This window comes from Macaca thibetana, chromosome 10 (assembly GCF_024542745.1).
Source record: "Macaca thibetana thibetana isolate TM-01 chromosome 10, ASM2454274v1, whole genome shotgun sequence".
NCBI lineage: Eukaryota > Metazoa > Chordata > Mammalia > Primates > Cercopithecidae > Macaca > Macaca thibetana.
The window spans coordinates 26,947,234-27,018,252 of NC_065587.1; the positions used below are offsets into that span (position 1 = coordinate 26,947,234).

Sequence of the window (71,019 nt, forward strand, 5' to 3'; positions counted from 1 at the left end):
AGCTGCACCCAAACAGCCAGTGGTCCTGTCCTCATCAACCCCATGCAAATCCCACCGTGAGATTTCAGTTGCTGTTTGTCCCGAGCATGTCTGAATCGAGACTGCTGAAGATTGATACCAGATTTTGACAGATACACTCAGGAACCTTTGATCTGAGATGCCCCTCCCTGCTGTATCCGCTGCTGCGGTGGTGTCGAGATTCTCCTAATCTGACGAAGGCAGCCTGGATGCGTCTCCACATCTCGTCTCTGGAAGAGTATGCAGGAGACTGGCTGCCTTTCTCCCGTAAACATTTGTTAGGAATCAGAGGAACCAAACTGTGCTGGCCTCTGAAGTTGGCGTTGTGGCCATTTTTTTCTGTTGATACGTTTTGTTTTAAGGATGGTGCAGTGCTCAGATATTAAGTGTACAGTCTTACAGTTCCTTATAAACATGTTTAAACACACAGAACGTCACCAGCATCCTGGCAGCCTGCCGTGGCTGGGGATGGGAATCACACCGAGCAACTAAACCAGTTACTCCATGTGTGTTCTGAGCACAAGACTACACGTCATTAGCACAGAATGAGCAGGGCGGCACCCTCAGAAGCAGGTGGCAGAGCAGGAGAGTTGGAAGAAGCCAACAGAGGAGCTGTGGGATTCTGTAGGGGAGTCTGAGGGCAGGCCAGGAGCTGAGAGAAACTCTGGGAGCATTGGGCTTCCCCAGAGAAATGGGAGCACTTCACAAAGTGCAGTGCCCAGAACAGCTCACCAGGGCCTGCCTTTGTTTAGCCAGCTGTTCAGATTTATATATTTATCTTACATTTTATAGAATCTATTGAAAACTAGCAATAGATTTTGTTTAACGTAAAAATGTTCAACATTAAATGTAGAATATAATTCTAAACCTAATCCCAAATCGATAATATTCAAAAACTAACTGCCCTTCAATGAGGTGAAGCAGGCTCCTGTCTGACTCAGTCTCCCCAGAACGAATCACACTCCAGATCCTCTCTGGGCCTAGGTGAGATCTGCACGTCACGGCCTTCCTGGGTGTTGGGACAGGGATCTGCAACACAGACACATGTCACTGGAGAGGCCAGAGAGGGAGGGAGGAGGGCTTTGCTTGGCTGGGTGTGCAGGACCCAGACGGTTCCTCAGGGCCTTAAAGTTACCTGGTGCTGATGTCCCTGGGTCAGATCCACAGGGCACAGCCTGGTTGCTGCTCTCAGGACCTCTGCTGAGGGTGTTGTGTGACCACAGAGAGTGCCTGTAAATGTCCTGCAAGGAGCAAAATAAACTAGAACTTCACATGGGCAGCCCTCCAGAGATATTGAATAGCCCTGGATACTGAAACAGAGGAATGGGGAGGGCTCCAGGGCTCCAGGATGAACAGGTAGAGTCCCCTGCACCTGGGCCCTGAGAGAACAGGAGGTCTGATGACACAGGAGTGGGAGAGGTGACCCTGTCCCTCCACCAGGACCCTCAGCAGGATAGGGTCAGGAACCGGCACATCCCATGGACAGCGTCCTGGAGCTCTTTGTTTTCCCTAATGATCATTTTTTCTTTCTAATCACCCAACCAAACTTGCCTGTACTTTTTAACAGGGAAATCACTGGGCGGTGGGAGGACAGTTCAGGGCACCTTCACTGGCTTGCATGGGTGCTCAAGGCACCTGTGTGGCCACCCACAAGCTGCCGCTCTGTGTTCTCCTGGGATGTGTTGGTTTTTCTGATGTGTCCGTAAGAAAGTGAGGGAAGGAACAGGGCCGCATGCACTTGCTTGCTTCCCTTCATCACGCTGCCCACTCCACACTCCCATTTCATCTCTCTCTTCTCCATCTATTATGTCCTTCATGTCTTGACCTGGATGGAGAATAAGAGAATTTCTTGACTTGTGAAAGAAAGAGAAGAATCATACATGTCCAGAGTGCCCCAGTGCAGGAAAAACCCTGTGATGGGGGTTCCCAGAGCAGACCCAGATTTCCCAGGAGTCCCTCCACCATGGTGAGCCCAGCCCTTCATACCTCCAGCCCAGCTGCCTGCCTGGAACACTCAGGGCTGCTCAGCAGGATTCAGTGCTGCACCTTGGGGTCAGACACCAGGGCTTCATACCACAGCCTTCATACCCCCAGCCCATGATCCTTCCTGAGGACCACACAGGGCCTCCTTCCCTCTGTCACCAAATGTGCATTCCACTAACCCAATGGCACTGTTCTTTCTCACCAGTCTCCCCAGCTGCACCTAAACAGCCAGTGGTCCTGTCTTCATCAACCCCATGGAAATCCCACCATGAGGGCCAAGACAGTGGGCGGAGGGCTGGGAGAGATTTCATAGACAGACAGTGAAGACCCAAGGACCTCAGCTGCCTGGGTGAGACCAGGCCCTTCACAATGATGACCCTAAAAGAGGAAAGAGGGAATGGGGCACAGCAACCAAGAGGAATGTATGCAAAGGAAAGAGAATATCAAAGAGACACTAGTAGGAAAGAAAATGACATGCAGATCGCTGTTCTCTGTATCTGTAACTTCATCTTCTATATCATATGCCTTGGCAGGTATAAGAGCTGTGATAATAACGGGGTGGCCTTGGGGAAAGAAAGGGTAGGGTTAGAATTGAGGCGGCACCTTGGGCCCTGATGCTCCTGGCAATTTAAAGCCCAGCTTCTGAACTCAATTCTCCCTCATCTCTACGGTCCTATCTCAGGACCTCATCACTTCACCTCTGCAGTTCAGGACAAGGATCCTAAGAGAGGGAAAGAGGGAATAGGGGAGAGCTGCAAAGATATCATGAATAAGAAAGAGAGAAGTTAGAAAATGAGGAAGAAAGAGGAGGAAAAAGACAGGAAAGAGAAACGACACGCAGATTGTTGCTTTCATGGTCAGAGACTTCAGTGTGCAAAGTAATTTTCTGAGCATCCATTTGCAGAAATGGGGTGGCGCTGGGAAAGGAAAGGGGAGAGTGATCATGGAGGTGCACCCTGGAGGACCCGGTGCTCTTTTCAGGGAACAGCCTGACCTTAGATTCTCTTCTATCCTCAACGCTCCTCACCTGGAGCCTCCACAGCTTCATGTCTGTGATGACGGAGGAGGTCTAGGATCTCTTGGCCTTTTCCAGCCCTCAAATCCTGTAACTGTGATGAGGCAGGAATCATACCTTGGACCCTGAACCAACAGCTCTGTTTTAGGTGCCGTGATTCATGTTAATGACTTTTCTCTTCCCCCTCACCGAAGCAGCTCACAGCATTCTGCCTCAATGGCCCATATCCTTCAGTGTTTGGAAAAGCGCATAGAAAGCAAATCTGTGGCCACATTTTTAAAGGATGTCTCAGATTCCTTCTGGCTTCTCTTCTCGACACAGACCGAAGAGGGGTCCCTTGGTGCTGAAATAGAAGCCACAGGCCCACTCAGACATCTGGAGAGGCTCTAGTTGGTGTTCATTCATTCAACACACGTATACAAAACACCTCATTTGTGCATCGTTCTTCCTGTGGCTTGGCATAATTTATTAAACAAAGCCGATGACAATCCTTGGACCTCAAGTCTACTCAGAGTCAGGTGCTCACAGTAGACAGAATAAACAGGTCATATCTACAGAATGTTAGAGGTGAAACCCTCATGACCTCCTCTACATATGGTGGCATCCTCCCAGATTTTGACTAGAATGACAGAGCCCAGCAACAAGTATAAACCAGGTGAATTTAGGGTTCTAAAGGGCCTTTTCACCCATAAAACATGGGGGAAAATATGTGGACTCTGGCTGGGAAGAGCCCTGGAGCTCATACTTCTTATACTCCCATGAGAAGTCTGACATTCTGGGACTTCTCCTAGAAGAGGCAAATAGTCAATGAGTTCTGTAAATGGAGATTTAGGCCCCCTGCAATGGGGACAGTTTATTTCAAGAGAGGAGACATGGGTTGAATGCTGGTATGTTTTAACTCTGCAGAACAAATAGTTGCAACAAGTGTGGTGAACTAATCACCCACCGGCCTTTTGCTGCCTTGTTATTGTGCCTAAAGTGTAAGTAAGTGAATCTATTGAATGCCACTGCATGCACACTTTGGCTAAATGGTTCAAATGATAAATATTGTGTTAAGTATATTTTTCCACAATAGAAAACACACACAGCCAAGCCCAGATGCCAGTCTTGCTAGCAGCCTTCCTTTACTTTCAAGAGTGGGCCGAGGCTCATCTGATCGCTCAAGGTATCTCGGAAGCTTACCATCAAAGTAGTCTCCATTGGAAGAGAAATTAATGGAGAGAGGAGAAAACTTCAGAATCCACACTACTCACTTCACAGGGTCAACAATTCTGTCTCCTGTGCATTGCTGATCCATCTCAGTATTTCCTGTGAAGTCCAGTATTTCCTTTTTCAACTGAAGACTTTGCACCTGAAGGGCTTCCCAGGTTTTTCACCTTGGCCCTTGTCAGGACTGATCCTCTCGGCTACTGTCCATTTCACCTCCATTCATGTCCATACTGTGTTGTCCAGATGGAATGAATCCACCCCAAATGTCCCTTTCTGGAGGAAGCCACCATGATGCTGTACCTCCAACACGTCCACACACACCGAGGCACCTCGCTCACGCAAGGTGTGTGTCCTCCAACCAAGTTTCATGCTGTAAACCCAGGTAACTTTTGAAACCCAAGTCTTGTTGATTCCCCTACTTCAGGTGCTCCATAGATGCTCGTTTGTCTGCAGAACCCTGCCCCAGGCAATTAAATTGTCCAACGTGACCGGCAGAATTTTTCTGTTAGTTCTGACCTTGTGTTGGGAGTACAAGTGTTTCTCCCCCTTCAAATTTCTGTCTTTGTTACTGATAAAAGTATGTAACTGATAATGCTTTTTTTCAGCTATGTTGCCAAGCACATTTATATAAAAATATACTCTTAGATTGTTTTGAGAATTTGATAAAGATGATAGCAACAATGATAATCTTTGTTTTATGGTAATCTTTATGTGTTACTTTCATCATTTCTTACATGTTGGGGCCTACCATACATTGTACAGCATTAGTGCTATGCATCATGGTAGGAATATAAGTTGGCAAAGGAAATTTAGAAAATAGTTCTCTTATTTCTTAAAAAAAATTTGGTTGGGCATGGTGGTTCATAGCTATCATCCCAGCACTTTGGGAGGCAGAGGTGGGTGAATCACCCGAAACTAGGAGTTTGAGACTAGCCTGGCCAACACAGCAAAACCCTGTCTGTACTGAAAATACAAAAATTATCCGGGCGTGGTGGCATGTGCCGGTTGTCCCAGCTACTTGGGAGGTTGAGTCACGAGAATTGCTTAAACCTGGGAGGCAGAGTTTCTGGTGAGCTGAGATTGTGCCATTGCACTCCAGCCTGGGTCTCAAAAAAAATAATAATAATGACCAAAATGTTATTATGCATTACATGACTGTATATGAATGCTCAAAGCTACATTACTCATCATAGAAAAAAAATAATTAACTCTCCATTAACTGATAAATGAATAAACACTATCTGTATGAATGAATATAGCAGACTATGAAGGAACGACCAACATGTACTAAAGCATCAATTAACTTCAAACATAGTATGCTAAATGAAGGAAGTCAGATTCCAAATATATATATGTGTGTATATATTTATATGTGTATATATGTGTATATATATAATCCCATTTCTATTAAAGAAGCAGGAAATTTATGGAGATGGAATATCATAGCAGCAGTGCTTAGGGCTGGAGATGGGAGTGGGGATTAACTGCCCATGAGCAAGAGAGAACTTGCACACAGTATCAATTTAATAAAGCATCAAATTGTATACTTTTTCAGCGGGTGAATTTTATGATGAGTTCACACCCAGTATAGGGCATATCTCTTGCACCCTGCCCTCTGTGGGTGGACGCCAGCTCCCAGCCGGCTATCAGTGACCGAAGGTCCTTGTGATTTGCACATGGTGGCTTCCGTCAAGGGCCCGGTGGGCAGAGGCCCTGGCTGAGTCAACAAGGTTGGCAAGGCTCATGGCTGTGTTCTGGATGCAGGCCCAGCAGATGTTTGACGGGGAGGTGGCGAGCCTGGAGGCCCTCCGGGGCACGGGCCTGGTGCGGGCGCTGAGGTCCATGAAGGTCATTGATTTGCCGAGAGGTGGGGCCACCTTTGTGATGGAGCATTTGAAGATGAGGAGCTTGAGCAGGTGAGCGTGGGTGAGAGACCCATATGCACACAAATGCACAGGCAGAGAGAGACTCACAGAGACAGAGTGACTCAGAGACAGAGATAGGGATAGGGCAGAGGGAGACAGAGAAATGGAATAGCCTCTGATTGAGCCGTCCACACAACTGCCCAGTTATCAGAGGCAGGACCAAGAGTTCCACCCTGCCATTCTTAATGGAGATAAAAAGTTACTGCTTTCTGATATATGACTAGTATTTTTTAGATTAGTTTGCTATAATGAGGCTGCATAAAGTAAATATATATATTATATATAATTATATATATTACATAATATAATTATATGTAATATATATTACATAATATATATAATTATATATATTACATAATATAATTATATATATATATATAAATTTTTTTTAAAACACAGTCTCACTCTGTTGCCCAGGCTGGAGTGCAGTGTTACAGTCTTGACTCACTGCAACCTCTGCCTCCAGGATTCAAGTGATTCTCCCCACTCAGCCACCTGGGTAGCTGGGACTATGGGTGCCCGCCACCACACCTGGCTAATTTTTCTATTTTTAGTAGAGGTGGGGTTTCACCATGTTGGCTAGGCTGGTCTCAAACTCCTGACCTCAGGTGATCCACCCATCTTGGCCTCCCAAAGTGCTGGGATTACAGGTATGAGCCACCGAGCCCTGCCTGCTTTGTACTTTATAGCACATTAATGCCAGCTCACTTTGGGCAGAATTAAGCTCATCTATGAATTATCTGGAGTCCTTACATTTTTTTTTTCCTTTCTTTTTCTTTCTTTTTTTTTTTTTTTTTTTTTTTTTTTTTTTTGAGATAGAGTATCGCTCTGTTGCCCAGGCTAGAGTGCAGCGGTGTGATCTCAGCTCACTGCAACCTCCACCTCCTGGGTTCAAGCAACTCTCCTGCGTCAGTCTCCCAAGTAGCTGAGACTACAGGCACCCACCACCACGTCTGGCTAATATTTGTATTTTTGGTAGAGACGGGGTTTCACCATGATAGCCAGGCTGTTCTCGAACTCCTGACCTCATGATCCACCCACGTTGGCCTCCCAAAGTGTTGGGATTATAGGTGTGAGCCACTGCACCCAGCCTCTATATTTTTTTCTAATTATTAAATTCATAGTCATTGTATAAAATGTGGAAAATACAAACTCATGTGAAGATATAAAGCCACCATAATTCCATCAGCAAAGGATGATCACTGTGAACATTTTGGCATATGATGATCATCCCAGTCTTTTTTTCTTTGAGAGTCTCACTCTCTTGTCCATCCTGGAGTGCAGTGGTGCGATCTTGGCTCACTGCAACTTCCTCTGCCCAGGTTCATGCAATTCTCCTGCCTCATTCTCCTGAGTAGCTGGGATTACAGGCACCTGCCACCTCACCCAGCTAATTTTTGTATTTTTGGTAAAGACAGGGTTTCACTATGTTAGCCAGGCTGGTCTCAAACTCCTGACCTCAGTGATCCCCCACCTTGGCCAGCCAGTGACCCTCACTGGGGTGCAGCTCCTGGGGCAGCACCGTGTGGTGAGACCCCAGCTCCCATTGTGGGCACTGAGCAGACCCAGTGGGCTTCCCCTGACGTGCCAGCCCAAGGAAGCCCCCTGGTGCCCACATTGGCATTTTCTGGAACCTCCAGGGGTTGGCTGGTGCTCACCTCACAGCCCTCCCATCTGCTGGGAGCTGGTCTGGCCGATCCCGAGCAGCAAATGGTGCTGCTGCCAGGAAGGCTGACCCCAGGCTTGGGCGGGGTCTGCAGTCCCGGCCTTCTACCCTGGCAGCAGCTGACCTGGCTGTGGACTCCTGAACCCAGTGCAGCAACCAGGGGTGTGGGGGAGAGTGGCCTGGAGGGTCTATTGTGAGAAAGACCCAGAAGCCAGAGATCCCATAGCCCAGCCCCACTCAGGTCTCACCCGGGCTCTTAGGTGCTGCATGCTGTGTTACTCGCCAGCTGCTCGGCATTATAATTGAAGGCTGCTGCTGAAGCTCGGGCAGATCCCAGCTGCAAAAGGCAGTTCCTTTCTCGAGCTGCAGAACGTGGCTGGTGGGGCTGGCTCAGCCCGGGGTGAGCGTTCACACTAGGGCTGAGTTCAGAGATGAGTGGGTGGGAAGGTGCAGCAAGGCCCTCAAGGGTCCCCAAAGGCGCCGAAACCCCATGAGGGAGAGGCTGGAGACAAGGCCCTGGTCCAGCACTGGGCCCTACAGGGCTGTTGGGTGGCCGTGCCAGTGCCAGCTGGGTTTTGCCTGAGTCCTGGCAGGGGCATCCGTGACATGGTCGGGCAGTGGCACAGCAGTGGTCATTGGGAACATTCTCCGGGTATCTTGGGGGGTGTCACAGAGAGCAGCTGTGCCGTGAGGCTCTCGTGCCGTTGCACAGGAGGACGCCAGATCAGGTAAGGAGCTTCGGCCCAGCCTGGCTCAGCTTCTGCATCCTCCCTGGAGGGGGATCCCCCGCCTGTGCCCCCAGCTTTTGTTTGGCTGGAAGTTGGGCCTTGAGGCCCCAAGCATCTGAGGAATCTGGGTCTCTCACCCCAAAGTCCAGGCTCAGTGTCCTCCCAGAGGATCCTCCTCCCCCAGGGCCCCACAATGACTCAGGCCAGGACTGTGAGGTGCCTTGGCGGCCTGCAAGGGAACAACTGTCTTCTCAGACACAGTACCAGGCGCTGGACCTGGGGGTCTCCACAGGGTGCCTCTGACTGATATCCCTGTCCCACATAGAATGCTGTGGCCTTGAAGTGCCCCTCAGGAAGTCTTTGTGTGCCCCCCCATCCTAGACAGAATCAGCCCGTCTGTCCCTGTCCTGCCCCAGGGGCCGTCTCCCCAGCCCCAGAACCTCCCCCAGGGATCCTGGGCCTCTGAGGGTGCAGGTTCCAGGGAGACAAGGGGCTGCCCCATCTGGCTACCCCACCCCCACAGGGTCCGGTGCCAGGCAGGTGGGAACCGGCAGGTGGCTTTGAACCTCGGCGGTGTCCCGAGGCAGCAGGTGCCCTGCCCCTGCGCTGGCCTCCAGGCCTTTGCATGCCTGGGTTCCACCCTTGACAACCCCTCACTCTGCACTCAGAAACCAGCTCAGGGCTCCCAGGGGCTCACAGGAGCCCAGAGTGCGCCCAGCCCAGGACTTGGTCCTCTGTCTAAGGCTATTGTCGGACCCAGCAAGAGTCTGTTGAGCGCCTACTGTATATGCATACAGTTGAGGGGGAATGTTGTTCGGCCTCCACATTGCATACCAGTCTGGTCTAGAGAGCTGGACCAGTTCAGGGGCGTTGGGGCCCATCCCCCAGGGCATCGCCACACCCACTGGGCTTTGCCCTTGTTGGCTACCCCCACCCTGCCCCCTGCTATGCACACTCTCCAGGCCCCGGGCAGTGCCCCCTGCCAGCCTTCTCGGAAGGCCTCCCTGACCTTCCCACTGCACCCCATGCCTCCCACGGTGGTCCTCCCTCCTGACCCCCTCGCACCACCATGCCACCTCGTATCAGCCTCAGAGGGCCCCTCTTCCTTGCTCTCTCCCAGGGCAGCAACCAGGACAGCAGCCGAGGGGACGGGGAGTGCCCAGGAACATCATGGCCCGGCCCCCAGTGGTCTGCTCTGCCCATCCTGACCCAAAGCCTGGGATGACCCCTCCTCGCCGGAAGGCAAGGGAGGGCTGGATCGGCAGACTCCATCACTCGGGGCAGCTCCCACACGCTGACTGTACACAGCTGTTAGCGTTTTGAAGAGCAAAATAAACTGTTTTAACAGCAGAGCAGTTACTCTTCTCTGCGGTGCAAGCTGAGGGTCTGGGAGTTCCTGCACCCTGCTAGCTGCCCCTCAGCCTGACCCCAGACAGCTGTGGATGCCCATATGCCTGAGGCCTGGTCAGCTTGGCGACCTGGGACCAGCCTGTGTGGCATCCCTGGACTCAGCTGCCTCCTCCAGGGAGTGATGCATCCGACCCAGGCCTGGCCTGGGGTTCCCGACACCCTCACAGGGCCCCAACCAGGCCTGGAGTGTTCCTACCCCCACTCCAATGAGAACACAGGGCGGCCCTGCACCTCCAGCCTCCTCCTTCCCCATTTTCACGTCTCCACTCCCCGCACTGCCGCTGTGCTGGGGGACCTGGAGACGTGTGGGGTTTGCAGGGGCCTAGGCATGCCCGGCCAAGCCCAGCCTCAGGGATCACATGGCCTAGTCCCGCACCCCACAGCCCCTGCTTGGGACGCTCCCTGCAGGTCCCAGGAATTACTGCAAGGTGGGGGCAGGGCCTCAGAGCCCTTCCCCTGAGCTGAGGGCTGGCAGCCACCCTTTGGCTTTGGAGAAGGTGAGCCAGGTCTACCAGGGACTAATTATTTCTGCAGCAGCCGCTTTGCCTGCCCGGTACCCCCACTGTCCTCACCGCAGGCCCCATGGCTTGTTCTGAGTGTCCTGTGTGTGTGCACGTGTGTCAGCATGCTGCCTCATGTATGTGTGCTGCACGTGTGTATGCTGTCCAGGTGTGCATGTGTGCATGTGTGTGCTGCCCACATGCGTCTGTGAGCATGCTGCCCAGGTATGCACATATGTACACACGTGTGAATGTGCTACCCACATGTGCATGTGTGAGCATGCTTCCCATGTGCATGCGTGTGTGTATAGAATGTGTGGCCCACGTGTGCATGTGTATGTGCTGTCCATGTACACACGTGTGTTTGTGTATGTGCTGTCCATGTGTGCATGTGTGTATGCTGCTCGTGTGTATGCGTGCATGTGTGAGTGTGCTGCTCACGGGTGCATGTGTGCTGTCCATGTGTGCATGTGTGTGCTGTGTGTGCTGCTCGTGTGCATGTAAGCGTGCTGCTCACGTGTGCATGTGCGTGAGCATGCTTGTCATGTGTGCCTGTGTGTGCTGTCCATGTGTGCATGTGTGTTTGAGCATGCTGCCCATGTGAGCCTGTGTGTACACGTGTGTGTGAGCATGCTGCCATATGGGCATGTATGTCTGTGTCTGCCTGCTGTGCCACCATGGTATGTGCCCTCCTGGGCTTCCCTGCCCCTTCATCTCCATGATGCCCTCTGGTCCCTGGCTCTCCCCGTGTACCCAGTTCCTTCCTCTCCCCAACCCTGGGTCCCCACCCCCATCCTCAGCCCACCCAGTGCTGATGGGGAATCAGGGACCAGAGTGTGTACCTCTCCCAGCCTGGCTGTATGACTGGGAGCTGAAGAGCCCTCTCTGGGCCCACTACCCTGCACTGCCTCCCAAGCGAGGTCACTTGTGCACCTGACACAGGCTGAGCTCAGCAATTGCGTCCCAGTTGCTCCAGCTCAGAAAGGGGCCCTGAGGATAGACCCAGGGTCACGGGTAGGCTCCAGGCCGGAGAGCTGCCCACAGCACAGGGTGGGCCCAGCAGCCACTCCAGACAAAAAACCACCAAAGGGAGCCATGGAGTGACAGGTGAGATGAGAACCCCCAGCTCTGGAAGGTCTGGGTCTGCTAGGCCCCTGCACCAACAAACGAAAATAATCCCCGGGCCTGACCGCGGCTCAACTCCTGCGCCTTGCTGGCGCTGCAGCCTCGGTGAAGACAGGAACTCATACCAGGCTGAGAGATGCTTCCAGTGAGGTCAGGCCCACTAGCGAGAGAGGACATGGTGGGCGGGGCTCAGCGTAGGCCCGCTGCCTCCCCTCATCCACTCCCAGGCTGAAATCAGGGGGAGGTATCCAGGCTGGCTCCTCGCAGGCCTTCTGAATACACCCAGCCTGGCCATAGCAGGGCCAGGTCCCGCCAGGCTCTGTCCAGCTTTGTCGGGTCTCCCGCACACAAACCCTGAGCCTGGGGCCCAGCCGCCCGGGCCCTCCCACATGGGCAGCAGGGATGCAGATTCCACTCCACATCCCAGGAGCCAGCACAGGTGCTAGGACACCAGAGCCCTTGCTAACCAGGTCGGAGCCTCCCAGCAGAGATGGAGCCTTATCCTCTGGCTGCCCCCCCCCCCCGCACCCCTCTCCTTGCAGCCTTTTCCCACTCCCTGACCTGCCCCAGGGGCTGCGGGGGCTGGGGTTCCACTTCACCACCTCAGGGTACAGCTCATCTCCCTGCCCCCAGGAGCTGTCACCTTGGATACCATCTGCACCCAGGCAGCTCAGAGACGCTTCCTCTGGGCCTCCCAGACCCCCTGGCCAGGCAGGAGACTGATGGGATCAACATCCCCTCTACCCAGGAAACCAGCTGGCCAGCTCCCGGACATTTCTGAATAAATGAATGAATAAACAAAAGAACAAATGCGTGGGGCACAGTGCCTCACGCCTGTAATCCCAGCACTTTGGGAGGCCTAGGCCGTGGGGATCCCGATATCAGGAGATCAGACATCCTGGTTAACACAGTGAAACCCCAGGGCCTCTACTTAAAAAAAAAAAAAAAAAAAAAAAAAAATTAGCCAGGCATGGTGGCAGGCGCCTATAGTCCCAGCTACAATGGAGGCTAAGGCAGGAGAATGGCATGAACCCGGGAGGCGGAGCTTGCAGTGAGCAGAGATGGCGCCACTGCACTCCAGCCTGGACGACAGAGTGAGAAAAAAAGAACAAATGCTCCAGGCCTTCCCACAGAGCTTAGGGTTGCCCCCACGTAACTGCAGGAGGAGGAGCTCAGTCCACAGGGCCCTGGACCCAGCTTTGTTCGGACAGCAATGCCCAGAGTGGGCTTGGGTGGCCGAGGCCTGGCGCCAACTTCCCCGCTGCACGCGGCTGGTCAGTGTACATATGGTCTGCTGGAGAGGTGGAGGCAGAGGGAGTAGAAGTTCCTGCCGCTGCTTCCCATGTTGCTCCCATCTGCCCCTGACTGCCTGGCAGGCCGGCCCTTTCTGGTGTGGCACCACCACGTGGCTGGTTGTGCCTGGTGGGCACGTTAGGAGTCGGGCACGGCATGCCTGGGCTCCATGCAGGGCCTGCATGCTCCCTGTCTCCCTCTGGGATCCAGCAGCATCTGAGAGGGTCATCAAATGATTTAGAACAGGGCCCCCCACACCCACCCACCCTGTGGCGGTTTGCTAGGCCCCTGGCCTGGGTGCCCAGACGTGTAGCCACTGTCCTCTGGCACTGGCCAGGGTGGCCTCTGTCCCCATTTCTCTCCTCCAAGAGATGGCTCTGCTGCCCAACCAACCCCTCCTGCTGCCCCCTCCCTCCTCTAGGTCAGACCGAACCCATTCCACAGGCCTGACTGTGGAGCGACACGGACTGCCCCGTTTCTGCCTGGTGACCAGTGCCCACTGTGCACTCCTCCAGGTCAGCCGAGCCTGGCACACAGTGGGTGCTCCCTAAATAGCCATAGAGGATATCACAGCCACCCCCATTTTATTCAGGGGTCACCAGCTCCCCTGCTCTTAAGGCCAGGCCAGGCTTTCCCTGAGCCCTAGTCTTATTTGGAGGGAGGGGAGGCCGTGCCTACAAAGCCATGTTTCATCAGCAAGAGATGAATAATTAATGCCACGGTGCCTTTGAAAACTTTTGGTTTTTATTTTAAACTTTTTTTTTTTTTTTTTTTTTTTTTTTTGAGATGGAGTCTTGCTCTGTCACCCAGGCTGGAGTGCAGTGGCCAGATCTCAGCTCACTGCAAGCTCCACTTCCCGGGTTTATACCATTCTCCTGCCTCAACCTCCCGAGTAGCTGGGACTACAGGCGCCCGCCACCTTGCCTAGCTAGTTTTTTTGTATTTTTTAGTAGAGATGGAGTTTCACCATGTTAGCCAGGATGGTCTCCTTCTCCTGACCTCGTGATCCGCCCGTCTCGGCCTCCCAAAGTGCTGGGATTACAGGCTTGAGCCACTGCACCTGGCCATATTTTTAACATTCTTTTCTACGTATAGAAACAGCACTTCTGTTAGGCACCAAATTTTTTTTAAATAAACGTGGCAGTTATTTGTTCAATCTCTGGTGCTCCCTGGGGCGGCTGGCACAGGGGTGAAGAGAACTTACCAGGGCTCCACTGGCAGACTCTACCATGTGCCTGCCCACCCCCCTCCATGCACAGCCAGGGTGGAGGACACGGGGCAGAGGGCAGAAGTTGGTGGGCAAGGCCTGGCCAGAGGCCAGAGCTGCAGGGCAGTTGCACAGTGGCCAAGCCCTGTGGCACACTGGGGCCCTGCCTGGGTCCTTGAGCTTCCCAGCCTACAATGGGGTGATGATGCAGGGGGCCCAAGGTCTGATCACGCTACCCAGGTATTCTAGGCGGAGGCTAGGAGCTCCCCTCACAGAGATGGCAGGAAGCATGGAAGGGCCCAGGCGGGCAGGCTGAACCAGCCATGAGGTGTGCAAGGCGAAGCTCTGCACCACCCACCAGGCCCACCTCTCTTTGTGCTCAGAGCCTGGGGACCGAAGCTGAGGCCTAGAGAACTAATGGGCTCCATAATTCTCCAGGTCGAGAGGTAGCCAGTGTTGATTTCTTGGCTCTTCAAGTCCATCCACAAATCCCATTACTTGGTGCCTTCTCAGAAATTACACTTCTATTTTCAAATTACAAGTTGAGGAGACTGGGGCAGCAGAAGACAAAACAGTATGTTCCAAGTGCACCTTCCCTGGCCAACTGCCACAGCGCCTGAGCCCTCTGGCCCATCCATAATCGGGTGGAGTGGACATCCCAGCTCAACGCCCCCCTGCCACTGTCCGGTTGCAACTGCCTGGCTTGGACACGGTCTTTTCTAACCCTGCAGCCAATCTTCCTCAGCTTCTCCTGAAAAGGAAGGTGGAAGCCATGGGCTCCAGCAGCAGCCAGCTGAGGCACGGTGGTGGCTGAGGCGGCTGCAGCTCCAGGGAGGGGGTCTGAGTCACCTGTCACTATTTCCAGGGCTGGGAACACCAGAGAGTTGGTCTCTCCCCTTCTACTGCCTCCAACATGGTAACAGTGGCAGCAGCAGCACATCCAGGGACCCAGGCCAGTTTTAAACCTCTCACCGCACCCCCAGTGTCCTGGGCTTTGGAGACCGCTAGTGGAGACAGCCATTCTGAGGATTATTCCTCTTCTCCCCATTCCACTGCTGCTGCTGCTGCTGCCAGTCTGGCTACCGAGGAGAAGCAGGACCAGTCGCTGCTGTCACACGCGTCTGTGTGAAGAGACCACCAACACACTTTGGGTAAACAATAGAGTTTTATTCACCTGGGTGCAGGTGGGCTGAGCCCAGAAGAGTGTGTCAGCGAAGGGAAGATAGGAGCGGGGCAGTTTTATAGGATTTGTGTAGGTAGTGGAAAATTACAGTCAAAGGGGTTGTTCTCTAGTGGGCAGAGGTGGGGGTCACAAGGTGCTTGGTGGGGAGCTTCTCAGACTCATTTTCCAGGAGAAGGAATTTCACAAGATAATGTCATCAGTTAAGGCAGGCACCAGCCATTTTCACTTCTTTTGTGATTCTTCAGTTGCTTCAGGCCATCTGGATGTATCTGTGCAGGCTTGGGCTCAGAGGTCTGACATTCCTGACTTCTTATATTAATAAGAAAAATAAAATAGTGGTGAAGTGTTGGGGCAGCGAAAATTTTGGGGGGTGATATGGAGAGATAATGGGCGATGTTTCTCAGGGCTGCTTCGAATGGGATTAGGGGTGGCATGAGAACCTAGAGTGTGAGAGATTAAACTGAAGAAAGATTTTGGGGTAAGGGGTGATCTTGTGGGGTTAAAAGGAGCGTTTTTTGTATAGAATGACTGGTGATGGCCTGGGTGCAGTTTTGTATGAATTGAGAAACTAAACGGAAAACACAGGTCCAAATAAGAGGAGGAGAAAAATAGGTATTAAAGGGCTAAGAATTGGGAGGACCCAGAATACCCAATTAGAGTGTGTCCAAGGGGGTTCAGCGTAATTATTTGCTTGGTTGGCGAGTTTTTGTGCTTTATCCTTGAGTTTTTTTTATGTTGTCATGTACCAGGCCAGATTAATTTAGGTAGAAACAACACTCTTCATTTAAAAATATACAGAGTCCTGGCTGGGTGCAGTGGCTCATGCCGATAATCCCAGCACTCTGGGAGGCTGAGGCGGGCAGATCACGAGGTCAGGAGATTGAGACCATCCTGGTTAACACAGTGAAACCCCATCTCTATTAAAAATACAAAAAATTAGCCAGGCATGGTGGTGGGCACCTGTAGTTCCAGCTACTTGGGAGGCTGAGGCAGGAGAATGGCGTCAACCTAGGAGGGGGAGCTTGCAGTGAGCCAAGACAGCGTCCCTATACTCCAGCTTTGGTGACAGAGTAAGACTATCTCAAAAAAAAAAAAATACATACACACACACACTCCTCCTCCTTCAGCAGTAAGTCAGTCAAGCCCTATTATTGTCTTCTTATATTAATAAGAAAAACAAAAAAAATAGTAGTGAAGTGTTGGTGTCATGAGGGGAACAGGAAGCTGTTCGGTCCTATTTGCAAATTGAATTTTGGGGGTAAGGAAAACTAGTGTACATGTGCCTGTCCACTTAACAGGCAGACACATGTAGGTGGAGGAGCCACAGAGGAAGAAGAGACCTTGTGTAAGGCAAAACTGGAAATGTAAAGTGGGTGAAAGAATTGGAGCGTGCCTTCCCAGCAAAGGTCATCTATCCCACTCCAAGAGGGAGTTAAGAGTGGCAGTTAGGGGATGAGACCAAGACCAGCTATGATGGTCTGGAGAAAAAGTATAAGCCAGCAGTGTAGACAAGGGCACCATTTATGGATAGGTGAGAACAAAGAATAGGAGTATGACTAGATAGAAGATAGCAGGGATGAAAAGTTTTTGGGATGCAGTCCAAGTAGTGGGGGTGACTGTGTAAAGCCCTGTTGCAAAGAGTAGGGTAAAGAAGAATAGACCTAACAAAATGAAAGGATATGTTAGGCTCATTAAGTGTGACTGCTGTTCTTCAGAAATGTGGGTGAGTTTAAGGGAAGCAGGGGTGAGTACTTACAACTTCCAGGAAGAACAGGAGAGATCAGGCTGGCTGGCTGACAGACACAGCTTTATTCTGGAATGGTGAACCCAATGGGGAGGGTCCTGGAAGCAGACGACAGTTGGGGTACTATAGATGACTAAGTAGGGTCCAGTTCATCAAGGTTGTAGAGTTTGAGGGGGTCAGATTCTTAACAAGAACTGATCGTCCAGCTAGGATGTCTTCATATGGCTGGGAATCTGCAGTAGACAAGAGAAGATCAGCAGCCTGGCAAATTTCCTGTCTAGCCTGCTAGAGGACTGGAAGATAAGACACCTAGAGGGATGGTGTCTGGGATAAGGTTGGGGCCAAGCAAGAAAGTGCGTCCATATAAAAGTTCAAGTGGACTGTACCCTGTAGCATTTTGAGGACAGGCTCTAATTGTGAGAAGGGCAAGAGGTAAAAGTACTATCCAGTCCTTTTAAAGTTGGAGGCTGAGCTTGGTGAGGTGTGTCTTTAAAAGACCATTAGTCCGTTCTACCTTTCCTGAAGATTGAGGATGGTAAGGGGTATGAAGCTTCCACTGAATACCAAGAGCCTGAGAAACTGCTTGGGTGGGGAAAAGAGCAGCAATGAGCTGTGTCCGTAGTCTAGGAATAGTAAGGCAAGCAGATAATTTAGTTAAAATGCCTTGACCTAATAAGGCAACTAACTGGGCAGGTGGGGATAACTAAAAAGGAGTGCATAAAAGAATGTTGTCCAAGTTGGCACCAGAGTTGGGGAGTTTTAAGAGGTTTAGAAGCCTGGTCATCAATACCCAAAACAGTTATGGAGGCCAGGGAAACAGGCCCTTGAAAGGAAGGTAATGTGGAGTGGGTAGCCTCCATACTGATTAAGAAGGGGACAGACTTACCCTCCATTGTAAGAGTTACCCAAAGCATCTGTGATGGTCCAGGAGGCTTTCGAGGCAATCGGGCAGCACCAGTCTTCAGCTGCTAAGCCAAGAAAATCTGGGAAGGAGTCAGTCAGAGAGCCTTGGGCCAGGGTTCAAGGGGCTCTGGGAGTGGCTGCCAGGCAAGCTGGACAGTCCAATTTCCAGTGGGGTCCCACACAGATGGGACATGCCTTAGGAGGAATCCCAGGCTACAAGCATTCCTGGTCCAGTGGCCAGATTTCCAGCACTTGAAGCAAGATCCTGGGGGAGGAGGCCCTGAAGGACTGCCTGACCACTGTGGCTTAGGCGTTTTGAAGTTCTTGTGTGCTGCAGATGTGGCTGGGGTTTGTCTCACAGTGAAGGCAAGTAATTGCAACTCTTTTCTCTTATTGTACACCTTGAAGGAGAAGTTAAGTCCTCTTGTGGGGTTTGAGGGCTGGAATCTAATTTTTGGAGTTTTTTTCTAATATCGGGAGTGGGTTGGATAATAAAATGCATATTGAGAATGAGATGGCCTTCTGGCCTCTCTGGATCTAGGTAAAGCATTTTAAGGGTTATTGCCAAACGGGCCATGAACTAGGATGGGGTTTTATATTTGATGAAAAATAACCTAAACCCTAACTGATCTGGGAAAGGTCAGATAAAGAAAAAGGAGCATTAACCTTGACTATGCCTTCAGCTCCAGCCACCCCCTTAAGAGGAAATTGTTGGGCAAGTTGGGGAGGGCTACTTGCAGAATGAAACTGTAAGCCAGGCCGGGTGTGAGGAGAGATGATAAAAAAGATTATAGGGTGGGGGAGTGGAGGCTTGGGAAGAACTGGGACCTAGTTCGGCCTGGCAAGGAGCAGCCTGAGGAGGAGGGGAGAGGTCAGATGTGTCCATAGAAAAGCAGGATTCAAAGGACTCAGAGCTTGGGATGGAGACTGAAGGAACAGACAGGAGAGAAAGGAGGAGGATTTGGCATGAGTTGCATGGGAGCAGAGATTAGGAAAGGAACAATGTGTAAAAGAATACCTGGACATCAGGCACCTCAGACCATTTGTCCATTTTACGACAAGAATTACCTAGATCTTGTAGAGGGAAGAAATCGAAAGTGCCATTTTCTGGTTATTTGGAACCATTATCGAGTTTGTATTGAGGTCAAGCAGTATTGCAGAAGAAAATAAGGCATTTAGTGTTTAGGTTTTAGGTCAGGTGAGAGTTTAAGTTCTTGAGAACACAGGCTAAGGGAGAAGGAGGAGGAATGGTGGGTGGAAGCTTGCCTACAGTGAAGGAGGTAAGCCCAGAGAAAAGAGAAGGTAGAGACACAGTGGGGGGTGGGTGGGACTTGCCACCCAGGGGAGGTGGTGCTTGTCACCCAGGGGAGGTGATGCTTGCTACCAAGGTGAAGGATCAAAGCAGACACCTCTGAAATATAGGTGTAATTAGGCAGGCGTCCCTGCAGTGATTAAACACCAAGGGAAGACTGTCTTCCCGAGTCCATGACTGGCACTGGAGTTTTTGGTTCATGGATAAAACGCCTCTCCTCTGTCTCTACCAGAAAAGGAAAGGAACTGAAATTAAAGGAAGAGAAAGATTGAAGGGTGGCACTGAAATTGAAAGGAGAAAGAGGTTAAGGGATAGTGAGAGAGGTTGGAGGAGAGAGTAAAAAGAGGCCGCTTACCCGATTTAAAATTGGTGAGATGTTCCCTTGGGCTGGTTGGTCTGAGGACCTGAGGTCATAGGTAGATCTTTCTCATGGAGCAAAGACAGGAGGACAAGGGATTGATCTCCCAAGGGAGGTCCCCCAGTCCGAGTCACGGCACCAAATGTCACGCACATCCCTGTGAAGAGACCACCAACAGGCTTTGTGTGAGCAATAAAACTTTTTAATCACCTGGGTGCAGGTGGGCTGAGCCCGAAGAGAGAGTCAGCAAAAGAAGATAGGTGGGGGGCAGTTTTATAGGATTTGTGTAGGTAATGGAAAATTAGTCAAAGGGGTTGTTCTCTGGCAGGCAGGGGCAGGGGTCCCAAGGTCCTTGGTGGGGAGCTTCTGAGACTCATTGTCCAGGAGAAGGAATTTCACAAGATAATGTCATCAGTTAAGGCAGGAACTGACCATTTTCACTTCTTTTGTGATTCTTCAGTTGCTTCAGGCCATCTGGATGTATATGAGCAGGCTTGGGCTCAGAGACCTGACAGCTGCCATCCAGCAGCCATTACCCAGCTGTGGTCCAGAGCCAAGTGGCAGCAGAGCAAGGGGCATCAGCTACTGCCAAGCCCAGAGCCATTTCCATCCTGCAGAAGAAGACCCACCACCCACAGCTTCTGCCATCTCTCTCCTTTTTTCCTCAGCCACAGGCTCCCAGACATGACAGCCATCATCAAAAAGATCGTTAGCAGAAACAAAAGGAGATATCAAGAGGATGGATTCGACTTAGAATTAACCTATATTTATCCAAACATTATCGCTATGGTATTTCCTGCAGAAAGACTTGAAGGCGCATACAGGAACAATACTGATGATGTAGAAACGTTTTTGGATTCAAAGCATAAAAACCATTACAAGATATACAATCTTTGTGCTGAAAGACATTATGACACCGCCAAATTTAACGGCAGAGTTGCACAATATCCTTTTGAAGACAATAACCCACCACAGCTAGAACTTATCAAACCTTTTGTGAAGATCTTGACCAATGGCTAAGTCATGTTGCAGCAACTCACCATAAAGCTGGAAAAGGACAAATTGGTGTAATGATTCGTGCATATTTATTACATAGGGGCAAATTTTTCAAAGCACAAGAGGCCCTAGATTTCTAAGGGGAAGTAAGGACCAGAGACTAAAAGGGAGTAACTATTCCCAGTCAGAGGTGCTATGTGTATTATTACAGCTACCTGTAAAAGAATCATCTGGATTAGACCAGTGGCACTGTTGTTTCACAAGTGTTTGAAACTATTCCAATGTTCAGTGGCAGAACTTTCAAGCCTCAATCTGTGGTCTGATAGCTAAAGGTGAAGATACATTCCTCCAATTCAGGACTCACACGATGGGAAGACAAGTTCTTGTACTTTGAGTTCTCTCAGCCATTACCTGTGTGTGGTGATATGAAAGTAGAGTTCTTCCACAAGCAGAACAAGATGCTAAAAAAGGACAAAATGTTTCACTTTGGGTTATATACATTCTTCATACCAGAAACAGAGGAAACCTCAGAAAAAGTAGAAAATGGAAATCTATGTGATCAAGAAGTTGATAGCATTTGCAGTATAGAGCATGCAGATAATGACAAGGAATATTATTTTGTTAAAGTACTTACTTTAACAAAAACTGACCTTGACAAAGCAAATAAAAAACAAAGCCAATCACGGAAGAGCTCCTGGCCCAGGCCCTGGCCTTGGACAATGGTCAGAAAGCTCTTCCTTTAATCAATGCAGCCAATACTGGCCAACACCTGTAAGCACTGCCTAGAGAGGACATGAAATGACTAAATCTTGGCCCCAGTTCAGAGACAGCGTCTGGTGACAGACTCCCACTTTCCACAATTTCCCCAGGCCCACCCCCAAGTCCCTCCCTGCACAGGCACCTGAGCAGAGGAGACAGACAGCAGCCCTAGCCTGATGGTGTCCACACCCCGGCTACCTGGCCATCTCAGACTCACCTATACCAGTCACACTGAGAAGTCCTCAGAGGACACATCAGCCTTGTTTAACTCAGTATTTCCCCAGGACTCCTTCTCCCCAGCTCTACCCTGGGTGTGGAGGACCCTCTGTGAAGGACAGACAACAGGCAGTCTCCTGGTCAGACCTCATCCATCCAGGCTGGTGAGCACACTCACAAATCCAGCTTCATTCAAACAGCAAAATGATTCCCGCACAAGTGACATCTGGCAGTTCTTGTGTCCAGCAAAGCCATGGGACAGGCAGGACTGCCCGGGGCTCCACATTTCCAGGCCAGGAGCAGCAGCCTCACCCAGCCTACCCCAACCCCCAGTGCCAGCCTGAGCAGGAGAGGTACCCCCCAACTCCAGGCTCAGCCCTTTACAGGCTCAGCCCTGCAGACCTTATCAGTGCCTTGGCTGATGACCCCTCTTATCCAGACATCTCAAGCTCAGCCATAAAAGGAAAGCGAACATGGCTTTCTCTGGCACATGCCAAGAGCTCATGCTCCAAAAACGCTCTTGGACAGAACAAAGATGCTCACCCCTCCCCACTGGTCCTTGCAGGTGCTGCTGAGACACTCCCATCCCTCAGGGATTCATGGGAGGGCACCATGTGACTGGAACCCAGCAGCCTGCATAGAGACCTTAGAAAGGTCTCTGTCCCCTCCCAGTTCAACCTGCCCAGGAGGGTCCCGTGACCCGTGCATGGTGCAGCTCCCAGGAAGCTGCCCAGGGAGGCCCTGTCCGTACCTCTGCAGCTGCAGAGCCCATGCCTATCTACCTTCTGGAAGGCGCAGCTTCTGCAGTGGGGATTTTAGGATGGGGCAGAGCTTTGGGGAGGGAGATGCCAGGTGGAGGGAAGATCAGAGAAATGTTTGGGAACCCGGCCTGTGGTTGCCAAGAAAATTGGAGGACCTACTGAGCCTGCAGAAATTGAGGCCAGGCATGGTAGCTCACACCCATATTCCCAGGACTTTAGGAGGCCAAGAAGGCAGGATTGCCTGAGGCCAGGAGTTTGAGACCAGCCTGAGGAACAAAGCAAGACCCTCATCTCTATAAAAAATAATTAAAAAAAAAAAATTATCTGGGCATGGTGGCAGGCACCTGTGGTCCCAGCTACTCGGAGGCTGAAGCAAGAGGATCACCTGAGCCCAGGAGTTGGAGGCTGCAGTGAGCTCTGATTGTGCCACTACACTCCAACCTGGGCGACAGAGCTAGACTCTGTCTTTTCAAAAGGTGGGGAGAGAGAGGGGCTAAACAGAACAGTGGTCACCAGAGCCTGTGGAGAGGGAGGGGTGGCCGCTCTGACCACTGCCCAGCCTGAGTGACCCCAGTGTGCCTCTTCCCCTTGGCCTTCAGCCCGCAAGGCAGCATCCTCACCTGCCCCACAGAAGGGGGTTGCTCCCCAGGTCACTCCGCCCAGAGAAGCCCCACAGAGGCCTGGGGTGCTGCAAGGAGCTGCTTCCTATGTGTCAGGCTCCATCATCGGCCAGGTGTGCTCTGAGCAACACCCTAGGCTGGGCCACGGCGGGGACCCTGTCCAGGTGGCCGGGAGGGTACAGGAGTCCCTTAGCCCCAAGTCCAGGGCTGGGGAGAAATCCTCAGGTGGGGGCAGCAGCGTCTGGGCTGACTGTTCACCCCCAGCCCTGAGCCCGGCCGCTCTGCTGCCTGGGAATCTCTGCTAATTGGCCCCCAGCACCTCCCGGGCTGAACGTTGCTCAAACATGTCAAACTTGCCACTTGATTGACAACCTGTCACTGAACCATAAGGTTTGTGAGGTGTTCCCGGGACTCGGCAACCTTGGAAGTTGGATGAAGAACTCCAGGAAACTGGCAGGTCAGTCAGCGGCCAGAAGTGAGGCCCTGGCGCTGGGGCTGTGAAGGATTGTGGGGATCACAGGAGGCCATGGGGCTCATGAGGGCCTGTGGGGTTCATGGAAGCATGGGGGGCACATGGAGGCCTGTGTGGTGCATGGGAACCTGTGGGGTGCATGGACAACTGTGGGGTACATGGGGGACTGCGGAAGTGCTGTGGAATCCATGGGTAACTGTGGGGTTCATAGAGGGCTATGGGGTGCATGGAGGGCTGTGGGTTCAGAGAGAAAGGGCCCCTGAACCCCTGGGACCCCAAAGCCTTGTGGGGAAACTGACAGTGTGGGTAAGCCCCACCCCACCATGACACTGCAGCCCCGAGGCAAAGCAGGAGACTGCCCAGTTCCCTGGCTCTTCCCATCCTGGTCTCTGTCTGCGCCTTGCTCCATACCCAACCCAAGGCATCTGGTCCCGCAGGGTGGGGGACATGTCTTGCTAGGAGATATCTGTCTTCACCATGCCCAGGTGCCCCAGGCAGGATTCCCTACTGGGGGATCCCTCCGATGCCCCATGATCCCACTTGTACCATCACTCTTCCACATTGACCCGCCCACGAAGGCCACAACTGCGGGAGCAAGCAGAGGGCCCTCATCCATCAGTCTCTGATCCCCCACAACCCAGGAGCCAGCCCCCAGCCAGGCTCTATCACTGGGGCCCCAGCCCATGTCCAGCCTTTTGGGGTGAGAGCGGGGGTGAGGTGCTGGGCAATGCCACCACCTGACAACCTGACATTTCCAAACAGCCTGGCCCCGCCTCCTCCGCAGGCAGGACCAGCACTGTCAGGAGCTCCCCAGGCTCCAGATGCCAGCATGGCCACTCACACATGGAAGAGAGGCGCCCAGAAACCTCACCGGGCATCACACAGCCCAGAATGGGCATGGGTAGTGGGGGCTGCAGGGGCCCTGGGACTGATCTGTCAGCCTGCCCTGGAAAGAGCCAGTTCCTGGCCAAGAGCCCGAGGACCCACCCCTGGTGTCCCCCAGGATCCCCCATGGCAAGTGTCCCACTGCAGCTCAGGGCAGGGGTGGAAACCGTGCAGCCCTGGGCAGGGCTCTGCCCTGCCCTGCCCCTCCCCACTGCTGTGCAGCTCTGCCACTGCTGGCCTCTGTCCCCACAGCGACCCACATGACCTGACGATCCAAGCCATGTTGGCCCCAGGAGGTCTTCCCACCCGCAATGCTGAGCCCCAGCTGGAAAGTCACCCCCGGCACAGGCACCAGGGACAGGCAGTGCTCAGCCCTGTACGATCAGCTGTTGTTTCTGTTTAAAGCGTGAACAGGCTGGGTGCAGTGGTTCACACCTGTTATCCCAGCACTTTGAGAGGTCGAGGTGGGAGGATCGCTTGAGCCCAGGAATTTGAGACCAGCCTGGGCAACATAACCCTCTCTGTAGAAAAAAAACAAAAATTCACCGGGCGTGGTGGCACTTGCCTGTAGTCCCGGCTATTCAAGAGACTGACGCAGGAGGATTCCTTGATTGCAGGAGTTTGAGGCAGCAGTGAGCTATGATCACACCACCACATTCTAGCCTGGGCAACAGAGCCAGATGCTGTCCAAAAAAAAAAAAAGTGATGCCCAGAGCTGGGCATAAAGAGCTGCAGCCGCATCCCTCAGGTAACATGCCCAGAGGGTCTCACCCACCAGTGCTGCATTTCAGGTGGGACAGCAATGACCAAGTGGCATCGTGTGAATGACTCATGGGTGTGAGAGCCATACATGGCCCACTGGGTTCCACTTCATGCTTGATTTTCAAGCATTGCACCCAGCCTGTTCACCCTTTAAACAGAAATGACTGAGCTACGGGGCTGGCCACTGTCTGTCCCCAGAGTACACTTAGGACAGTACTGGTCTATGGTAATAGGGCTCAGAAAATACAGGGCTTTTCCTACTTAGTTTGAAAGATTTCAATGCTATACGTGAGAGGTTCTGCCCATGATGACACTGAGGTGGAGTGACTCGCGCCCCAGGTCTCAGAGGACATGACCCTGGAAGGACCCAACCCTGACTTAGGAGTCCAGTTTCACTGACGCAGGCGGGCCGAGCACAGGACAGGGCTTTCAAGCCCTGCGGTCACCCAGACACACTGGACCCAGCCACCGCCCTCTATCGGACAGTTGCCCCTGGTGGTCACCCTGGCAGCAGCCAGGCCAGGTTTAGGGGCCCTTGGCGTACTGCTGCAGGGCCAGGCTGGGTGGGCCGGGGTCTCTAGGGCGGGGTCTCAGAGCTTTGGCAGAGCCAAGGGTGTGAGGACCATGCCTGTCCCATGAGGGCCAGGGCCTTAGGCAAGAAGCCAGGGCAGGACATGACTGGAAAGCCCCCTTTTAGCCCGGCCGTGAGCAGGGAGCCACAGGCCACCTTGGGGGTCCGCACGTGACTGCACAGCCTCTGGATGAGAGAGTGTGCCGGGGGTGGCGGGGCAGGCCTGTAGCAGGGTCACCGGGCGAGACTGCCAGCGGGAGGGTCCAGGGACATGGGATCCCAGCAGGGCAGGAGCAGCGTGTTGAATTGCAGGGACAGAGGGAGTCCCGGAGACCGAGGTCAGCACCTGCATTGGCGGCACTGCACCAATGGGCAGCAGATCTGGGTGTGAGATGCCCCAGCTGGGGACCAGGTTGGGTGTCAGAGCAGCGGGGGGAACAGGACACTGCCAGGCAGTGAGGAGAGCCCTCCACCTGCTCACCCGGACACCACTCTGACCCAGTAAGGCGCCATGCCTACGTGCAGATCATCCAGGATGAACGCTGGGGAGGCTGCGACACAAATCCCAGGGCAGCTAGGCAGAGGAGCAGGAAAGGGCGGTCTCTGCAGGGAGAGAAGCCAACCCCTGGCCTAGAGGGTCACTGGGGCTGGGAGAGCCCCCCTCTCGTCACTGTCCCATCCAGCCCGTGTCCCTGTAAGCAGCCAGCCAGGCATCCGGGAAACCACGCGAGACGGGGAGGCGCTCAGTCAGAGCTGTGTGCTGGCCTAGCAGTGCCCAAAAGGTATACAGGCTCTCCCCTGGGTGAAGGACCACAGGGCCTGGTTTAGCCACTGACTCAACCATACCAAGGTCAAAGTGGGACAGGATCCGCTCTGTGGTTCAGGTACCCCCACCCCCCACTCCTACGCTGTTCTGACATCCAGTCCACTCTACCTCCCCTGCCCACCTCCCTTCCATTCCCCCACTTCCCCTCCCCTGCACCAACCACACCTCCCCTGCCCACCTCCCCTCCCATCCCACCCTACTCATATTACTCATATCTACCTTTGCACAGATCCAGGTGGCCTCAAGCCCAGGCCAGGAGGTCCTCCCAGTGAGAGACCCAGTGTCCTCTCTGACAACCAAGGCTTCCCTCTCTGTGAAGTAGTTCACACCTAGTCCCTCCCTCCTGGGGATGGGGGTGCTCAGGAGGCAGATGACCTTGCTCCTTCCGCTAAGTGACCATGGCTGGCCATGGCCCCCCAGGCCCCCAGCACACAGGACACATGGTCCTACCCTTGAAGATGACGCTGCGTCTTCCGGCAGGTCACCCTCAGCCCACCTGGGGTCACAGCATCATGTGGGAGGCCAAGGGCTGCAGCATTGGAGCCAGTTGGGTATGAATGTGGACTGAGACCTCGCCCAGGCTGCCCTGGCCTCAAAGGTCATCCCACCCCGCAAGGGTTCTTGCTGGGCCATGGCCACCCACACCCACTAATGGAGCTGCCAGCCTCAGCACGAACCAGTTGGTGGCTGACTGATGGGTAATTGTTTTGTTTCACCTCTGAACAGCCTGAGCCCCATAATTTGGAGGCATAAATCTCAGCCTGTTGGGTTTGGCTGGCATGGAATGACACCCAGAATTAAATAAAAGCATTATCAATTAACATTCCATAAAAACGTTCTGAGCGAAGCCCCACCACAGGGAAGCGCATCTCCATCTCAGAGGGGGGCTCCCAAGGGCTCGATGAGGCCTGCCTTGGGGTGGCGCGATGCCAGGTCTGGCAGCACAGGCTGCCCTCTCCTAGAGAGACAAAGCTCCTCGCTAGCCCGTGTCACCTGCTCAGGTCCACTCTCCACTCACCCCTGGGCCACCCAGAGATCACTTATGAGCAGGTGTGGTCACAGGTACTGGGCACTGAGCTTGGGGCAAACACCAGCCCTCATGCCCCACAGAGCCCACAGCAACCACCTCCCAGTCCCCCTTCTGCTCTGGGCACCACCTCCCCAACAAGCTGCTAGGCCAAGCCCCGTGTCAGGGGGCCAGCGTGTGGAACTAGCACCAAGACAGCGCTCGGCAGGCTCTCCCCACATGCCTGTGGGCACACATGTCCCCAAGCCTCCAAGCGCCCACCCCTCACAGGCAGAGTGCTGTGGCCCCAGGCCCTCAGTGGGGAGCATGGGTGCCCGAGGGATCCTAAGGTTCACTGGGAAGAAGTGTGCCCCATCCCAAGGCCTCTCTGACCCCAGCCTCCTCCCTTTGGGCTGCAGGGAGGCTCCACCAGCCTTGGCACCCTGTGTCCTGGACAAATAGGGCAGAGGAGCGACATCCTGCCCACAGCTGGGAAAAAAGACCTCTGAAAGGCTGGGAGGGCACCTGAGGATGAGGACATGAGGAAGCGGAGGGTGCAAGTCCACAAACCCAGCTTCCCGCCAGTCCCAGTGAACATGACAGTTGCCCATAGGAGCCACGCTGGCCTTGGGGAACAAAGAACCCCGGGTCCCACCAGTCTCATATAATGGACATTTCCAGGCTCCGGCTGCAGCTGGGCAAGGTTCCGCCGACCGTGGAAGGGTGGCTTGGGGCCCCAATGCCTGGCCACAAGCTGAGCACCTCCTCCTGACCGATGCGTAACCCACATTAGGCCTCAGTTCCTAAAGAGCCGCTTTCCCATGGGGCGGCTGCCTAACTCAATTGCCTCTGTGCCGTTTCGAGACTTGTAATTGTGATTTTGTTTTCTTATTGTCACTATTTTAAGGCTCTTCTGCGATGCTCTGGGTTCCTCAGACGGAGTGCCGCCTCATGGTGCACAGCAGGGCTGGGGCTCCCAAAGGCCTTCTCTCCCCATGGTCACCTACATCGCGCTCACCCACCGCACTCACCCACCGCACTCGCTGAGTGGGTCCCAGAGGGCAGAGGTGCTCTGGGCGGGCAAGGCAGGGAAGACCCAGCGTGATGCTCAGGGGTCCTGGGAGGTGGGACCCTCAGGGTCAACACTACAGCTGGCGGCAGGCTGTGACCTTGACCTTAGATGTAGCACAGATAATTTGGGGAGTGTCCGCTGGTCCCAGCAGGAGGACTTCAGTCAAAGGGTGCCAAGGGGGGATCCAGGGGAAACCTGACGCGAGGGCCACATTCCTGAGAGAGTCCAGCTTGCTGCATAAAGGTGGAGGCTGCCTTGGAGAAAGCAAACTTGGGGCGGCCACACGCAGCCCCCGGGCTCCAGGCCTGGTCCCCTCCCCAGGCGCTCAATGGGAGCCGCACCCGCATTGGGAATTTGGGACAGGTCTGGCTGTGTCGAAGAAATTTGACACAATTAGCCCCTAAAAAAAAGCGTTTGAAGTGTTTATTTCAGGGCGATGTTCCTGGTTTTTAAAGCAGATGGGGAAATGAAGTGGTGGAGATGACAAGGCGGGAACAGATGCACAGGGACCCGGAACCGAATTCATAAGTCAGCAGACTATCAGAGAACATCTTCCGCAGGCGCCGTAATGAAACATGAATGACATGAGGCCGCAACTGATGAGCCAATCCCCAGCTGGGTTTGTGGACTTGCACCCTCCGCTTCCTCATGTCCTCATCCTCAGGTGCCCTCCCAGCCTTTCACCACGCCGGCCACACTCCTGCACTGCCTGACCACCGGCAGCCCCTGCCTCCAGCGCTGGCCTGACAGAAACACCCCAGCCCCATCACTGGTCACAACGACCTCCTGACAAGCTTTCAGCAGCCATTTTCTCAGCAGCTCCCTGCAACATTTACAGTCACAAGCCCACTTTTCAGGAGAGGAAACTGAGGTGCGGGGAGGCTGAGCCTGAGGGACCTGCCCTTTTGGGTACACACCCCCACAAGCCCTGGATCCCTCATCTACAGCCCAGGGGTGCAACCTAAGAGGTGGGTTTGGCCCGTCTGGACAACCGTGGACCCTCTTGTACAGGAGGGGCTCCAGGTAGACTGAGGAGCTCTCCCCTTCCAGCAGGTGAGGTGTGGAGGAAGAAGGAAGAAGGGGGAGAGTGTTTACCGGACAGGAGGATGTAGGCTGGGTGTGGGGCTGGACTTTGCTGAGCCCACGGGCTGGGTGGGGACCTGCAGGTGGCTTGTACACAGGGCAGCCCATGGGCCCCAGCAGGGAACCTGGAATAATTGAACATACAAATTAACATGCATTTGGTCGGGCACGGTGGCTCATGCTTGTAGTCCTAGCACTGTGGGAGGCCAAAGTGGGAGGATCACTTAAGGTCAGTTGGAGACCAATCTGGCTAACATGGCAAAACCCACTCTACTAAAAATACAAAATAATTTGCCAGGTGTGGTGATGCATGTCTATAGTCCAAGCTACTTGGGAAGCTGAGGCAGGAAAACTACTTGAACCTAGGAGGTGGAGGTTTCAGTGAGCCGAGATCGCACCACTGCACTCCAGCCTGGGTGACAGAGTGAGACTCCAACTCAAAAAAATAAAATGAATCTTCTAGCTCCGACAGGAGCCCAGCGTTCACAGCAGTCGTGGACTGTAAAACGCACAAGATGAAATGTTTGTGACGGCTGTGAAATCTTTATTTTCTCCTCGGCTGCGGTGGAAACACTGGGCAGCGGGGGCGTGGGTGCCAAGCCGCCTCATCCCCTGCTGGCCCCTGCGGCACATGCTCATGTGTGCCCTGTGAGTACCCAGCAAGACATGGGGACCCAGGGAAGAGTCCAGCTCACACCTGCCCTATGCAGCTCATGGCCTCCTCAGGCAGACATATGGGGTCAATTAAACCCTGCAACAAGCCTTTTACTTGAACACATCAAACCATAAAAACCATCAGACTGATTGATGTCATAGCAGAGGACGACAACGGGGCTGTGGTGCCCAAAAGAGGTATTTCAGGGGTCTTGTGGAGTTGGGCTCCAAGGCCTAGGTAGGAGCTCGCCAGTGTGAGCAGCACCAGTCACCCTCTGGCACTGGCACTGGATGGGACTCAGACTTGGGTTAGAAAGCCCCGAGTCAGACCCTGACCCCAACCTCCACTGGACCTCACACGCTTCCTCCCCACAGGATTTGAGAGGATGGCAGGGGAATGGGGAACACATGCCCAGCTACCTGCTACTGCATGACAAAGCTGCTGGTCTCTTGTGTGCTTGGTCTGTGAGTCTGGAGTCCGGGCAAGGTCCAGTAGGGCAGTGTGGGTGGCTCTTCTGCTGCGCGTGGCATTCAGGGGGCACTCAGTGTACTCAGTCCCAGCTGTGTGCACAGGCCTGGCCTCCAGGCTGGGTGCAGGGCTGAGCCCCACAGGCCTTCCCGCTCCATGGGCTCTCCCTCCTGGTCAGATTTCTTCAAGGCCGCTCAGGGCCAAGAGCAGAAAGTGGAACAGCCAGGCTCTGAGGTCCTGGAGTGCAGCATAGCACCATGTCCACCCAACACTGACGGTCAAAGCCGTCCCAGGCCTGCCTAGGTCCAGGGAGAGATATAGACTGACAGACTCACAGAGGGTCAAGGAATATGTGGCCACCTTTAGTGGCCCCATTGAGTTTCTGCAGGACAGGCTCAGTACAAAGTGCTGGGCATGGAAGAGAAACAGCCCACCTGTACCTCAGCCAGGAGCCTGCAGGTGCCAACAGCTCCCTGGGAAACAGGACCAGGGCCCCGAGCTCCTGGATGCGCAACGTGTGCAGTAACTGGTTCCTCAGGGGGTGGAGCCAAGCTTGGGGACCCCTGCTGAGGCAGGGTCTTAGTGCTGAAGCGGGATTTGGACCCACTTTTTCTGCATTGCAACCCCTTTCCCAACGTCAACCTCCCTTGATGCCCTCTCCCCAAAGCGCCCCCTGACCAGCACAGCCCTCTTCCAGGTGCTGCAGGCAGACTCCTCCCTGTTCCTATACCACCTGCCCAAGGTCCCCCCAGCTCTTGAATGGCAGAGGAAAGACATGAAGCCGGTGTCCCTGACTCCAGGGCCATGTTCTTGGCCCCAGCCCGGCCTCCTGCATGCATCTACATCTGCTGTCTACACTTGGTACCTGCCACTCTTCTCCGGCCCACTGTCCCACAGCGAGACAGAACCCTGATCAGGCTCCCTGCACAGAGGAAGGGTGATGCTCCTCCCACCCTCTGCCCAGGTAGGGTCTCTGTAAAGGTTGCTCAGAGCCCCAGGAAGTTGACTGGAGGGCAGGATGGCACCTGGTGTGATGGGGCCACTGCGCAGGTTGGAGGTCCTTGGGACCTGGATGGACACAGCCCCACAGACTACAGGGCTTAGGCAGGGTAGCCAGGATCCTCCCTCAGGCACCCCCACGCTGGGGTGTGTGTTGTTTGTGTGGGCACAGTGCCCAACTGGACTGCCCCAGCTCTCCAGGCCTGCAGTGTTGTCACTTCCAGAGTGCTCCAGCTGTGGACAAAGCTGCTCTCCAGGGGATGTTCAGTATGCACAGAGCACCACCCCCCCCCATGCCCGGCCTGTCTTTTGGGCCAGGCCCCTGCAGAGGCAATCTTGCTAAACAAACATGCCTCCGATTTGCCCTCTGTGCAAACAGCAGCAACTGCTGCTCTGAGGATGAGGGGCTCAGAGACTCCACAGTGAGGGCTTCCAGGGCTGTGTCCTTCTAAGTAGGAACATGGCAGGTGGCACCTCGCCCCCCACCCCTCCCAGACACCGAGCTGCAGAGAGTCCCTTGGAGAATACAACTGGGTGGTGCTGGCACCTGTTGCGATCTCCTGAGATACCCAGTCCCTCACAGGCATCAAGCTGATGTCACAGACATGATGGTGCAGCATGGGGACAAGGTGCGTGTGGCCATGGCCATGGCCCTGGTCCCAAAGAGGAGGACCCAGACAGCAAACATGCTTGAGAGAAAGCTGGGCCCAGCAGCTCACACACCAGAGACCTGCTTTTGGTTCCACAGCTCCGGGGCAGAGCGGGCCTCTGCCACCTGAGCTGGCCTCCATGGGGAGGCTGCTCCTGCCTCAGACCCACCGAGCCCAGCCTGGGAGCCCAGTGCAGAGGCCGCTCAGTACCCTTGGGCAGGGAGGCCTGTCCAGGGCGGCCCCTTCACCGCCCACTTTGCCACCTCCTTGCCCCACTCAAGCCCTCTTATGGGATTGAACCAAGAGTCTGGGCTGGCCAGGTGTGGCGGCCTAGGCCTGTGATCTCAGCACTTTGGGAAGCCAAGGTGGGAGGATTGCTTGACGCCAGGAGTTTGAGACCAGCCTAGGCAACACAGTGAAAGCCCATCTCTACAAAAAAATTTGAACACTAGCCAGGTGTGGTAGTTTGCACCTATAGTCCCAGCTACTTGGGAGGTTGAGGCAGGAGGATCACTTGAGCACAGGAGTTCGAGGTTGCAGTGACCTGTTACCACACAATTCCACTCCAGCCTGGGTGACAGGGCAAGACCCCATCTAAAAACAAACAAAAAAGTTTTTCAGTATTGGCCGGGCGTGGTGGCGCACACCTGCAGTCCCAGTTACTTTAAATGTCAGCTGGGCATGGGGGCGCGCACCTGCAGTCCCAGTTACTTGGGTGGCTGAGGTGGGAGGATCACTTGAGCATGGGTGTTCAAGCCTACAGTGAGCTGTGATGGATGCCACTGCTCTTTGGCCTAAGTGACAGATCAAGACCCTTTCTCTAAAAATAATAGTTTAATTTAATCTTAAGACTCTGAGGTGATGAACCAGCCAGGCATAATGCTACTGGCCACTGGCAGAAGGCACCCTGAGGCTGCCCTGGACAGAGGGCCATCAGGGTGAGAGGCTGGTGCCAGAGACTGGTGGGTGCAAGGTATCATCCCAGCATCCCCAGCCTGCCTCACCTCCACTGGCCACCCCCACTGGCTCCCAGCCCTGCCCCCCATCCTGGAACTTCCAGCTCCTCAGGAACCAGTGGCTCCTCACAAGGTGGCCTCTGCCCGACACCTTCCCAGAGTGCCTGCCTCGGCCCCCACTGCAGGCCCCAAAAAGTGTCTTGTAGCCCCTATGCAGCCTGAAAGGCAGGACCATGGGAGGAATGGCACATTTCTGGGGTGGGGGGGTCCCTCCTTTCCTTTCTCTATTTTTTCTGCATTTTCCAAATGTTGATATACCAGTTTGAGTTTCCCATGGAGTTGGAACAGCAAACCTCAGCAGGAAGCCATCAGGCTGCACTGGGGCGGGCAGAGGAGCTGGAGGCCAGAGGCCCACAAGGGGAGTCCTCCTCAAGGTGCCTGGGAAGGGCCTCGTTGAAGTACTGGGAAGGGCCTCGTTGAAGTACTGGGTGGGCCGAGTGCTGGCCAGTGCGGCCTCAGTGTGGCCGTGTGCAGCTGCCCAATCGGGCCATGCTGTCCTCCAAGACGGATTCTGTGTCCCTCCCTGGGGGGCGGCACCTGCCTCATTTCATGGCCGCTGCAACAGTTGCATTAACTTGTATCTAATGGGATGCTCAGCTATTGGACATGAAGCAATTCCAGTTTAATTATGTTGGGAGAAAAGCTGAGTGTTGGGAGAGAACCTGAGGCAGAGCTTGCATGTCTGCTCGACTTGCTGGCTCCTTGCTTCTAGCACTCTCATTATCTCAAGTAGTCAAGTAGTCATATGTTTCAAAGAAAATGCTAAACTCTCTTGATACACTGCTTCCTTTCAACCCCCACATCCTCACCAACTGTTTCGTTGAGCACCAATAAATAGCGTGGGCTCCCAGAGCTCAGGGCCTTTGCAATCTCCACACTCGCAATGGCCCCCTGGTCCCACTTTCTCTCTCAAACTTTTTCTCATTCCTTAGACTCCACCAGACTTCATCACCCCCATGACCTGGTGTTAGGTCTGATCACCCCAAAAAATTAGGCGTCAGGAAGCTGGGCATTAATTGAAGTAACAAAAGACAGGACAACACAAGCTGGACCCTGCTTGGAGAGGCTGTGGTCTAGGCATGAAGAGTTGATGAAGCGCAGGACCCAGGCCTGGCACTGTCCACATGTCCATATGCCCTGGCTCACCACCCACCTGGAGGCCACCTAGGCCTTGCACCCTGACCTCCCCGGCCACCATGGCCCAGGCCCAACCTCTCTGAGCTGGGCTTTGTGTGCTGAGCTCAAAGGGGCTGCCAGGGGCAGGGGATGGGGACCCCTAGAAAAACCAGGCCACTTGTTAAGGCTACAGACATGTCCCAGGAATGGCCACAAGGTCCCAGCAGCCATGGAGACCCATCACACGCCAGCACCTGGCTTTGGCCAAAGCCCTTTCCCCACTCCCCTCCAGCCCTCCCTCCACTAGAATTTGGATACCCCTCAATGGACACAGACCCTGGCTACCCCCTCAGCTTCCTCCTCCCACCCCACCCCAGCGAGGAGCCCACAGGAGATACCTAGGGACATGTCAAAAGCACAGTTCACAGGACACGAAACAAGGATACCAAAGCCAGAAGTGTCACCTGCAGTGGACTCAGGCTGCCAGGCCGGCCCTCCTGGCCTCTACTTTTGACCTTTGCCCCACAGCCTGCGCCCTCCCTTCTCTCCTCTTCTCACTCCTATTGGGCCTTTGCCCCTCCAAGGCCATGCACACAAATCATGTGAGGTTTGCCTCTGTTGTATTTATAAAGACATTTTATATGACTTTTTGGGTTTTTTTGTCTGTTTGTTTTGAGACAGGGTCTCACTCTATCACCTGGGCTGCAAAAGCAATGGTGCGATCTCAGCTCACTGAAGCCTCCACTTCCAGGGCTCAAAGGATCCTCTCACCTCAGGCCCCCAAGTAGCTAAAACTACAGGCATGCACTACCATGCCCAGCTAATTTTTGTATTCTTTCGTAGGGAGGAAGTTTTCCTCCCTATGTTGCCCAGTCTGGTCTTCAACTCCTGGACTCAACCAATCTGCCTGCCTCAGCCTCCCAAAGCACTGGGATTACAGGCATGAGTCAATGCACCCACCCTATGACTTTTTAACCGCAAATGAGTTGGGGCCTTTATGTTTCTTTTTCAAAGGAAAAACAGAAAACTAGATTACGATCCCCAGTCAACTGTCCCCCACATCGGCTGCCTCTGGGTCTCCTCTGTCTGGGCCTGCACTTGGGGCTTCACAGCTGTGATGCCCTTGGCACCAGACCAGGTTCCAGGCTGCGAGGCCAGAAGACAACCTCAGGTGCTCTGGTCTAAGGTATTTCTCCCCAGCCCCCGAACAGCATCACCTCCTCCTGCCTTGATGTTCTACCTCTGGATGTTCTACCTGCTCTCCGCCTTTGCTTCTCTGCTGAGGCTGGATGGAGAAGTCTGGCCTCAGCTACCTCCTACAGAGGTGCTGACATCTGCTGCCCAGTGGACCTCGGGCTGGGTCCAGGCCTCAAAGCCCATGTAAGCCAAGGGTGTAGCACTGACCAAAGGGCCCTTCCCTCTTGCACTCACTCACTGGGGGCTGATTGGGCAGGAGCCCTGGCTCCCCAGTTAGACTTAATCCTGCCAGCCCAGGGTCCCTGGTGCAACACTGAGAGGACCCCAGCCACATGACGAGGGTAGATGGTCTCCATGGAGCACTGGCTGCTGGTGGCCCCAAGACACACACCCTTGAGCCTCCCATCAGCCCAGCAGGATCCTGGTTCCATGAGGCCTCTGGGTTCAGCCAGGGGATGAGAATTCGGGGACACCCAGGCAGCAAGTAGCAGACCCTTCTGGAAGGACCTGGACAGGGGTTCTGTGTGACGGGCCCGTAGCTGGGCCCAGAGTGGGGGCTCCAGGGCTGTGTTGTGTCTAGACCGTCCTGGCACCAAGGTACTCAATCCCTTCCTATCGACATTTCCCATAATGGTGATTCTATTTTCCCCATCAGTCAAGACCCAGCCCTGCCTGTGTGCTTCTACAGCCCTGTGCGGGAAGCTTCCAGCCTCAGCCTGGGCCCACTCCCTCAGCCCCTCATCTTTGTGAATAACTATCCCTGGAGCCAGTGCAGCCTGGCTCCCGCCCCCTCGTTTAATGCTGGCTGTGCAGAGGCAAGCAGTTAAGTAGAGGGAGACTGCGTGGTCCTGTACAGCAATCGTGCCGGCCCCCGCGCCAGACAGTTGCCCACCCTCCCTCCTATTGTGTTTCTGATGGTTCTCTCAGAGGAGATGTAGGTGGGCCCAGTGATGGTTTTCAGGTCCCCAATTCTGCCCCACCTGCCACTTGGGTGATCTTTGGTAAGTTTCAGACCCATCCTGTCCCCCCAGCTATCCCTGGGTGCTACCTGCAGGAAACCGGCCTGGCTCAGGCTCAGTGAGACACGGAGAACATTGTGTCTCAGATGTCAGCATGTTCATTTTCCAGTTTCTAATCCTCTTTATAAAACAAAATGGAATAAAGTCAGATTCTGCGTGGAGGCTGCAGAAAGGCAAGGGTGGCTGCCTGGGAAACCCTGGTCCTTGGGGCTGCCCCATGGTGTGTCCAGGGGTGATAGTCAGGAGGCATCTCCATGGGGTACCAATGTTCAGGGTACGGCAGTGGGACTGTGTCTGCCTGTGGGCCAGTGTGTGGGTGCTCAGGGCTGGCTTGGAGATAACAGTGTTTGACTCGCTAATGCTTTTTACTTAGACTAGAAGTTTTTCCTGAAACTAAGGTCTCAACAGATGCTCCCCCAAAAGGAGTTCTAGTATCCATCGGGTTTGATCAACCCCAGGCTCTTCCTGTGTTGGGGCTGAGTCAGCAAGGGCAGCAGACATGGCGTGAAGGTGTGCTTCTGAGCATCGCACTTGGCCCTCCTCTCCCAGGAGCCTCTCGTTGTCCCTGTCCTTCCTGCCTTGGCTGTCCCCCGTGCTCGAGCTCCCACAGTTCTCCATGCCATCTCCTCACCTTGGCAAGTCCCGCTCCTGGATCGAGGTTAGAAAACACCCTGTCCCACCCTGCAGGCACTGCCCCATGCCCTGAGTCATAGGCAGAGTCCCTCCTTCTCCTTTGGGTTTTTTTTTTTTTTTTACCAGGATGTGAGATCCTGGTTGGTTTCCTTTGCTTGTTTCCAGTCCATAAAAGGTGCTTGGTGCATGGCAGCTTGAGACATCTGAATGAGTTATGTGGTGAAATTTTATTGGAGGAGACAGTTGAGCAATTCCCAGGCAGCGTCTTCCTCAGGGCATGTCCGTCAGAGTGGCTGGTTGGCCCCAGATGACCCTGCAGAGCCCGGGGCAGGAGTCGTATCATAGGCCCCTGTGGACGGTCACCCAGCTCATTGTCCTTGTCACCAAAGCATGCCTCCCTCCAGCTGGGTGCAGACTCAGCCTGAGTTTCACACGTTTGTTATTTAGCATCCATTCAGGGGCTGGCCTCAGGCCAGTCACACTGTTTTAGGGACTTGGGATAAAAAACATTGACAAGTCTGGGCACTCAAGTACTAGGAAGTCAAGTTAGGTACTCCTCTTCCCCAGCAGAACCGCCAAGGTGTGGATACAGAGGATGGTCTCAAAATGCCCGCTGCTGTCCCCAGGGAGGTCGGCCATTCTTTTTATCCACCAAGCGGTGGTCAGGCACCCACTGTGTGCCACTGGAGTGACTCATGAGTGGGGCCCTGAAGGGGCAGAGTCCAGGTGGGAACAGTGTGCTCAGGGCAGCAGGGATTGGGCCAAGCAGGCGGCACCTCCTGTGGTCTCTCTGTCCTGGATGGGAACTGGAGTGATGGACAGAGTGGAGAAGCAAGTGGCTTCGGGTGGTCTTCACCATGAAACCGACACTGGAAGCCCAGTCACCAGGAGACCGCATCAAGGCCCCATGGCTGGGGGTAAGTGTTGTGGTTGGGGATGAGCAGCGGGGCCCTGTGGGGAAGGAGAGTTCTGGCAGCCCAGGACAGCGGCTTCCCTGTGTCTTTCAGCTGCTGTATGTTGCCAGGAAACTCTAAGGCAGGGGCTATTCAACAAGCTCACGAAGATGACCTTCTATGGGCAGTTTGTAGCCGGTGAGGACCAAGAGTCCATCCAGTCCCTGATCCGGCAAAACAGGGCCTTTGGTGTCGGCTCCATCCTGGACTATGGAGTGGAGTGGGACCTGAGCCCCGAGGAGGCTGAGCACAAGGAGATGGAGTAAGGCCTACCTGGTGTCTGCGGGCGTTCTGACGATGACCCCGGAGCACGCAGTGGGAGCAGGTGGGACATGTCCAGCTGCTGGACTTCAGCCTCAGCTGGGCAGAGGCCAAGACTAGGAGACCTTGGTCAGCCCAACTACCGACGGCCCTCCTGGGTTCTGCCTGGAGTTCTTGCATTTTAGCTTCATGTGGATGGCAGCTCTCAGCTTTCACGGGAGGCCTGGTGTGTGAGGCCTGAGGAAGCCGAGCACAGAATGGCCCTTGGCCCTATCTAGCCCACCGCCTGGAAGAGGACAAGCACCAGCACATGAACCAAGCACTATGCAAAGAATGGTTGGTTTCGCCTGGATCTCTCATGAGCCTTGTCTTCAGGAAGCGGACAGCAACATGTTCTTGTTCTGTCCTCATGCCCTGGAGGGCACGTCAGGGTGATACCAAGTGCCCTCTACACTCACTGCCCAGGGAAGAGGCTCTGTATCAGGTTAGTGACCTCCAGAAGCCGACTCCAGGCCAGCCTGCCACACTACTGCTGGCTTCAATTCCCTTTTCCACTAACACTGGATCAGGGGCCAGGCCTGGCCGAGGTTCCACACCTGCAGGGGTGGGACCTTGCTTCCCAGAGGCCAGGGCCCCACCCGACCCCAGGAGAGGAGTCCCAGGGGTCTCCCAAGCAGGCTGAGGACTTGGGGAATGGGAAGGGGCCAAGGCATCTTCATGATGATTGGGCTGTGAGAGGATACCTAGCGGGTGGATGGGGGCATCGGTCAGGCTGTGCAGGCCCAGGGCTGGCTGGAGGCGGGGTCTGGGCCTTGGTCTCCAGGCTGGGGCAGCTCACTTGGGATATGTGTGCAGTGTGTGTCCTGAACAAGGGGCTGAGGCAGGGACTGGGGGAGCTGGGGAGGGGGGTACAGGTAGAAAGAGGCTTGCCGGGCTTCCCTCCAGGGGAGAGTTGGACAGGGGTGAAGTATGGACCCCCACACTCTGCTTTTTCAAACAGGTATCACATCCCCGGGGACAGCTACCCAGAGCTGAGCTCAGTAGAGGCTGAGGTGGTGGTCAAAGTCTTCCTTCTGTCTCTGAAGACCCCTGGGGACTCATGCTTGTCCTCCTCTGCCCATATTCCCTTGTTGTTTTTCCCTCCTCCCTGTCCTGGGCTGCGCCCACGTGTACAAGCATATGACCTTCCACAGACAATGCCCGGGTATGATGAGAGGTGGGGCTGGGGGAGCATGAGGCGGGTCCCGGCTTTAAGGAGACATTGGGATGTGGTCCCCACCCTGATCAGGGCCCCACGTCCACGTGTACGGTTCAGACCCTTCCTCCCGGCTTTAAGGAGACATTGGGATGTGGTCCCCACCCTGATCAGGGCCCCACGTCCACCGGTTCACCCTTCCTCCTCTTTCACCCTTCCTCCTCTAACACCCCACGGCTGCCAGTGCCATGTGTCCCCCCTCTTCCCTGTGCTGCATTGAGCCATGATGTGGCAATGTCCCAGATGGCGAAAGCCAGATTTCCCGTGTGGCATCGGCAGTTCCGAATCAGCTGTGTTCTTTCTCCCCTCCAGTGGAAACAGGACCTCTGACCTGCCTGGAAACCACCATTGTGTCTCCTTGTGACTAACCCATGATGCCTGTTGGAGATGTGGCCCTGTCCTTGCCGTGTGGCCATCCAGTCTTGAGACCCAGCTGCCCCTCTGGCCACTGCACACGCTCTGCGGTTGTCTTGGCCACTCTGCTTGGCTGTGTGAGCCTGGCCTGTGCTGTGGAGGTTCATGGAGGGAAAGCGCAGCAGCAGCCTTCAGTGTTCTGCCTCTGAGAGTGTCACAGCAGGAGAGGGAGCGGCCCTGGCTTCCCCAGCCTCTCCTTCCGGGCCCACCTCGGAGGATGAACACAACAGCTGTGGGAATGCTGAGCGGAAACTCATCCGCCTGAGGACCTGTCAGACGATGATCCTGTTCCATGAAGATGGGCTGCCTCACAGACACCTGTGTGCTTATGGCCCATGTTATCCAAACTGTAGGCTGTGCGGTTTCAGGACAGGACCTTCTCATCAGGGTCATGGAGGCCTGTGAGGCCCCGTCCCCACTGTCTGCTGTTCCTTGCCATGAGGGTTTCTGCCCTGGGCAGGGCCCTGGCTGACGCCTCAGCCTTAGCATAGAGAGTGAGACCCCCTGGGGATGGCTTTTGCTTGGCTGTAGACAAGCCTCCGGGGCTGACCTCATGACTGGTCTGGAGGTGCCCAAGCCAGGGCCCCAGGAGCTCCCTATCCAGGCAGGCAGGGGGTCATGTGCTGCCTGCCTGTTCCCTAGTCACATGGTGACATTCAACCCTTTAGTCACATCTCTGTGTCAGCACAAAGCAGCCAGAGCATGTGTGCCTGCCAGTTCCCATCCCTGGGCTGCAGCCTCAGGGGCCCTGGCAGCACGTGTGGAGTCCCTGGCCCATGTGGGGCTGCCCAGGAGCGAGTGGGAGGGAAGGCCTCCTGGTGGGGCCTCCTGGCCCAGGGCTTGCTCCTTGAGCAGGTTTGGAAGGTGGAAAGCAGGCAGCTGAGGTCCCTTGATGCGGAGGCCTCTGGGATGCGGCTCACTGACCACTGCTCTGCCTCTACTCTTCCCGGGACTTGAGGGGGACCCTGTCCTTTCCTGTGAGTGTGGAAAGAGCTGCCCCTGAGAGGCTGAGCGCCTGTGGGGAGCCTCAGAAAACCTCTGGATGCTGTTGACCATGCAGCCAAGCTCTCTCCATGGTCACTGACTTAATCAGGCTTTGAATATAAAGTCAGATGACCCACAGAGCTGCTCCTGGGACCAGGGAGACCATGGTGACTTTATCACAGTAGACTTAACAGCTGCAGCAACTCTTGCTAGCCCTAATGACACAGCACTGAAACCAAGTGCCAGGAAGCAGACTGCGGCCATGAGGAGGAGGAGGAGAAGGAGGAGGGTGTTCGCAGTAGCTCTGGCAGGGCTTCGGGGCTGGTGGGGGAGAGGAGCCAGGCACCCTAGAGGAGAACCTGCAGGAAGAACAGGGGCTTGGCTGAGCAGAGCATGGCCAGCCTAAGCTGGGGGCAGCCTGCATCCTGGCCTCACCGGTCTCGAGGTGCCCAAGCCAGGGGCCCAGGACTTTGGGCATTATTGGGAAATGATGGCAGCCCAGGGTGAGGTGGCATTAAACAAGATGAGATGCTAAGATCTGCTTTCACTTTAAAGGAATGTTTCTGATTGTTGCTTGGAAAAGAAGAGTCAGAGGCAAGACTGCTGCAGGAGGGCCAGCCTGGAGAACAGGATGGAACTGCAAGGCCAGCTGCCCGGGGGCGGGAGCCTGCACGGGGGCAGGAGCCTGCATTTACATCAGAAGGTGCCTGGGAGACCCTGGCTCTGGCACAGAGGCCTGAGTAAGAGGGCCTCGCTGGGGATTTGGGGACCTCTGTGTGCTGGTGCCTTCCCGCCTGCGTTCCTCTCACCCCTGACTAGCTCTGTCTTGGAACAGGGTAACTACCTTTATTTGAGAACCTGCTGCAAGCCCTGGGGCTGTTCTGAAAACTCAGGCATATCGTTTTGATTTCTCCACCCACAAGGAGCCCTGGGCTTCCTGAAACCTTGGGCCACAGCAGCCCCACAGACTGCTGCCCCCCTTCCCAGGCCCAGGTGAACACCCCAGGCTGGGGCGGGGCTGGGGCTGCACCTTGGAACCTAACCTCCACCAGGGTTGTGGTGGGGCCCTCCATGCCACCTCGGTGAGAACCTGTCACCTGCGGCCCAGGTGCTGCAACCACGGCCTTTGCCCTCCCTCTCCTTCCCACAGGTCCCGCACCTCAGCTGCGAAGAGGGATGGCGGTGGTGAGAGAGAGGCCGCCGCATATAAACAGATGCCCTCCCAACTCCACGCACCCCCTGGTGGCTCAGGAGAGTCTAGGCTGGGGCACAAATGGGCTTTGGGGTGATATCGGAGCCCGGGCTCCTCCCTATGTCCAGGGCACTTGTCCTTTCACTCTAGGCTCTGACAAACTCACAAGCATCTGGGAAACAGGTGCCCTTCTTCTTTTTCACAGCCTCCTGGTGGCCCCAGGCCTTTGTTGCGGAGGCTCTGCTAAAGTGTACATCTAGGTCCCAAGAAAAGACCTAGGCCTCAGAATTCCAGACATCAGGCCCCATGTGAAAATCCGGGTCTGGGAAATCCAGGTCCCAGGAAGTCCTCAGGTACCAGGAAACTCCCAGGCCTCAGTTGGATATCCGGTCCCAAGTTGACACCAAGGCCTCAGGTGAACACCAGGCACTAAGAAAACGTCAGGCCCCAGCTGAGATCAACCCCTCGGTGGTCGCCCAAACCCGACCTAAATACCAAGCCCCAAGTTTACATAGGGCCCCAGGTCACATCAGGCTCCAGGTAGACACTGGACTCTAAGTAGACTTTAGGCCCCAGGTTCACAGCCACACCCAGGAGAACACCTCACCCCAGGTAGCTGTAAGACTCCATCCAGACACCAGTCCCCAGCTGGACATCAGATTCCAGGTAAACACCAAGCCCCAGTTGGGTATCTAATCCATAGGAGAACATCAGGCACCAGGTTGACACACAGGCCCCACAATAGATGCCTACACCACAGGTGGACGTGAGGCCCCAGGTACATACCCAGTCCCCAAGTGACTATCAGGCCCTGGGTGAACACCAGGTCCTAGATGAACATCGAGACCCAAGTGCATACCCAGGCCCCTGGGAAACATCAGGCTCCAGGTGGACACCAGGACCCATGTGGGCAACCAGGTCCAGAGGTACATCAGGTTCCACATGGACACCCAACCTCCAAGTCAGGATACCAAGCCCCCAGGTGTACACATCGGTCCCCAAATACCGAAAGGTCACATACTCTCTGGCCTAATGCAATAGGTTCATCTCCCCCAAAAAATCTGTATTTAGGAAACTGAAAACTACACTTCTCAATCATTCTCACGTCAAGGAACTCTTAATAGAATGCCAAAGACACACCAAAAGAACCAACCATGAAACTCCCGCACCCAACGCGAGCGCAAGGATGCTTCGCATGGAGGACGCACAGATTAGAAGGGAATAATGGAAATGTGGGACCTGGGACTGCAATAAAAGAAAAGAGGAAAAGGCAACCATGCGTACTGAGAAATCCAAGAAGGAAAGGCTGATGTGGATAACTAACCAACCCAGGCCCAATTTCCCAAGAAACACTAGAAACCACACCGCAAAATGAAGCGGCACGCCGAATCAAGCCCAAATCCGTCCAGACCCCAAAGTATGGGTCTCTCCCAGATGGCTTAAAAGCCTACAAATTGCAAAGGCCACCTTGAACATGTCCAACCCAACTTGCAGAAATTCACCGCTGGGGAAAGATACAGAAACCAATGCAGTTCCAGAGCTCACCTTGGAGAAGCTTCCTGCAGTCCCTGGGCACCACTGGCTGGCTCTGTGGCTTTCTTGGAGGGTCCATGGCCTCAGCCTGGTCCCCTCCCTCAGCTCTGGTGTGTGGCTGCCGATGACACAAGTGGCCTGAACCCAGGCTCCTGGCGTCCTCAAGGAGCCACCCTGCATGCTTACACAGGCTCCCGGCAGCAGGCAGTGCGGCGCTCTCACTCTTGGGTACCGGTTCTTTCCCACTGGCAGTCTGGCGGGGCATGGCTCCGGGGTTCCCAGTCCAGTACCTGACTGAGATCTTCACGCCTTGGGAAAGAAGCAGGGGCAACTTACCCAGGCACCACCTGAGCCAAGATGGCGCCTTCCTCACAGCCTGTGTGGGAGGGTGAGGTCGAGGTCCTGGACGATGAGGGGCGGGGTCAGAGAAACTCCCCACCCATTCTCCCCAGGAAGGGGGCAGGTGCATGGAAGCACACCCCCTGCAGGTGGACATAAGGCCCCAGTGGACACAGAGGCCACAGGAAAACATCACGACACAGACAGTGGACATCAGATACCAGGCTGACACCAGGCCCTGGGTGGACACCAGGTCCCAAGGGGACTCCAGTCCCTGCATGGACATCAGGCACCAGGTGGACAGATCAGGTCACAGTCTGGCACATAGGCAGGCCCCAGACGGACACCAGGCCCCAGCTAAATATCAGGCCCCAGGTGAACACCCAGGCCTCAGGTAAATACCAGGCCCCAGGCAGACACAAGACCCCAGGTACATACCAGGCCACAGGCTGAAACCAGATCTCAGATTTACATCAGGCATCTTGGTGTATGTCAGGTTCCCAGACTGACACATAGGCCCCAGTGGAACACCAGGCCCCACTTAAACTCCAGGCTCCAAGTGGATGTCCAGGTCCCAGGTAAGTATCAGGCCCAAGGTGAACAGGAGGCCCCAGGTGGACATCAGGCCTCAGCTAAATGCCTAGGCCCCTGGTGAACACCAGGCCCCTGATCAACATTAGGCCCCAGGTGGACACCCTGGCCCCAAGGGCCCCAAACATCTGGTTCCAGATGGACATCAAGGCTCACCCAGGGAAGTCTATCTTGAGACACTCAATGTCAAGATAGAAATGAGGCCCTGGGTGAACATCACGGCCCAGGTGGACACCCGGGCCCCAGGTGGACATCAGACCCAAGGTAAATACCCATCCCCAGGTAAACACCAGACCTCAGACAGATTACAGGTCCCAGAAAAACACCCAGGGCCCATGAAGAAATCAGACCCTAAGCGAACTCTGGTCTGCAGGTGGACATCAGGCTGGGTATCCACCTGGGACCTGCTGTTCACGGGGTGGGGTCTGATGTCCACCGACACTGGGCATGTTATTCATCTGCAGGCTGGTATTTACCTGGGCCCTTAGAGTCAACCTGGGGCCTGATGGCCACCTGGGGCCAACATAGCCCCCTGGTGGCCTAGTGGTCAGTTCAGGCCTGGTGTCCTTCTGGAATCTGATTGGTCAATATGCAGTGTAGGCATCCACCAGGGGCCTGATGTCCACCTGAGATCTGGGCTTCACCTGGGGCCTGGTGTCCACCTGTAGCCTTGGTGTCACCCTGGGACCTAATGTCCACCTGGAGCCCGGTATCCATCTAAAGCCTGCGGTCTGCCTGGGGCATTATTATGTCACTTGAAGACTAAGTATCCAACTAGGGCCGATTTTCACCTGAGGCCTAGGGTCCACATGAGGCCTGGGTATCCGCCTGCAGACTTGGTATCCTCCTTGGGCCTGAAGTCCATCTGTGACATTCTGTCCAATGGGGGCCTGGGTGTAAACCTGGTGCCTCATGTATACCTCAAGTCCAGTGTGCACCCAGCTGGGACCTGATGGCCACCTGAAGCCCTATATCCACCTGGAGCCAGGGTGTCCACTTGGAGCCTAACGTTCACGAGGAACATAAATATCCACCTGAGGTCTCATGTCTTCCTGGGGCCTAGGTGTCGATGGGGGGCCTGGGCATCCACCTGGGGCCTGATGTTCAACTGGAGCCTGCTGTTCCCTGGAACCTATTTTTCAACTGGGAACCTGATGTCCACCTGGGAACTGGCATACGCCTAAGACATAGTGTCAACCTGGTGTTTGATGTCCAATATTCTTCAGGCTCCAGGTGGACGCCAGGCCCCAGGTTAACACCTAGGCTTCAGGTGGACACCAGGCCCCAGGTAAGTGCTCAGTCCCCATGCAGACATCAGGCCCCAAGTGGACACCAGTCCCCAGATGAACATCAAGCCTCAGGTGGACACGGACTCAAGGTGTACATCAAGCACCAGGCTCACACCCAGGCCACAGCTGGACGCAGTCGCAGGTGGACAGCTGTCCCACAGAGGATACCAGGGACTCAGGTGATCATCCAGGGTCAAAAGGAACATGAGGCCCTATGTAGGCAGCAGGCGCAGGATAGATATCAGATTCCAGATAAGCACCCAGGCCCTGGGAGTACAATAGGCCCTAGGTGGATACCCAGTCCCCATCTGAATATTAATTCTCACGGGACAGCATGCTCCACATGGACACCAGGTGTCAAATAAATGCCTAGGCACCTGGTGAATATCAGGCCCCAAGGGGACACCCAGGACCCAGGTGAATACACCTGGGTTGGTATCAGGACCAAGAACATCTGACTTCAAGGGACTAGCAGGTCCCAGGTGGCTAAGGAGGCCCCAGGTGGATATCAGATACCAGGCTGACACCTAGGGCATTGGTGGACACAAGGCCACAGAAAAACATAAGTGGACATAGGCCCCAGGTGCACACCAGGTCCCAGGTGGATACCTAGGACCAAGGTAAACAACAGCAACCAGGTAGATACCCACACCCCAGGTAGAAACCCGGCCCCAGACAGACACCAGGCCCCAAGAGGATACCTAGGAACCCAGTGACTATCAGGACTCAGCTGGACACCAAATTCCAAGTGGACATCATGCCCCAAGTGGTCACTGAGGCCCCAGGTAAAGGCCCAGGTCCCAGGTCAAAACCAGGCCCCTAATAGACACCCGGCCCCCAGGTCATGGCGCCTCAGTTGCACACTTGACTCCAAATGGACATCAGGCCCTGGGTGGACACCAGGCCCCAGGTGGATACCTAGGCCCCTGGAGAACATCAGGCCCCAGGTGCACATCTAGGTCCCCCTGACCGAGCTGGTCTCCGCAAAAATGATACACTAAGCATAACAGACCATGTGACTGTTTCCTAACATCTTTCTATCCACAAAGTTTATGTAAGATTATATCTCACAAAAAGAAAAGTATGTATTAGTAAAATACAACAGATGATTTAAAAATCAAAACACAGATCATATAAGGGCTTATGTAAAACTTACAAATACTTCAACAAAGAATTATACTTTCAGAATTTTAAACTGTTCACATAATATGCATTGAAAACAGCATATACTGTTAGACGTGACGGTAAATGAAATGATCAAGTAATATAAATGAAAAATGGCCTCAAATCGGCAGTAGTAAGTAACTAATGTGGAAAACTGGATGGAGAATTAACCGTAATTCAATTATCTACATTAAAATGACTCCTACATTTCTTAAACAACTCAAAGTAGAACTACCATTCGATCTCGCAATCACACTACTGGGTATCTACCCAGAGGAAAAGTGGTCATTACATGGAAATGACAGATGCACATGCATGTTTATAGCAGTACAATTCGCAATCGCAAAAATACGAAGGCCATCAGCTAAATGCCCATCAATTAAATGCCCATCAGCCAACGAGCGCACAAAGAAAATATGGTATATATACACTGTGGAGTACTACTCAGCCATAAAATGGAATGAAATAATGGCCTTTGCAGCAACTTGGATGCAGCCAGAGGCCATTATTCTGAGTGAAGTAACTCAGGAGTGGAAAACCAAGTATCATATGTTTTCACTTGTAAGTGGGAGCTAAGCTATGAGGATCCAAAGGTATAAGAATGATATAATGGATTTTGGGGACCCAGAGGGAAAGGTGGAAGGGGGTGAAGGATAAAAGAGTACATACTGGGTGCAACGTACACCACTCAGGTAAGGGTGCACCAAAGTCTCAGAAATCACCACTACAGAATTTACTCAAGTAACCAAAAAACACCTGTATCCCAAAACTAATGAAAAATAAGACTCCTAGATGCAATTGGAAGCTATACAACATACAAAGAGAAATTGATCCTATGTAGCTGAAAAGATAAAAAATGATTTTTCAATGCAAAATGCTGTACATAAGGCATCAGTTTCATCATGGGAGATATGAGTGTGATTCTATTCACATTGTATTGCTACTGTGAAACAGACACAGACATTATACTGTTGGAGTGAATATGTGACTTTTTTCTTGCCTAATTCAAACAGATCTTAGACAAGGAAAAGATACTCCTATAAAACCAATTTTGTTCCCACACATATTCCATTTTGTAGTAAAAGAGACAAAGTAGAGTTCACGAAATGTAACAAACTATATAGTAAACATGACTCGGTACATTTGGAATTACAGTAATCGGAAATTTCAAGTTGAAACAGCAACGAGATGGTTTTACGGCCTGTAATATAGACAAGAATTAGTGAAATGTATACTATCTAAAGGTAGTGTGAAGTATGGGAAAATTGGTACTGGTACTATTACATAAAAATAATGAAAGTATGATTTTAACAGCATATCTGAGGGTGAAAAGTAATTATCCTATTTTAACATGCTAATTGATTTTGGATCAGCAATTCCAAATCTGAGAAGCCGTCACAAGTATGCTTAATAGCGCATAGTGATACATGCTCAGAGGCGTTCATTATAACATTATGGTGGGTGAAGATTAGAAAAACCCAGGCTGTCTCTTGGTGGTAGTGAATGTTTTAAAATACAAACCAACAGAAAATAACACTTCCCAAGGGAACATTCTTACAGTGACTATGACCTAAAACTTGTAACATTCATCACTTCTAAAACATGTTGAGCATGTTTAATATATAGTTGCATTGTGAACTCATTAAATATTTGTGTAATTATAAATAGAAAACATTAAAAGGAAAGGTTACAACATAAACAAATACAACTGACATTTAATTCATTGTTCTGATTAGCAGTGCACTTATTTATATCGGTAATTGAGTTTACGACTATATGCATGCTCTTTATTCTTTCACTTTTTTATTTTCAAAATAAAATTGAATATATTTAAAGTGGATGGCCTGTTTTGATTCATATATACGAAAATCTACATTTGTGTTTGTGTATATATATGTATATATACATAGTTAAATGATCACTACAGTCAAACTAACACATCCATCTTCTCATATAGTTAGATGACAGTACCTGAAATACACTTTCTTTGCAAATTTCTAGTATACGCTATTATTAACTATAATCACGTAACTGCAACTTTGTACTCTTGGACCGACAGATCCCCTTTTCTCCCACCTCCCTGTCTCTGGTAACCACCATTCTACCCTGCTTCCATGTATTAAACTTTTTAAGATTCCGGCCGGGCGTGGTGGCTCATGCCTGTAATCCCAGCACTTCAGGAGGTCAAGGCAGGTGGATCACCTAGGTCAGGAACTGGAGGCCAACCTGACCAACATGGAGAAAAACCCAGTCTCTACTACAAATACAAAAAAATAGCAGGGCGTGGTGGCACATGCCTGTAATCCCAGCTACTCAGGAGGCGGAGGCTGGAGAATCGCTTGAACCTGGGAGGCGGAGGTTGCAATGAGATGAGACTGCACCATTGCACTCCAGCCTGGGCAACAAGAGAGAAACTCTGTCTCAAAATATATATATATATAATTAATAATAATAAAGTACCTCAACACCCCGCTATAATCAACACACCACTATCGTCAATGGGCAGATCATCCAGAAAACAAAAAATCATCGGTTAAGCTGTACTCTATACCGAATAGATCTAACAGAAATTTACACAGACTCCACAACTTCACAATGCACATTCCACTCAGTAGCACATGCATTATTCTCCAGGATAGACTATGTGTTAAGCCACAGAACAAGTAACAACACATTTTTAAAAACTGAAGTCATATGAAGTATTTTTTCTGACTACAGTGGACTACTACTAGAAATTATTAACAGGAACTAGGCTGGGCACGGTGGCTCAAGCCTGTAATCCCAGCACTTTGGGAGGCCGAGACGGGCGGATCACGAGGTCAGGAGATCGAGACCATCCTGGCTAACACGGTGAAACCGCGACTCTACTAAAAAATACAAAAAACTAGCCGGGCAAGGTGGCGGGCGCCTGTAGTCCCAGCTACTCCGGAGGCTGAGGCAGGAGAATGGCATAAATCCGGGAGGCAGAGCTTGCAGTGAGCTGAGATTCGGCCACTGCACTCCAGCCTGGGTGACAGAGTGAGACTCCGTCTCAAAAAAAAAAAAAAAAAAAAAAAAAAAGAAATTAACAGGAACTTTAAAAGCTGTACAAATGAAAATTTAAAAACATGCTCACGGCCGAGCGCGGTGGCTCAAGCCTGTAATCCCAGCACTTTGGGAGACCGAGACGGGCGGATCACGAGGTCAGGAGATCGAGACCATCCTGGCTAACACGGTGAAACCCCGTCTCTACTAAAAAATACAAAAAACTAGCCGGGCGAGGTGGCAGGCGCCTGTAGTCCCAGCTACTGGGGAGGCTGAGGCAGGAGAATGGCGTAAACCCGGGAGGCGGAGCTTGCAGTGAGCCGAGATCGTGCCACTGCACTCCAGCCTGGGTGACAGAGCCAGACTCCGTCTCAAAAAAAAAAAAAAAAAAAAAAAAAAAAAAAAAAACATGCTCACGTACAACCAACAAATGAAAAAATTAAAAACCCATTGAAACTAATAAGGGAAATTAAAAATCCACAGCAACAAATAAGAATGAAAACACAACAAAACCTGCGGAATGCGGCAAAAGCAGCTGTACGAGGAAAAGTGCATAGCTCTAAATGCCTACATCAGAAAAGCAGAAAGATCTCAAAAGCCAACCTCAGAGTACACGTCAAGTGAGAAAAACAAGAAAAATCAAATACTAAAATTAGTAGAAATAAATCATGAAGATTAGAGAATAATTTTTAAAAATAGAAACTAAAAAAATTACAAAGTCAAAGGAACAAAGAGCTGTTTTTCAAAAAAAATCAAAATTGACAAGCTATAACGAGACTAGAAAAAAGAAAACTGCAATAAAATAGGTGAAAAAGAAGACACTACAATTGATAACAAATAAAAAGGATCCCAACAGATTACCAAAAACACCTATATGCAAACAAATTGAAAAACCTGGCAGAAATGAATAAACTTCTGGAAACAGCAATTTCGCAAGCTAGAATAATAAGAAATACAAAATCTGAACAGACTAATAATGAGTAATGCAATTAAAGCAGTAACAAAAGTCTCCCATCAAAGAAAAACAGAAGAATAATGGTTTCACCACTGAATTCTACTAAACATTTTTAAAAGAGGTAATACCAATTTTACTCAAAATATTCCCCGAAAAATGAAGACGAAGAATACTTCCAAACTTGTTCTATGAGGTCAGCATTACCCTGCTACAAAAACCACACCAGGACACAACACAGAAACAAACACATCTCAGCACAATAAAAGCCATATATGGCAAACCCACAGCTAACATCGTAATCAATGGGGAAAAGCTTAAACTCTTCCTCTAAGATCTTGAACGAGTGTGGCTACTTTTACCACTTTTATTCATCATGGTACTAGAAGTCCTAGCTAAAGCAATTAGACAGGAGAATGCAATAAAAGCCATCCAAATTGGAAAGAAAAACTCCAACTGTCTCTGTTTGCAGGTGACACGATAATTTATACAGAGAGAACCCTAAACATTCCACAAAAAAACCTACTAAAAATAATAAATTTAGTAAAGTTGCAAGATACAGTATCAATATACGAAAATGAGTAGCACACACTGTGCACCAACAGTGAAACACATAATAAAGAAATCAAGAAAGCTGTTTCATTACAGTAGCTACCCACCCCTCTAAAAAAATGATACCTAGGGATAAACTTAACCACAAAGGTGCAAGGTCCTACAACGAAAACTAGAAAACACAGATCAAAGATATTAAAGCAGACACAAGTAAATGGAAAGATATCCCATGTCCATGCACTAGAAGAATATTGTTAAAATATCTCTCTCTCTGTGATCTATGGAATCAATGCAATCCATGTTAAACTACAAAAACATTCTTCATGGAAATAGAAAAGAAAATTCTAAAATTCACATGGAAATGCAAAACACCTCAGATAGACAAAAGAATCTTGAATTTAAAAAAAGCCAGAGGCCTCACACTACTGATTTCAAAATATACTACAAAATATACTATAAATCCATAGTAACTGCACATCTATAGTATAATATCAAAACAGCAGGGTGCTGTAAAAAAAAAGGGGGGGCAGGGGAGAGACTAATGACAGACATAAACAAAACAGAATAGAGAAGTCAGAAATAAACTCACGCATTTACAGTCAACTCATTTTTAACAAAAGGCACCAAGAACACACCTTCTGGAAGGACAATCTCTTCGATAAACTGTGCTAGGAAAACCCAACACTCACATGTAGAAGAATAAATCTAGACCGTTATCTTATCATATACAAAATTCAACTCAACATAAAGATTTAAATATAGGACCTGAAACTATGAAACTACTAGAGATGAAAACATACGATAAATGCTTAATAAAATCGGTTAGGAGAAGAAATTTTCAGACAGACATCAAAAGTACAAGCAACAAAAGCAAAAACAGACAAATGGAATTACATTACACTTAAAAGCTTCTGCAACGCAGAGGAAGCAATCAGTAGAACGAAGAAACAATCCAGAGAATGGAAGAAAATATTTGCAAACTATGCATCAGGCAAGCGGTTAACACACAAAACACAGAAAGCAAAACTACTCAAAAGCAAAAACACAATCTAATTTAAAAATCAGAAAAACGTCTACCCCAAACCTTTGTACCCCACCATTATTTCCCCACCTTCTTTTCCCAACTGTCTTCACCCCTGTCCCTCTCACCACCCTTTTTTCTCCATCTACCCCCAAACTTTTTCCCCACCATCTTTTCGCAAAGCCCTCTCTACTCTCCAGCTCTTCACCCTTTTCCCCCTCTCCCTGGCCACCCTCTTTCGACCCCCTCATGCTCTCATCATCCTCTTTTGCTCCCGCATCTACCCAAAAACATTTTCCCCCATCTTTTCCCAAAGCCTTCTCCCCACTGCTGCTGCTCACCACTCTCTTTTTCCCCTCCAGCTACCAAAAAACTTACTCTCCCACCATCTTTTCCCCACCCTCTGTCTGCTCGCCCACCTTTTTTCCCTTTGGCACTCACCACCCTCTTACTACCCCTTCCTCTATCCCAAAACTATTTTCTCCCCTCCTACCCCTCCAGCTGCGCTGTCTCCGTGGCCGCCACCAACCGCAGTGAGGCGAGGTGCGATGTCACAGGCCCCAGCCCCCAACGTGGGGCAAGTAGGTCTCCCATCTTCTCGTCCTCTAGCTGGACAGGAGCAGCTCCCGCTGCCGGAGGCCCTCGTACAGTTCCCACGGTGCTGCAGTCTTGGTCGCCACCACCAACCGCGAGGAGGCGAGAAGCGAGTCACAGCGTCCCTGACTCCAGCCTCCAACCTCCAAGTTCCAACGAGCAGCAAACGGCTTCCTAAGCCAGCACGAAACAACTCCGCCCGCAGACACTGAAAAATCTGAAAAATGCCCGCCTCAGCATGCTTTATATACTGAGGCTAGGCAATGGGGTTCCTGGACTACATGTTCTGATTGGATAAGATGAACCTCTAGGCTTACTCTGATTGGACTTTATTTTCATGCTCTGATTGGTTGTCCTGATACTTGCTCTCATCCAATCAGAACATGATAACAAAGTCCAATCAGAGTAGGCCTAAAGGTTTTTTCTCATCCAATCAAAACATGTATTCTAGGAAACTCTTGCCTAACCTCAGTATATAAAGCACGATGAGGTGGGGCCACTCCAGGCTCTTCAGCGTCTGACTGCTCAGCTGTTGTGTGCTGCCTTAGGAAGCCACTTGCTACACGCTGCAGGCTGGCGGCTGGCGGCTGGCGGCTGGAGCCCACGACGCTGTGGTTCGCCTGCCTGCGGTTGGTGGTGGCCGCCGAGACTGCAGAGCCTCGGGCCGTAGGAGGGCCTCCGGCAGTGGGAGCTGCTCCTGTCTGGCTAGAGGCCGAGGAGAAGGAGATGGGAGAGCTACGTGCCCCACGTTGGAGGCTGGGGCCTGTGACTTTGCACCTCGCCTCGCTGCAGTTGGTGGCGGCCACGGAGACAGCACAGCTGAAGTGGTAGGTGGGGAGAAAATAGTTTTGGGGTAGATGGAGGGGTAAAAAGAGGGTGATGAGTGCCAAAGGGAAAAAAATGGTGGCGAGCAGGCTCGGCCCTGGGGCTGGGCCTTCCTTTGCTCGCCCCATCCCCTGTCTGTCTTGGGCACCTCCAGAAGGGTGTCCGTGCCTTTGGCCAGGGCACCAAGTCCCATGCGCGAGGTTGTAGCCTGACCGGGCGGCACCAGAGGCCCACAAAGACAGGGCTGGTAGCCCTGGGAGGCGTCCCCAGGACCCCCACTTCCTGCCATCCCAACAGCTGAGGACACACTTGTTCTTTCCCTGATGGGATTCTTTCCACCCTCCGAGGGTACTGGCAGCCCCGGGCGCCAATGATGGCTTTGCCTGCTGATCTGGGCGTGGGACCCCAGCCCTCCCATCTGCCAGACTGTGTGCACTCCAGGGGTCTCACAGCAAAAGGCTATGAGGGGGCCTGGGGTGCTGGCGAGGGCACGCACACGAGGGAGCTGACCCTTCCAGGCTGCAGGGCTCTGCCCCCAGCCACCTTCTCTCCCCTCACCCTGTGCTGGCCAAAGATGTGGCCGGGGGTCCTGGCCAGGCCCGGGGGTCGATGCCACCATGGACTCTCAGCTGCCCGCCCTGGAGTGGAGGGCTAGAGTGGGCCTACCTCTGGCCCCGCAGCATCTCCTCTGCCCCATGCCTGGGGATGCCCTGCTGACAAGGAGCCCAGCCTGCACCTGCCTGAGGAGCCCCTGGCCCTGCTGCTGCCTGGGGGACTGCCGGGAGAGGTCCCACCCTTGAGACCCCATGCCCTCTCTGGTCAAGGATTGGCTGTGGTTAGTGGGTTACATTAGGGCCACTTGTGGGGACCCTTTGGCTGGCTGGTGCCTTGTGGCTTCCACCCTCTCCCCCACCCCCACGTGGGTCCAGCCAGGCCCTGGGCCCCACATGGGACAAGAAGTCCTGTGTCTTGGTGCCTTCCTCATGGATTTCTGCAGCAGAGGAAAGCTGGAGATTGCCGGTGGCAGGGGGAGAGAGGAGAAGATTAGACAGGGGCACACGGCAATTCTTAGAGGCGGGGTGGAGGTCAATGTCGTGTGGAGCAGGAAGGCTGGGGAGTGGGCATGGGGGCCGGGGCCTCAGACCACACTTAACCTTCCTCCTGGGCTTCCTCTGAGACTGGAGAAGCCAGGAGCAGGAGAAGGTGGGGTTGGGTGAGAGAAGGAACAGACAGTGATTAGAGCATACTCGGGCCGCAAGGACAGGAGGATGGCCGGCCAGGAGTAGAAGGCCTGGGACTCGCTTGGCTGGGGTGAAAGATGAGGGTCAGTCCTGCATCTCTAGCCAGCCCGGGCGAGCAGGGACTCCCACCAACAGAGCTGTTCACCGTCAGCTGGGCTGGCCCGGCTCTTGCATGGGATTCTAAGGTTCCTCCTCCCTCCTGGGGGCCTGCTGTTCCCATGCCTGGAGGCATTTGTGCACAGAGGCCCTTGCTAAGTCCTGCTCTGCAGGTGACACAAGTGAGGCTGGAGACAAAACCACAGGGCCTGCGGGAAGCCCTGGCTCTGAGTGCGCCCGGAAACAAGGCTGGCACCGAGGGGTCTTTGGGGACATGTCGCATGAAGACCCTTCTGTGGCCTTCCAGCCTGCCACGTGGCTGCCCCAAGAGAAAAGATGGCTCCTCGGGGCCATATTTCCTGCACAGAAGTGAGTTTCCACCTTTTTGGCAGAAAAAGAAACGTTTTGCTCACGTTTTTAGGGTAGCTAAGTGTTTTCAAAATATTTTCAAAACATAGCACTCAGGACTCCCCACAGGACAGCGCTGCCTATTAAGTTTGTGTGAATGCGCTCCCCAGTTGAGGGGGTGCCAGGGATTTTGGGGTAGCGCTGTCGGCCTGAGAACCGCCACCCCACATGGTTCCCAGATGCGCCCATGCCTGCTCAGGCACTATGGAGATACCCACAGACCACACCTGGCCAGCACAGGGAGGGGGCTCCAGGCTCCACCTAGGGTTACAGCACAAAGTACCAGGGGGTGGTATGGAGAGATGGAGATAGAGAGAGGGACAGATGGAGATGGAGGTGGAGAAATGGGAACAGAGAGGCCAAGAGAGACAGAGACTGAGAGAGAGAAGCAGTGGGAGACAGAGACCAAGAGATTGAGAGATACAGAGACAGAACTGAGAGATACACAGGCACACAGAGAGATGAGGGTGCCAAGAGAGACACGGAAAGGAACTGGAGAGAGATGGCGAGACGCTGAGATACTGGGAGGGCAGAGAGAGACACAGAGAGACAGCAGCGCTGGGCACAGTGGGGCACTCGGTGTTAATGAGAATGAGGCCTTCATGACCAGCCCCAGCGAACCCCACACACCCGTGGCACACGAAGGATGAAGGATGAATGAAGGATCATGAGTGTATATTACTCAATTAAAGAGACGGGGGTTAGTGATGATTTAATGACTGTCATTCATCATTTAAGCGATGGTCTCAAATTCATCGTTAACTAATGATGAATGGTGATTGTTAATAACTAATGATGAGGAAGATGGATGGTTGATTGACAAGCCCAAGGCGGCCTGGAGCAGCCTGGGGTGGGGATTCTATGAACGACACACGGGAGACCGGGGCTGGAGGACTTCCGGCAGTTGCCGGAGTTACCTTCATCTTCATATTGCCCTGCACTGGGACAGAACAAAAGAAGGGAACCAGGTTAGAAGGGGCCACCCGTGAAGGGAGGAGGAAGATGAAGAACCACAGTGTCCTGGCCCTGGCCAAGCCAGCGACTCCCTCTGGCCAGCGGGGGGATTCGGGGGTATTTGGGCCCAGAGGCTCTGGTGATGACAGTGGCTTTCACGGGGCTTGGGGGTCCTGGATGCCTAGGTCGCACAGTGAGCATGAGAGAGGCAGAGAAACAAGAACCAGGGCCTGACCCATCCTTGCAAGCCCCTCAGGACCGTGTGGCCACACATCAGGGAAAAGACGAGGCCGCCAGTCAGACAGCTGTTTTCAGGGGGTCACTCTGAAGCCACCCATAGGATGCAGCCGATGTAGTGCTGCCAAGGGGACACGTGGCATGCACAGTCCAGCCCCCTGCCCATGTGTGACCCTTCCGTCTAGAGCAGGAAGTAGAAGGAAAATGGCTGTTACCCTTTACCCTCCACCTGTTCACTGCAGCAGGGAGAGAGAGAGAGGTGGTGAGGCTGGGCTTTGCTTGGACTTGTGCAAGTTAGTGTGTGCTCCAGCCCCGCACAAGCCAAGGGGCCGGGGTTCCGAGCCGGGCAGGGGGGAGCCACCAGCTGGCTCTCATACTTCCTTGTCAGATATGGTGAAGATGGGTGGTTTCTGCAAAGAGAGATTGAGAGAGAGAGAAAGAGAGAGAGGACGGAAAGAGAGTTAGGAGCTGCATGGGTGCAGGGTGGGAGATGGGCACTTGGAGCAACGCTGTTGAGGGACCGTGGGCAGTGTTTGGGGGCCAGCTCTGGCCTTGGGCAAGTCCACCTCCTCGGGCTCTCCCTTCCTCCAGGGCTCCTGGCCCCTCCCAGCCCTTGGCGCCCTGGACCCTGTCCCCTCTTCCTGCCCTGGCTCCAGCCTGGAGCTTGGAATCTTGGAGCTGGACAGTATGTTGGAAGGTCATGGCGTCCACCCCCACCCGGGGCAGACATCCTCTCTGCAGCGTCCCCTGAGGAGGGTCATCCAGAATGCAGGGTGTGTGCTGTCCAGCTTGCTCTGGACACCGGAAAGGTCCTGCTGATATAGCTGAAACCTGTCTCTGGGTGTTCTCTGCCCAGCGGGTGTAGGCGGGGTCTCTCTGGGAGCCCCTGGATGACCGAGGCTGGTTCCCCAAGATGGGTAATCTGCTCACCCTACCATTCCCCATGAAAACCCCTCTTCCCTATTAGAGCCCAGAGTTCCCTTCTGTGTCTGTTTTCCTGGGGTGCCCCTCACACCCCTCTAAGGACCCCTTCTCCAAGATCACAGAGGAGGGAAGCTGTTCCATCTCCTCATCACCCCGTCCCCTGAAGACATAGAAGCTGAGCCCTGGAGTACATTGGGTTGGTTCTGGGCTGCTTCCCATGCGCCCCCCAAGCCGGGTTCTGTGCAAGGCATACTTGGACTACAGGAGCCCACTGAGCAGCCCTCCCCGTTTCCCTCCCTGTGGCCTCTTTCCCCAGCCCTGGGGATGCTCTGGATCCGTCCCTGTCTAGGGGAAGATCCATGCCCGGGACTGGCTGCCCTGTCCCCGTGTGGCGGTGGTGCCAGGCCAGCATGCTTAGGACCGTCTCTCTGTGAGCTGGCCACCATGCACACTGGGGCGGCCGGGCCTGGGGAGGCTGCAAGCAGCTACACCGGCATGCTGGCTGGGGTTTTAGAAAACAAAGCTCGTTACAACATGGTACACATCACTGGAAGATAATAGTTATGGCCCCCACTGAGAGTGTTGTATAAGGAAAACACACGTTCATCAGCTAAAAATGCATCTACGTTGCATCCCTGGGGTGGGAACCGTTTTCCAAACCCTGTCAAGAATGTTAATTTTCCCAGAGCAACTTAAGCTCCATGCAAAATTAACCAGCAGATAGCTGTCTTCCAGGCAAGGGGGCAGGTTTTTCCCATCCCGGAATCTCTTCCTGAGACTCTGCTGCCCCTCAGGTTGAGCCTCTTATAACTGCCGCAGCTGGGCCAGGCTCTCCTCAGTCCTCAACCCCACCAGCCAGCACTACCCAGGCCCCCAATGTGACCCACCTCCGGCCTGCGCACTGGCCCCTTGGGCTTCTCTTCACCCTTGGTGCTGTCCTCCCAGCTGGTTCAGGCCCCAAACCCCACAGCCTCCTCTAGGGCCATCCTCTGTAGAGAGGAGGGTTAGTGAAGAAAGGGAGCAGAGCCTGTCCCCGCCCTGCTGTGCCCACCCCGACTCTGGCCAGGCTGCCACCTTTCCACGGCCACAAGATGGGGGCGGCACGGCCCTCGCCTCAGGTGGGTTGTTTCTAAGGAGCCAGTGGCAGCTGAGGTGTCCAGAAATAGACAAGACATTTCTGCCCAGAAACCCAAGATGTGGGTGAGGCAGGTGTGACAGCCCAGCCCTTCTTGGCCCGCAGCAGCCCCCTCACCCTTGGGCACCCAGCTTCTCCCCAGCTCCTCATGTTTCCCTCCTGTGCCCCCAGGCCAGAGTCACATGGGTGCCCCGGCACCGCCAGGCAGGGTGACCTCAAGGCCCCCCAACATGAGGCAGAAAAGGCCCACTCTCCAAGTGGGGAAACTGAGGCACCTGCTTTTCTGCTGAGTGCCCGGAAGCAACAGGCTGCTCTGTTCTCCTCAGTGTGGCCTGTGTCATCGCCCCTATTGTGGGGAGGGGCTGGTGGCAGGGGTGTGCTGGGGGCAGGGGATGGCATTTCAGTAGCCGAGGAATAAAGCAGGTGTTCAGTAAGTGCCTACCCCAGAGGGGATGCAGTCAGGTTCCTTGGGCACCCGCATCACCCTTCCTTCTTTGGGAGGTGACGGGGCAAGGGCAGGGTAGGGAGGCAGGAGCTGCTGCCCGTCGCTTGCTGTGGCCCTGGCCACACTTCTAGAACTGTTGTCCACCCAGCCAACCTTTGCCTTACCCCATGTCCCCCATAGACTTCAGGAGGGTGGCCAAGCGCTGATCAGACAGCACAAGTCAGGGGGACCATAGGGCAGGGAGGGTGAGTGGGGACTCTTACGAGCACCAGCTCCTCTAGCCTCCAGCCAGGGGGACGCAATGAAGTCCAGCCCCTCACTCCTGCACCTCCAGATGCTAGCCCCCAAGGCTACATGGGCTTTAGACGCCCCCACCCCGGCGCACTCCTGGGCTGGCCATACATGAGCCCCTGCCTTCCTGTCCTAGTTTTCATCTCTACGAAATGGCGATGTTGGAGTCCCACGTGCAAGAGCAGCAGGCAAGGCCAGAATGGGCCCGGGCAAATGTCTGCATGACAGCCGCAAGCTGGCAACCGAAGCCCTGGCAGCGCCCCCGTGCGGCCTCCTGCCCGCCTCTCACAGCCTGTGCCTCTCTGCCTCCTGCCTTCAGGCCAGTTCCTAGCACTGGGCTTCCCTGAGCCCCGACTTCCTCCCTCCTGGCCTCCCACACTCCGAGTTCTTCTGCATTCTCCTGGTGCTTAGACCATCACAACACTGTGTCTGCATCCCAGACTCTCCAGACCCTGGAGCAGCCGCCTGGAGGCTCTGAGCCATGATGCTTCAAGTTGAGATGTTCGGTACCATACGGGCCTGGGACCTCGGCGCCCCAGGACCCCAGAGTGTCCCCGAAACGCGGGGTCATCCACCCGCACGCAGGAGGCCCCGTCAGCACAACCCTGGGTGGCTGCTCCTGCCCACACTCACCTGCGGGTTGAATGCAAGAAGGGCTGGAGCTCCCTGTGGACAGGACCGGCTGCAGGCACTGGCACCCTGCTCACACCCTCACACCCGTGTTTAGTGACATTTGATCTTCCCAGCAGCCCATTGGCCGGTGGCTGGGGTGTGTGGGGAGTCGGGGCTGGAGGGCTGTGCCAGTGCAGGCCCTTTACCAAGTATAGGATTGGCCAGAGGAGGAGGCTGAAGGAGGCCGGGATGCAGAGGACGTGCTTGGAGAAGGAGGCGAGGTCCTCCCTCTGTCTCCAGGAGGTGTCAGCTTCTAGTTTTGCTCCAAGCAGCGGGTACATTCTGGTTGAGCTGAGGAGGGGGCAAGGAAGGTGTTGGGTGGCCCTGGGGCATAAAGCCCAGGGCTCTCTACGGGCCAAACTGGTGTGGGGGTCACCAGAGCCGGACTGCCAAGCTTCCCACCCCCCCTGCCCCTTCTCTCTCGAGATGTTCTGTGGGAGTAAACATTTGGTTCAGGAGAAGGCTCTGCACAGCCAGGGTTCCCTCCTGCTACCCGGCCCAATGCCTCAGGCCCTTCGCTGTCTCCCCCAGGGGAGGAAGCAGCCTGAGGCCTGGGAGATCCCCCATCCCGTCTGAGACCCCCTTAGAGGTCAGCTCTTCTTTCCTGGGAGGATGCCGTTGGGGCCCACACGATAAGCGGGTGAGAGACACCGCCAGACTGGCTGCGTCTGAGCCTGCCGTACATCCCCGGGGCTGGTGCCATCGGAGGGGGCTACATGTTGTGCTTGCTGGGTGAGTTTCTGGGTTCTCCCTCCAGGCCCTCTCTCACCCCCGGGGCACTCACAGTGGCTGTTTCTGTCTGTGCCACCACCTCCCACAGGCTGTGTGGCGTGTGGAGACTGGGTTTCTTTTCTCAGGCTCCAGGTGGCACCACCCGACTTCCTTTCCTCAGGACTCCAGGTGGCACAATCTGACTAGCAGATACTCTTCCCAGCCTCCAGTGGCCCCTATGCTGGCCAGTGAGTCCACCAGCTTGGATGGCCCTGCCTCTTGGATCAAGGAAACTGAGGCACCAAGTTGGGGAGAGCAGTCTGGCCCCCTGACTCGTCCCCTCACTCCACTCAGACCCCACAGGCTGAGCGTGGGCAGTGGTGTCTGTGGAACTCTCCGGTTGATTCCTTCTTGGCCAGCGCCCAGGTCAGGGGTGAGTCCCGAGAGGCGCAGATGAGGTCCCTGTCCTCCCCAGGCTTAGAGTCAGGGACATCAGGACAACCCGGCAGGAGCTCGCAGTGCCCTGGGGCTGGTCGGGGGCCTTCCAGAAGGCTTTGATTGGCACCTCATTTAACTCCTCCATGGAAGAGCGAGGCTTCAGAGCCCAGGGAAAAGCAGGGTGTGCCTGAGGTCACACAACAAGGTGGGCTGGTCCCAGGCTGCCAGCTCAAAGGACAGGGCCCGTCGCCTGCCTGCCTTCCCCTGAGTGCTGGGCACTAGGAAGGCTTTTGGAGCTGGAGTTGCTGGGAACATCCCTGTCCTCCTGCTCTAGGTCTGTGACTTCCTCCACACTCTACGCCTTCCCCTTCCCATCCATGTCCTTGATGGGCAAGGCGTTAGGGGCCATGTACAGCCCTGGCCCCTGGATATCTGTGACCAGCTTTCTGCCTACTGGGGACATCTGCAGTGCTGCTCCCTCAGAGGCACTTGAGCAGGCCCCTGGGGGTTGTTGGGCCAACCCTGTCCTCTCCCATGGCTCAGTCTGCAGGCCTGGGAAGTCTGTGCCCACCCAAGCCCTCGCCCAGGCCAGCAGTCCTGAGAGGCACACCTGTAAGTGGGCATGCCATGGCCCTGCACTGGCCCAATGTGGCCAGCAGGGGAGGGTGCTGCCCACCCAGCTCCTCGGGCTTGGGCAGGCGCTCTCTGCCTAGCCAGCTGAGGTCAGAGGGACAGGGCAGGTTTTATTTTGGATATCAGTGATTTCCTGCTCAGTGCGCTATGCCTGAGGTGTAGCAGGGACTGCACAGAGCAGGCACCACGGCCTCAAGGGCCCGCACCAGATACCCTGCGCCCTGCTACCATCTGGCCTGACCAGGGTGGTCTGAGGAGAGGAGGCAGAGCAGGGGCCTCTGGGGGACTGTAGACCTGGGTAGGGGCATGGCACAAGGGAGGCCCAGCCTGGGTTGGGGACGCACTTCCACCCAGGAGGAGTCTGAGGATGGAACATGGGGCCTTGGCTCCAGGGCAGTTGGTGGGGTAAGGGGGTTCTGAAATTGGAGAATGCTGAGCTGAGCCCAGGGAATGGGGAGCAGGCTATGGGAGGGAGGACAGCCTCCTGAGTGTCTTGGCTCTAGCTCCCTGCCTGGGTGACCTCCAGGTGGTGGCCGGGGCCCCTCAATCTAGGTCCCAGCACCCACTGCACATGGTTGGGGGTGGTGGAGACCAAGTGGGTCCTGAGCCTCTACTAGTGCCCTGAGCTGACCTGAGCACCCAAGCTGGATCCAGCCTGAGGCCGCTCGGCCCAGCTGTGGGCTCAGACTCTGCCAGGCCCAGAACAGGAGCAGCTAACACAGCACTTGGGGACTGAGCTGCTCCAGCCCCAGGTAGCTGCCTCCCCACATGCCTAGTCCTGATTTTACAGATTCATTGACTCATTCTGCAGATATGATGGGCATCTTCTGTGTGGGGCTGGCCTAGGGGCCTGTAGCAGGGGTCACAGGGTGTCAGGTGGCTGCTCGAGCAGGCAGGACAGAGGGTAGGGGCTTTGTCTGCCATCCCTGGCCAGGGGCCTCGTAAGCTGCAGCCCCTTTGAGCCTCCTAACCTCTGCGTTGGGCATGGCCTGGCCTCCATCCAGATTTCCAGGAGCAGGGCCATGGGGTTGCTGTGACCATAGAGGGGAGGCTGCATCAGAAACACAGCAGAGCTGTGGCTGGGCAGAGCTCAGAGGAACAGGCCCTGGGGCTGAGCCGAGGGGTGTGGAGGATCTGATGAGGGAGGGGCCAGGGCTGGTCAGGGGCAGGGGGCAGTGGCTGCCTCCTCAGCACTGCTGACCTCAACTATCCCCTGTCCCGGTGTTGTTCTCTCTGCACCCCACCCACCCATTTACCCATCCACTTATCCATTCCTCCTTTCATCTGTGCACCTATCCATTCACTCACTCACCTATCTATCCATCCATCCTTTCATCCATCCATTCATCTACCTATCCACACATCCATGCCTCCATTCATCCATCCACCTATTGATCCATCCACCCACCTGTCCATCCACTAATCCATCCCTTCATCCAGCCATCCATCTACCCATGCATGCATCCATCCTTTCATTCATCCATTCATTCATCCACCTATCCATCCAACCACCTACCCATCCCTTCATTTATCCCTCCTTCTTCTATCAATCCATTGACCCACTCTCCTACCCATCCACTCACTCATCCCTCTCTCTATTCCTCCCTCCCTCTGTCCATTCATCCAGCCATCCACTCATCTACCCATCCACTCATATATCCCTCCATTCTCCATCCACCTGTCCATTCACTAACCCATCCATCCAGCCATCCAGCCAGTCATCCTCCCATCCACCCATTCATTCACCCACTCATCCATCCATCAATCCACCCACCCACCTGCTTACCCATTCATCCATACATCCCTCTATCCATCCATCCCCTATTCATCCACTCCCCCATTCCTCCACTACCCACCCAACTGTTCATCCATTCACCCACGTACCTATCCATTCACCCACCTATCCTTCCACTCATCCATCCATTCATCTATTCATCCACCCACCTACTCATCCATTCATCAATCCACCCACCCACCAATCCACTCATTTGTCTGTTTACCAAACCTTCGCTGAGCACCTCCTGAGTGGTGTTGGGGGAGACCCCAAGGTGGATCTTGCCCTCACTGGGTGCACAGTCAGGGCACAGAAGTTTATATTGGGCTAGTCATGGTGAGGGTAGGATATTGCAGACATTCTGGAAAAGGAATCCTGGACTCCACCCATTGTGTGCACCCTGACTTAGGCCACCACAGAGCTTATGTCCTGGAGTCTTACACTGCAAAGGCCATGAGACAGGTCAGACTGCCTGAACCCAGAGGCCACAGTATGCTCTGCAGTGTGGGAATGGGCTGGTCACTGGCCCAGCCTTTCCATCCTGGCCAGCCCTGCCACCTTAGTAAGTACAAGACAGTCAGCACACGGGAATGCACAGGGAGCTTTATTACACAAAATGGGGAGTGAGGGGTGGCAAGCAGAGCGCAGGGGGAGGCAGCATCGAGCATCCTGCATCGTTATCAGCCCTTGACCTGCAGTTTCCCTTTGTATCCAGGGGAGTGACCCAGCCTCTCTGCACAGGCTGTGCCTCAACCTCCTACCTTCCTAGAAGGCACTTGGCCTCTCCAGGGGTAAGTCCCTTTGGCCAATGATCAGGAGTTTCTTCCCTCCTCAAGTAATGAGAAGCAGAGCTATGGGGGTCAGAGAGTGGAAGGGCAGGGAGGCGAAAGGATCCGGGAGCAAAACAGTGTGGCAGCAAGGGGCGGTCAGAGAGGCAGGAGTAGGCCATGCTGGCAACAGGAAGCAGCTCCTTAGCCAGGACAGTGGGGCGGGTGTCTGACTGGAATCTCCTCTGGGTACATGGAGGTTGCCACACGGCAGGACTTGCAGACCCAGGAAGCTGGAACATAGGCATGGGGTGCAGGGGGCATTAGGCTGTGGTGCAGGGAGGAGCCACAGACCTGCCTCCTACAAGCCCACAGAGTCTGCTCCCTGTGCCTCTCTGCTGGCCTCCCTGCCCTGCCCACACCCCCTCTTCAGCACGAGACAAGACGCCTTGCCTCAGAGGCCTGCTTCCCAGTGTGAGCACTTGTGCTCCGGGTCTGGGACTCTGGCTGGAGACCTGACTCCAGGTGGAGGGAAGGCAGCCTGCCTGCCAATCAGCCTGCCCACCCCGGGAGCTAGAACTGGGGTTCTCATGGTTCCTGCAGTCCCGGCGTCCAGAGGAGGCCAGCAGCTGAGAGCGAGTCCTGGACAGGCTCCTTCCATCCCCACCCCTCCAGCAGCTCTGTTCTTGTCTTGGCAGAGCCAGCCCCCACCAGCAGCAGCCCCCAGGCCTCCCTCCTTCCCCAAATCAGACAGCCTCTGGCTCAGACATGCCATTTGTCAATGTCCTTGCAAACGTGGCGCCCACAAACCAGGGTAGACAGCGTGGCCAAACCACCCCAGCCAGGAGGTCTGCGGGAATATCCCGTGTAGCATAGCTCAGCGAAAACTGCTCCCGCCTTCCGGCCAATCTGTCTGTGATGATGCAGCCTCAGCTTTCTCGAGCCTCGTGGCCACCACCCTTCACCGCTGGCTCACAGTGGACACAACTGTGGTCGGGCAGGCAACGGTGGGGCACCCCTCAGGTGTCTGCAGCAAGCCGCTCTTCCAGCCCTGGGAGCGGCCGGCAGCTGGCCAGGGGCATGCCTTTCACTTCGAGATCTGAGCCCAGAAAGCAGGCAGACAGACAGACCTCTTCTCTATGGAGTGGTTTAGGGACTCAGTCCTGTCAAAGAGCTGCAGAGGGTGGAGAGAATCACGGGCCTGCAGCAGCCGAGGCAGAGTCCACCCTCCTTCCCCCCCAACTACTCCATCCACCAATCCAAACTCCAACCCTTATATCACGGGGGTTTTCTGAGCACCAGGCAACAGGGGAATGGCAGACAAAAGCCGGACCTGGGCCTGGTCTTCTTGTGGCTGGCATGTGGGATTGGCCTTTTGGGTATGAGTCCGGGAGAGGGGAGAAGATGGTGGTTTTCGCAGCTTGATCTACTTTCGTGGTGGGGCTCAGGGGAGGCGAGCTGTTTGATGGTCCCCTCCAAGACCAAGGGGCTGGGTGTCCTGGGCTGCTGACGTTTCTGGTCCTCGGCAAAAAAAACAAAACAAAAAAGCAGACATCCCAGATGACCCCCTGCTTGTACCCCTCCTGCCCCACCTAGCACCTGTGGGAACAAATGCTGTCCTCTCCCTGGGCCTCAGGTTCTCTATGGCCCTGACGTGCTCCAGTTCTGGAGCTGGTGGTGAGGGACTGAGGAGTCTGGGGAAATGTCTCCCGATCTAGCAAGAGGGTAACCGAACCTCACCCTCTCTGAGAATGTGGGCCCAGAAGGGGCTGCAGGATCTAGGGGTATGAGGTGCTGACCCACTCTGGGCTAGTCCCACAGGGCCCACAGAGTGGTGCAGACAGCAAAGGCAGACTCATCCCTGGGGTGGGAGTACACCCAGACCTTCTAAGGTGGAGCCCTCTCCTCCTCCTGTTCCTCCTCAGCCCCTGCGGCCCCTGGGTTGTCCTGGACAGTGTCCTCTGGTTCTGGCCCCTCCTTGCTCAGACTCAACTCCTCCAGGTGAGCTTCATCACCGTCGTCCTTCTCACAGGCATGCAGGCCGGGCCTGTGGGTAGAAAGGGAGGCAAAGCCGTCCTGGGGCCCATTGGATTGCTGACCCCTTCCCATTTCCAAGCCTCAGTTTCCCCATTTGTAAAATGAGGACAGTCAGGCTAGTTGAGTGCCCAGGAATCTGAGATCCAAGCCCACTGGGAAGGAAAGTCCAGCGGCCTCAGAGCCAGTGCAGTCTGCTTGGGCCCTGCGTCAGGGCCTAAGGCCCTTGGGGAACTGCCCATTCCCCGCCAGGCAGGGCTCTACAGACTGAGGGTCCCCCAGGCATTGAGACTGGGTTCAACCCCCAGCTTTCTGGCTAGGCCTCAGCCTGGCAGTTGCTCGCCCACCCAGTTGGTCTTGTGGGGTCCCCAGGGGGCCCGGCTGCCAGGGCCACCACTCCTGCTCTGCTCCCTGAAGAGGCTCGTGGGTGTTGTGGGGGACTGGAGGCTGGGTCATTTGGAGGGCTAGGCAGGGGTAGGGGCCAGGTGACTGAGGAGCAGGGCCAAGGGGCTGCTGGCTGCGGGGGAGGGGAGGCCAACCAGCTGGTAGCTTGGAGTGGCTCTGCATTTGAGCAGGACTGAACCTGGAGGAGAAGGTGGAAAAATCTCGAATTTTCCATGATTTCAGGTCCCTGGGTGTGCGTGCCAGCCAAGACCCAGACCCACCCGCCCAAGATGGGCAGGGGTCTGAGCCAGCAGCAGCCACACAGAGGGGACGTTCAGGAGCAGGTCCGTGCGGCCAGGCAGGTGTAGGGAGTAGGGTGGCAGTCTCAGAGGTGGCCTCCGAGGAAGACTCAAAGTGCCCCCTGCTGCTGGGAGCAGCCATGCGTGGCTAATCCTGAGGCCATGGAGAAGGGAACTGCCCCGTCTCAGAAATGTAGGGCCGCTGCCTCCCAAGTGCGTATGGGGAGACAGAGGCCGGGGTTGGTGGGGCGGCGGTGGCTGGGGGGAGGTGGACATGCACCAGGCCAGGACCAGTGGGTCCTGGGGAGTGGGAGCCTGGTTGTACGAGGATAAGGAAGCGTCACTCAGCAACACCAGTCCCTAGAGCTCCAGGCTGGTTTAGGGCCTCAGAGGGGCCAGGAAAGACCCCAACCAGGGAGAACTGTCAGCACAGCTATGGGCACTGGTCCCACTCAGGGCAAGGGGGTCCTGATCAGGGCTGGGATCCCAGATGGCCTGGACCCCGCAGGGCGTGTGGGGTCGGCCCCATCGTGGCTACAGGTGACTGTGGCCTACATCCTTCTATCAAGCCAATATTCCTCCATACAATTAATACCACTCCGTCCAACCAGTAATCCTCTATCCTATCAATGCTCCTGTATCCTATCAGTATTACTCCAACCAACCAGTACTTTCCCATCCAATCAATATTCCTTCATTCCCTCCTCCATTTAGTCAATACCTTTACATCCTACCAGTGCCCCTCCATCCAACCAATACTCCTTCATCTAATCAATGTCATTGCATGCAATCAATGCCCCTTCATTGAACCAATATGGCTCTATCCAACCAATACTACTTCATTCAATCAATGCCCCTCCGTCTGACAAATCCTCATATAATCAGTATTCCTCCATCCAATCAATATATTTTTCATCTACTAACACCTTTCCATACAACCGATACTCCTCCATCTGATCAGTCCTCCTCCATCCAACCAGTACTTCGCAATTTAACCACCGTCCCTCCGTCCATTCAACGCCCCCCATCCAATCCCTGGTCCCCCAACCCTACCCCATGAGCAGCATGGAGGCAGACCCACATCTGTCCCGTACACCGTCATCTCCCTGGGTGCTGTTCAGGACAGGGAGGTGTCTCACAATTGCATTGAATGAAGGCACATCTTTTCAGTGATCCCCACTCTAGGGCTGCATTGGGAAAGCTCTCCCAGGGAAAATACAAAGACAAAGCAGAGGGTTGCCCCGTGTGTCCCTCGGATGTGTCCACGGTGGCCGTCCACTAACATAATCCTGATGCTTTGCCTCCTCTGCATCTGGCTGGACCCCCAAGCTAGCCCGCCAGGCCTCCATAGAGCTGCACAGCATGGCCATGGCCAGTACCAAGAGTCGGTGGGAGATGGATGAGGTGCAGGCTCAGTCTGGGGCCAAGACTCTTGTCCTGCACAGTAAGGTCCCTTCCAGGGGCAAAGGCTGGGCTGCAGAGCTAGCACCCGGGAGTTTAGCAGCAGGCCAGGTTTCCTTATTAAGACAAGTGTGGGACTGTCCAGGATGAATGTGTGCAGACAGAACACTGAGGTATTGCAGTAGGGTTGGGTTCACCTTTGCTGGTGTCGAAGGCTGTGTTGGCTGAGTGGCAGTGGATGGCATCTTTATTCCTTTCCCTGCCTCTTCCGCTGGGATTGTACAGAAAAAGGTTAGGTAGGCAGGTCCCAGGCCCCCAGCCAGGTAAGGCAAGGGAAGAGAGAAGGGCCCAGGGCTTCTACTCCCCAAGATTCAGGGGTCTGCATTTGTGACATATCCTACTGCTGCTGCTGGGATATTGTGGCTGGAGACATGAGCAAGAAAAGCCTCTGGGAGCAGAAGGGAGGCTCCAAGACCTCATCAACAATTAAATGTGTTTGGTGCAAGCAGGGTGGGTGCAGCAGGGGTGGGCAAAGAGGGGCTGTCCTCTGTGCATCTGGGAGGGCTTCCCAGAGGTGGAGGCAGCAGCATCTCCTTTCTGCTGCTCTCACCTTCATTCTTGGTCTCCTTCCCCAGCAGAGCACCCCATCTGAGAAGAGGTATACATTTGTGGCCACCAGGCATGGAAAGAATGAGAAAGTGTTTGTGGAAGGGGACCTGGCGCCCTAGGCCTCCCATCTCAGTGAGTCCCCAGCAACCCACAGAGTGGGACGAGGTGCACACATGCGCACAGTGCTGAGAACTTGGCGGGCTGGAGGGGGCCTGGAGCCCTGTTGCAGGCTGCAGGGGTGGGCCCCAAGTTGGCCAGAACCTAGACCAGCTCAGTCTCCCAGCCCTGCGCAGACACCACCTCTGTCATCTGTCACCAGATTCAAAGTCGGCTCTTTTCACCAGAGTCAGCCCGGCTCAGCCACTGCTCCAGCAGGAAAGCTCAAGGTTCCCATTTGGGACTCCCCAAAAGCCCCAGCATGGCTCACGAGAGAAGTGAGGGGCAGCCTGGTGACCCAAGGGCTAGCACTGAAGGAAGGGGATGGCATGGAGCTCGGGTTCCCTGCCCTTGTGTGTGCTGGGGGTCCATAGAGGGGCAGGAACTTAGGTCCTACTCCCTGTCCCAGCCGAGCACCATTCAGGAGTCCTAATGCCCTCCCCATCCCATGCTGCAGACAGAGCAGTGCCACTCCTGCCATGGTTAGACACACATTTATTAGTGACCTGGGCCCTGGGCTCCATTTCCAGCACCCATCACACCCCAGGGTGGGGCAGCCGGCCTCCTACCATCTTTCCCTGCTAAATCCTGACTCTCAAGCAGAGGCCTTTTCTGGTACCTCTGTGTCCCACTCCTGTGGTTGGCGACCCCCACCAGAGCCTGGCTGATTGCCTACTGGGCCCTTCACTGTCCCTACCTGGACCACAGCCCCTTCTCGGCCCTGCTCGGCCAACCTGTTCTCACAGGGTTGGGACTGAGGGCTCCCTCCTCATCCAGCTATTCAAGCCCGGGCATGGCCAATGCTGAGACCCTGTCGCTCCCACCAGCCAACCCCTCAAGTTCTGCTCCCTCAGAGGGCTGTCAGCCCAGGTAGGGGGAGCGGAGGTGTGCAGTGAGAGAGGTCACGCTGGGCCCTCCTCCACCCCCTGATGCGCCCCTCCCGGTCTGCCCCTGAGCACTCGTATCGGTGCCAAGTCCCATGCTGGCTGGGGGCTCCCCCATGCACCCCAGTCCCAGGGTCTGGCTCTGACATCAGGAAGCACAGGCAGCAAAACTGTTGACTCTGCTCCTGACGCCAGTGGCCAAGCCAGCCTGATAATACCCAC

At 54.2% G+C, this 71,019-nt stretch overlaps 1 long non-coding RNA gene and 1 pseudogene across 1 annotated transcript; one reads left to right on the forward strand and one right to left on the reverse strand.

Moving 5' to 3' along the window:
- Positions 1-15,603: 15,603 nt before the first annotated feature.
- On the reverse strand, positions 15,604-53,692 carry LOC126929561 (uncharacterized). The gene is made up of 3 exons (XR_007717207.1): positions 53,379-53,692; positions 43,966-44,262; positions 15,604-19,736 (listed from the first exon to the last, which is right to left on the reverse strand). It is a non-coding gene; the product is annotated as an uncharacterized LOC126929561 (long non-coding RNA).
- On the forward strand, positions 20,158-21,345 carry LOC126929513 (phosphatidylinositol 3,4,5-trisphosphate 3-phosphatase and dual-specificity protein phosphatase PTEN-like; annotated as a pseudogene).
- Positions 53,693-71,019: the final 17,327 nt, after the last annotated feature.